Source organism: Pelophylax lessonae, assembly GCF_965119305.1.
Source record: "Pelophylax lessonae genome assembly, chromosome: 8".
Classification (NCBI taxonomy): Eukaryota; Metazoa; Chordata; class Amphibia; order Anura; family Ranidae; genus Pelophylax; species Pelophylax lessonae.
The window spans coordinates 173,597,939-173,670,027 of NC_138775.1; positions in this window are offsets into that span (position 1 = coordinate 173,597,939).

Sequence of the window (72,089 nt, forward strand, 5' to 3'; positions counted from 1 at the left end):
ATATATAACAATTGAACCCTTTAAAGTGTGGCACTTCATGCAAAATATACAAACGTGCAAATAATCAGTAAAGTACAAAATACAGATTTGCAAAATATACATAAAGTGTAAATGTCATGCAACACAAAGTCCATACATGGACCCTTAGAAAAAATGTCCATATATAGACTTCATCAAAGTGTCAATACACAGACCACTTTGGAGTGATGCAATCTCTTAAACAATTTCCCCTTGCCAGTGCATAGGTGAGATAAATGAATTGTCCACATACAAAGTGCTGCGCACCCCACACTGTGATCACAGAGGCTTTCCAGATACTTTTGACCCTCAAGTTAACAGTGGTCATACGCACTTTTATCAGGCGAACTTATCCTTGGACCAAACAGCAATGGAAGACTCCTTTTTTAATATGAGTGGCTGCTGTTATTCAGTTGCAGAAATAGAAAATCCCCATTCAAACAAGCAATGCTTTAAAGGTAAAGATAAAATTAGCCTATCAAAATGAGCTCTATAAAATAAAGTATTGAATGAGAAAAAAAAATGGTTGCCATGGTTATACTGTATCTAAATTCAAGAAGAAAATGTTATATATTGCAACCTACCAGTCATTAGCTCACATAGCTGCACAAGTTTCCTTTTTTTAGAGTCAAAGGGGTTGTAAAGGCATTATATGCATTAAGATTAAAAAAAAAAAACCTTCTGTGTGCAGCAGTCCCCCTCAGCCCCCCTAATAATTACCTGAGGTCTACCTAGATCCAGCAATGTTGCACGAGAGACTCGGCTGTCCGGGACTCCCCTCCTCACTGGCTGAGACAGCAGAGCAGCACCATTGGTTCCTGCTGCTGTCAATCAAAGTCAGTGAGCCAATGAGGAGCGAGAGATGGGGCCAGGCTGTGGCTCCATCTCTGAATAGACACAGGGAGCTGAAGCTCGGCTCGGGTGCCCCCATAGCAAGCTGCATGCTTTGGAGACACGCAACAGCAGGGAGGGAGCAGAGAAGAGGAGAATCAGGGCTGTTCTGTGCAAAAAAGTATGACATGTTTGTTATTTTTAAAAAAAAATTAGACTTTAGTATCACTTTAAGAACATTTTCTTCAAGTACAGAAAGCTTGATGTATTGATCCTCTCAGAAATCTGGAGTCCTTGTAACTTTCTGTATATTGAACTGAAATCTCAAGAAATTTTTTCAGCCTTCCAATTTTTCTTCTGGAAATGGAAACTGTTTGTAGTCCAAACCAGGATAGCAGCATGGGATGACAGTGTTGCTACTCCATAGATGCAGTACAATAAGTGAACATTGTCGCTAGGACAGGAAGTGTGGTACTGGCAGGGTCAGCAGGTGAAAAAGGAAAAAAAGCTTGCGAAAATAAATGCATGCAGCCACCATATGTAAGGACTTGTAAGCTGTATTATGTTATTATTTTGTTCCTGAGAGTAAATATGCTTTAAAGCAGAACTTAATTTCAAGTTCCATTCTTCCTTGTCAAGGTCTTACCGTGCAGTCCTGTTGGCAGCCATCTTGGACATGTGCAGACTGCTGCCTCTTATAAACTCTGATTGCATCATCACTTGCATGCTGCCTGGGTGTCGCACAGTGATGATGCTGCACACCTGACTATATCTATCACCTGATGAGTTGCAGTCCTTGCCCTTCCATTTGTGTTCCAAGGTGCATCTCTGCTAGCAGTCTTCTGTTCTCCGTGTTCCTCCATGTATGACCTGGCTTGGCTGACAACTCTCCTGGCTCTCGGCCCAGCATCAACAGATGACCCCGCATAAGCAGACGACCCTGCATCTGCAGACTACCCGCTTCTGGACCCGACCCCGGCTTGGATGACTACCCGCTTCTGGACTTGACTCCGGCTTGTTCCTGATCTCACTTCCTCACTCTTGCTGTGAGTTTATTGTTGTTTGCTTCAATAAACTGCTTTATTTTACCTGTATTCCCATGTAGTCTGGTTTCCTGGCACCCTGACATTCCTCCTCCTACCTCCCCCCCCCCCTTCTCTTCAACTTTTGGTACATTATTTTTTTGGGGGGAAGCAGGTTGCTCCCAATTCCATTAGAATTTCTTCTGCTTTGGCTTCCCTCCTCCCTGCCCACAACCTTCTGGGACACTTTACAGGTCCCAGGAGGACGTGGGACCATGACTGCTGAGGTGCATATTCCTAGGAATAACTGACTATTAACATAAAAAAAAACTCTTGCCCCCCCCCCCCCCATACAAGAAACCACACTCACAACCATTCAGTTGGAAAAGGGCAAGGCCACAGCTTTATGTAATTTCCAACACAGAACATGTAAACACTTTAACCAGTACCAGTTACAGTTGTACTGTGAGCACGCTTTAACATTAACTAATCAAATTCCAAAGGAGGCCTGTCCTTACCAGAAGTGCTGAACAGACAGACTAATTCAAACTTTCAACCAAGGCATAGCTCGTTACAGCAACTTTATATGCTGGCAAGGTAAAGAAAAAAACACTGGCTGTGATAAACCATCTAAAGGGTGGGGGGGGGGGGGTGTTCAGCTCTTCCAGCCCTGTGCTCTTCAAAAAGCCCAGAATTCCCTGGGGCAGAGCTTTTAATGAGCTCAGGCCCAGCCCCATCACCCTCTGACCTTCATCCAATCCTCTGTGACCACATTACCTACTGCTTTCCACCACACCCAGCTCCTGGCCATGCCCCCATCAGTCAAGGCTCTCTTGACTGTAAATTTAAGAGGCCTTAATTTACAGGGTGCAGCTTGGCTCTTGCATGTACAGTGTGAAGCTAACTGTGAAGCCACAAGAAGACACAGCAGGCTGCCTACAGGTAACATACTGGTGCCAGGAACCTGAAGACCAGCGAAGAACCGGCTCCCTGAACAGGTGAGTGTGTGTTTATTAAACATCAGCAGTTACAGGTTTTGTAGCTGCTGACTTTTCATTTTTTGGAAACCTGACCGAAGAACCACTTAAAGTATTTATTAATGTTTAAATATACAGCTTAGTGAATTGACTCTCATGTAAATTGCAGCAGTCTGAGTCTTAAAGCGGAGTTCCGGGCAAAAAATCGACCTAATCGATTTTGTGGCCATCCGCTTGCTCTTCTTCAGCTGAAACAGAAATGGGTAGTTAGGATTTTTTTTTTTTTTTACTTACCTTGTAATTGAAGAAAGAAAATACTCACCTCTCTTCCACTTCCTCCCTCGGCCGCACGGCCCGCGCCGTCTCTTCCGCTTTGCAATGATTCCTGGGAGCTGAACGTCATCGCTCCCAGGAATCAATGCAACGGCACCGGCCCCACTCGTCACTTCCGGTGCGACACCGCATTCCTTGCTAAACAGCTTCTGGGCATGCCCAGAAGCTGTGGAGGAATGCGGTGCCGCACCGGGAGTGACGAGCGGGGCCGGTGAAGGCGCATTCTGGGAGAAGAAGACGCGGTAGAGGACGCAGAAGAGGATCGCGCTGGCTTCAGCTGCCCACAACAGAGATGGCAACGCTGGAGAAGAAATTTTATAAGTGAGTATTTCTTCTTGCAGGTAAGTGCGAACCGGGACAGATCAGAGGCTAGCCACTGTGGAATGTACTAGCCCTGACTGTCCCGGGGGTATGTTCATTGAAAAAATGTTTTTGTGCCCGGAATTCCGCTTTAAGTGGGGTACACACACTAGTAGAAAATCTGCCGAAAATTCCCATCCGAGGTAAGATTGTACGATTTTCGGCTACTGTGTACACAACTTTCAGCAGCCGATGCTGACATTTTCAATGAAAAAAAAACGGAGGGACAAACATTTTTATTGTCCGTCCCCAGCATGACCAATTTTCGTTTTAATGTGTATGCAGTACGTTTGCGAAAAATCGGATACGAAAGACCACGCATGCTCTGAAGTTGCTGACGACCCGGAAGTCTAGGAACAAATGTCCCAAAAAAAAAAAATCGGACGAGAGATTTCGTGAACATTATGCACTGTCAACTAAAAACGGTATTGACCGGTGAGCATGAGAGAGAAAAATCGGAGGATATTTCGTCCACTTTTCGTCAAGTGTGTATGAGCCTTAAAGTGGAGTTCAATTCAGCATACTATTTGAGATTTGAAACTGATTAACTCATCATTATTTGTAAAATACGAGAACATTCTATATCTAACCAGTTAGAGCAAGATACACAACAATCTGATCTACTATAGAAACAATCATGCCCTACCTTGATTTCAAAGCAATACAGTTTTGTAAATGTTTAGCAAATCAAGCAATTTATTGAACAGTTACAATGTAATTAGCGCTTGTCGTTTACATGCACTTGATTGAATTGATTAGTGTATGCCCAATTAAGGTGATGAATGAATGGTGAAATTAACATCTACTGAGGCAGTAATTGTCAGATGATGAAAACTAGTCACAGTGTTCAGGCTGATACAAACATCATTTGTTCCATTTTAATAAAGCTAAATTTGTAAGTTTATGAAACAGATAGATGTAATTTTACAAGATAGGTTGATATATTTGACATTAAAAGGATTTTAATCTTTATGTTAGCACTAGTAGTATATACATAGAAACCTGTTTGAGAAAATTTGTCTCCAGTACTGTTTTCATGTCATTTCATTGGTGTAGTAGGGGTCAATTATAGCTGTGAAGAAATAATTACCCCAGTTATATTTGAGCTAATGAGGGGAATAATAAGATGCAATTGTGCAATTGCAGAAAGATTATACTTAGGCCAGTCATGCCCAATATAATTGGCAGCTATTTCAAATCAACCTTTTGCAGGTGGCCTTTTAAACAAGGAAACCAGAGCTCAAAGAAAAATGGAGGCTCTGCCATTGCTGAATTTCTCTTTTTAAAAATGCTCAATGTGGGGGGCGTGGCCTGAAGACCTATGTGAGCGGACCTGTTCTAGAGAGGCTCTCCCGGCGGATCTCCGTTTAAGCTATCCTGCGGCTCCGAACTCGAGCGATACCCTTACCCCCAACCGCCGGTGGACACCGCCATCCAGCCCTGGTCATGTCTCCACCGAAACGGCCATCCGAAGCGGCGGCTAAGCTGGAGAAGTTTCGGCGCCAAGAGGTGAGCGGCGTGGCCCAAAATGGCGGACCGTCCCAGCCAGCTCCCACTGCAGCGGCACAGGCTGTGGACCAGGCGATCATCCTGGCTGCCATCACGGACTGCAAGGCGTCCCTTACCACAAAAATAGAGGAGGTAAAGGTGGACATATCCTTGCTCAGGCAGGACCTTCAGAAGTTGAGGGGCAGGATGTCGGAAGCCGAGGGACGGCTCTCCAGAGTGGAGGATGATTTACCCCCCATACAGAACGCTGCTGAACAGGCTGCCAGGGATATACAGTTCTTGCTACATAAACAGGATGACCTGGAGAACAGAGCCCGGCGTAATAACGTTTGTTTTATTGGCTTGCCGGAGGCTGCGGAGGGGTCGTCCCCTGCCACGTTCCTGGAAGATCTCCTGGTTAAAACATACGGCAGGGAGGCATTCTCGCAGGCCTTTGTTGTGGAACGGGCGCACTGAATGCCAGCTAAGAAGCCGCCCCCAGGTGCACCACCCCGGGTCTTTATTGCCCGATTTATGAACTTTCGGGATAGGGATGCGGTGCTCCGGCTATCCAGGGAGCGGGGGAATATCCCACTGGACAACCATAACATCATGGCGTTCCCGGACTTCTCGGCGGAAGTCCAGAAGCAGCGCAGCCAGTTTGGAGAAGTCAAGAGGTGCCTTAGGACCCGCAACCTCAAGTATGCGATGTTATACCCGGCCAGGCTACGAGTGGTTGGTGAGGATAGAGTACATTTTTTCGAGGACCCTGACGCTGCGATAGCCTGGTTGGATCGTCTGCCGTGAGCGGTGAGTCTGTTGCCCCTTCCCCACCCCTGAGTACATTGGAAGACTGTACGTACTTCAGCCTGAACTGCCCTGATGGTTCTCCCATTGCTTCTCACTCCCTTCACCTGCCCTACATGCCTTGGAAGCTCGTGTTGGCACTCCCTTTGTCCCCCTGACACTCTAGTATCCTTGGAATGAACTCCTTCGTGGGATGCCTGTTTACCTTTTACCTGCCCCCCTTTTGACTCCCCTTGGTCGAACGGACCCTTTCCCTCCCCCTCCCCCCTGGAACTTTTTTCTTTTTCTCATCTGGTTTGCCGATACAGACTTTTTCTTTCTATTTCTGCCTTCCGGCCGGGGGGCCTCTATGCCCACCATGGGTACTGTGAATTTTCGATGTCATGTTTTGTGCGTTCCAGAAATGGGACCCCTCTTCGTTGATTGTTCGCCCCCACGGGCTCGTGGTGCTCTGGTTGGTCCTGGGGGGCTTCGCCTTTTGGTGGAACTACCCGGGGCGGCTGGTCACTGCTGCCTGTGGACTGTTTGGTTCTGGGATTGATGCTCACACAAGTTGAGGTGTGTGTTGGGCTGGGTGGGGGGTGGGGGTTTATGTTTATTGAGTTATGCTATGTGATTTGTGTACTGACATGTATTTGCACTACCCTATATTTTCGCACTGTTTGGTTGGACTCCTGGATTTCGGGCCATGGGCGGCGGGTGCAGTTTAAACTTGTCCCGGATTGCTGTCCACGTCCTGTGCCACGACATGTTCTCTCCTCCTTGATGATATGGCAGGGCTGACCTTTCTTACGTGGAACGTGCGGGGCATCCGAGACAAGGTCAAGTGCACCGTTATCCTGTCCTACCTCAAGGAACAGAGGGCGGATGTCATTGCACTAGTTGAAACGCATGCTGAGGGTAACTTACTCGGGGCCATCCGCAGACCGTGGGTCGGCTGGGCTTTTCATGCGTCACACTCCTCTCATTCGAGGGGTGTGTCATTGCTGGTCTCCCGGTCTGTGGCTTTCGCGGTGAGGGAGGTGGTGACGGACCCCTTGGGTAGGTATGTCTTTGTGGCTGGAGCTATGGGGGGGCATGACATACTTCTTTTAGCCTGGTACTTTCCTCCCCCCTTTAGTGCTACCCTTCTGACGGAGGGCATGATGTTTATGGCGAGGTTTCCCCTCGGTTCCTGCAGTCTGGATGGGGGACTTTAATACGGTCTCCAATCCATTTCTGGATAGGGTGGGTGCCCCGGGCTCCCCACCCTGCCCGGATAGAGCCACGCGCTTCCATAGATTGTTGTCCGGCTGTCACCTCTTTGACTCGTGGAGGTGTTTACATCCCACTGCACGGGCCTACTCGTGCTTCTCCACGACCCACTCCACCATGTCTGGGATTGATGGTATATGGATCTCCCAGGCCCTTCTGCCCAGGCTTCTGGGTGCCCGTTTTGGCCCGAGACTGCTCTCGGACCACGCCCCGTACATGGCTACTCTGTCCCCGCTTACCGCCCCTCCCCAGAGACATTGGCGCTTGAATCCCTTTTGGCTCAAGACTATCCCGGACATTGACTCCTTGACGACAGAATGGGACTTTTTTTTTCAGCTCCAACTCTGACACTGCTTCCGCGTTAACGTTGTGGGAGGCCTTCAAGGGCCATGCACGTTTACTTTTGACGTTGCGTATAGCTCGACATCGCAGGGCGTCGCGGACCAACCTACTTACTGCTGAACGTCAATTGGCTGAACTGGAGGCTGAATATGCCGGCTCTCCGACGCCGGACGCACTTTCCCAACTCAAACTACGGTCTAGGGCCCTGGACCATATGTTCCAGGAACGGGCTAATCATAAATTATTTTTCAGTCGGCAACGCGTTTTTGAGCATAGCGAGCGATCGGGCAAATTGCTTGCCTATTTGGCACATATGGACGATAGACCGCCCGTGGTGATTACACTTCACCCTTCGGTGCTGGGGGACTCCTCGGATCCAGCGGCTGTGGCAGAGCTATTTGCTTCGTACTTTAGCGAGGATTATTCCTCTAAGGTGGATTATGACCCGTTGGATCTGACCAGTTTGCTGGATACCCTGGAGTTCCCTGCACTGACCCCTGAACAGGTAGCGGTGCTTGAGGCCCCGATTTCTCGGACCGAAATAGTCTCTGCCATTTCTAGTTTTGCTAGGGCTAAAGCGCCTGGATCTGATGGCCTCCCCATCGAGTTTTATTTGCAGTATGCGGAGTCCTTGACCTCCCGTCTGCTCGCGGTGTTTGAGGCGGCATTTGAGTTGGGCTCTCTACCTGCCTCGATGTGTGAGGCACTGATCAATTTGCTCCCCAAGCCTGGCAAGGATCCCCGGTATCCGGAATCCTACAGGCCCATCTCACTGTTACAGTGCGATGTTAAAATCCTGGCCAAGGTACTTGCCCTTAGACTCAATGTAGTGATCCTCTCCTTGGTACACACCGATCAGACGGGATTCATGCCAGCCAAGAATACGGCCTTCAACACCAGGCGCTTGTTCATGAACATGCAGGCCCCCCATGACTGTGTCGGTACCAGGGTTGTTGTGACTTTGGATGCCGCCAAGGCCTTTGATTCTGTCGAGTGGTCCTACTTGTGGCAGTGTCTCCGTAAATTTGGGTTCGGTCCGAAGTTCATAAAATGGCTTACAGTATTATACAGTCAACCTCGGGCTCGGGTGGTGGCCAATGGCTGGACTTCTAGGTTCTTTCCTCTTTCTCGTGGCACGCGTCAGGGGTGTCCCATCTCCCCACTGCTGTATGCCCTGGCGGTCGAGCCACTTGCGATGGCCCTCCGGGCGGACTCAGGCATTAAGGGTCTCCGCCGCGGGGACCTTGAGGAGCGTATTGGGCTGTACGCAGACGACATGATCCTGTACCTGGCAGACTCCGGACCCTCTTTGAGGCGTGCCCTGGAGGTCATACAGCGGTTCGGGAGATTTTCTGGTCTGACGGTCAATTGGGACAAGTCCCTCGTCTTTCCTATAGACAGTTTCCCCCCAGCAGCTGACCAAGCGTCGCTCCCCCTGTCGCGGGTGTCAGAATTCAAGCATCTTGGGGTCCGGTTGACTAGATCCCTTCCTGACTATATCCCGTTAAATATTGAACCCCTCTTTGCCTTGGTTAAGGACAAAACGCAGGTTTGGGCTAGGTTGCCTTTGGGCGTCATGGGCAGAGTGGGCCTGGTGAAGATGATCCTGCTCCCCAAAATCCTATACCTGCTGTGGCATTCTCCGGTTTATATTCCGTATAGATACTTTATGACTCTAGAGAGCTTGCTGCGATCATTTATTTGGGGTTCCTCCAGACACAAGCTGTCCTGGAGGCACACCCAGAAACCCACCAAGTTAGGGGGCATGGCGGTTCCTGACTTGGCAAGGTATTACCTAGCTGCCCAATTATCACATTTCTTTCATCTGGATAAACAGGACTCGGTCAGGTATATGGCGCTGGTCTGCAGAGGTGCGGAGTCGTGGCTCCCTCACCCGTTCTGTGATGTTCTTAGAGGTGTTGCCGGGTCTACGCCTGTGGCTCCTCGGGGAAGTCTCTTGTTCCATCATAGGCGGGTCTGGGACCTGGCGTTGTCCAGAACCGGGGATGCGACTTTGCATTCCATGACTCCCTTGTGGTTTAACCGTCAGCTGCCGGAGCTTCTCCATATCCCTGACCCTGGGGTGTGGATCCGTAGGAATGTATATTTGCTATCCCATGTTGTTTCTGCTGGGTCTGTTAAGTCTTTTAGCCTACTCCAGGAGGAATTCCAACTCCCGGCATCCATGCACTTTTATTATTTGCAGTTGTCCCACGCTTTGAGAGGGCAATTTGCCCATGCCATCCCGGACTTACCGTCAGTTGACATACTTGAGGTGATCAGGGGCCAGGAACACCGCAAGCTCATTTCGTTGCTCTATGAAATGTTAGGCACCAAACGGGTGACTGCTCTGGCATATGGGGTGCGGGGGTCCTGGGTGAGCGATGCTGGAGAGCTGGGGGACGAGGAGTGGGATGAGGCCTTGGAAGCTTGCACCTTGGTTTCTCCTAAATTGTCGGACCGGCTAACTCAAATCTATATTGTCCACAGATCGTATCTTACTCCTGTGCGACTGGCTCGCTTTGACTCCTCCCCCTCCTCTGCATGCCCCAGGTGTTCTCACTCCCCGGGCACCTTCAGGCACATGATTTGGTCCTGCTCGGGCGTGCAGGGATTTTGGACGCAGGTTGTCCGGTTCCTGCATGACCGCATGGGATGCCCGACTACCCTGGACCCCAAGCTATGCCTACTTGGGATACTTCCCGAGTCAGATGCAGACAAACATATGGTTCAATTTCTCCGGGAGACCCTGTTTACTGCTAGGAAAGTAATAGCCTTGAAATGGATGCAGCCTGTGTCCCCTACCCTTGCGGCTTGGAAGGCAGCGGTGAGCGCTACTCTCCCTTTCAAGAAAGTCATGTATGCTAATAGGGGTTGCCCCAAAAGGTACAACAAAATATGGGATAGGTGGCTGGAGGCCCCTGACACATGTGAGACTTAGGGGACAGTGGATACTGTACGTTTATGCTTTGACACAGCGACTGGTTTCTGGGCCTGCGCCCATGGCCTCTACTGTGAGTTGGACTGAGATGGGTAGTTCGGCTCTGCTTACAACCCGTCCTGTGTATTGTTATCTTACTGTTTGACTCTTATGCCTTTTCCTTTTTGCCCAGTGTGAGGCTTGCATTTTTTGATTATGTACTCCTGTACTTGTGCAAATGTCTGACGGTATTTTTTCTTTTGTATGTTTCTATGTCATGCTTAACTCAATAAACGTTTGTTTGGTTCAAAAAAAAAAAAAAAATGCTCAATGTGATGTTTGTCAACACACTGCTCTGTGCAGAAGGAACAATCTTTCTGTTTCTTATTCCAGCAAATACCATTTCATCCCATTGTAAGGAAATGCTCAGTCTGTAAGTTGGGATGATTAGGAAGAGGGACATGAAACTAAGATGTACAAAGCCTAGAGCACTGGTGTCTTCTGCTTTCACAGTATCATCACCAGGAGCAGATGTCAGAAGATGGTGCTGGATTTCAGCAGCTCTGATGGGTTTCAGCGGCAGGGTCAGTGCTTTGACAACTAGCTACCAGTGACAGTTGCTTTCAAGAATTAAGACCAGAAGCTGAATTTATCAGCTTTTGGGTATACGGTCCTACTGCAGAGTGCTCAAAGAGAGGAGTGCAAGACAATGTTTTAGTTTTAACCCCCAGAAGTAATGCTATGACCTCCTCCGTGACATTATTGACACTACTTGTTACTCTAGCATGTATGTTTTGCCAATGCAGAGCTGTGATCCTGTTATTCTTTACTTACCAATAACAGTAAACTATAGATCACTATTATATTCTTAAAATTAACCCCAGCAAGGGATGAGCGAAGTGATTTGGGCAAAAATATAAGTGACATTTTGCCATAAAGTTAACCGCTTCCCCGCTTGGTGGAATTTTACTTGTAAACACATCTACCTTTAAGAAAACCATCCCATGCAGGCTATAAATTGGCAATTGTGACAAAGCTCAGGAAAAAAAACTAGCAATTGTGACAATACAAGGCACAAGCAGAAAATGGGCAAATGTTACCATATTTTCATAGCAAATATACAATTGTGACAATACACAGGTAATAAAAAGGCAATTGTGACACTACTTGGGCAGCAAACAGGCAATCATTACAATACTTGACCAATGATGGATAAATCTGACAATATGTTGACAACAAATGTGCAATCGTTACTGTTGAGAACAGCTACACAATTGTTAAAATACATAGGAAACAAACAGGCAGTTGTAATATGCAGTCAAGAAACCAGCAATAAATGGTCAACTGTTTCAATACATGAGCAACAAATTAGAAATCCTAACAATATGACAAATGGGCAACAAACAGGCAATCATGACAAAACATATGCAACAAATCAGCCACCTTTACAATAAGCAGACAATGAATGGGCAGACATAACAATGCACAGGCAAGAAAAGGGCAATTATGACAAAATGCAGGTAACAAACTGATATTTGTGACTATTTGTGAGCCACAATGAAACAATTGATACAATACTCAAAAATTATTGAACAATCTTTACAATAAGCAAATATAAAACATTGCAATTGTTACAAGACAGAGGAAACAAACTGGCAGCTGTGACAATATGGCGGCACCTAACTTGCATCTTTTACGGTATGGGGGCGGCAAATGAACATTTGTCAGAAGAAAGCATGAGCTCCACAACATCTAATGTTATGTTCCCAGCTAATGAGGGGTATTCTGACTACATTTGTTGTAATAGCGACTATCCCTTCCTGTGCCTCTATGCCTGGCCTGAATATAGCAGAAACAATCTTTGTCAGATAGCTGAGCTCACCAGACACTTGAAGTCCATGAATGTTTTCATTGTATGCAGAATGCTAAGGAAATTACAATGAGATGCAGTAGACTTGATATGAACGTGTTTCAAAGCTTTTTTGGCTATACTTCTCCTGTGGATCACAGGAGTGCAGTTCGTTCTGCACTCCTGTGACCCATTTTCAGCTGCCAGCAGGCTAAAGCCCGCAGTGGGCTGACATCATAAAGCTGGTCCAAGCTCTGAAAAGATCCCGACCTAATGGTCCACCTAGAAAATGGGCCACCTAGAAGTCTGGACTAGCAGCTGGCTCAACCTCTCAGTGAGCCGCTGGGAGACTGAGCCAGCCACTCCCACCCCCTTTACAGCCCAGTCTAGTTAGTACTGGAGAGGCAGAGAGCCGGGGCCTGACAGTCTCCATCTCTCTGCAGGCTAAGGACAGAGAGCTGAGCGATCATCAGTGTTTGATCGCTCAGTTCTCGGTCTAAGATGCAGCGGGGTCAGCTGCAATTGGGATTAGTGCTGAAGCCATTTAGGTAAGTATGCTTTTTTTGTTTTTCTGATTCCCACTTCTTACATAGTTAGTGAGGTTGAAAAAAGACATCAGTCCATCCAGTTCAACCTATGATGTGTGTGTGTGTTTACTTTTAACCGTACATTGTATACCCCTGTATGTTGTGGTCTTTAAGGTGTCCATCTAATAGTTTTTTGAAACTATCAATGCTCCCTGCTGACACGACTGCTTGTGGAAGAGAATTCCACATCCTTACCGCTCTTACAGTGAAGAACCCCTTACGCACTTTAAGGTTAAACCGCCTTTCCTCAAGTTTTAGTGAGTGGCCACGTGTCTTATTGTATCTCCTTTCTCTGAATAGTTTGTTCCTTATGCTCGGGTCGCCAGTACAGTATTTGTACATTGATATCATATCCCCCCTCAATCGTCTCTTCTCCAGAGAGAATAGATTCAGTGCTTGCAGTCTTTCCCCATAGCTGATGTCCTCCATTCCCCTAATTATTTTTCTTGCCCTTCTCTGGACTCTCTCCAGTTCCAGCACATCCTTCCTGAGGACCGGTGCCCAGAACTGGACAGCATACTCCAGATGTGGCCAGACCAGAGTCTTGTAGAGCGGGAGAATAATCTCTTTATTTCTGGAGTGAATCCCCTTTTTTATACAACCCAGTATTCTGTTGGCTTTGCTTGCGGCGGCTTGGCATTGCATGCCACTGCCAAGCCTGTTGTCTACCAGTACCCCCAAGTCCTTTTCCATCCTAGACTCACCCAGAGGTTCCCCCCCTAGTGAGTAGCTTGCTTTCTGGTTTCTGGCCTCCAAGTGCATTACTTTACATTTTTCAACATTAAATCTCATCTGCCATGTAGTTGCCCACCCCGTTATTTTGTTCAGGTCCGCTTGCAAGGTTTCCACATCCTGCATAGCAGATATTGGCATGCCTAATTTAGTATCATCTGCAAATACTGAGATTGTACTCGATATCCCCTCCTCCAGATCATTTATGAATAAATTAAACAGGATTGGTCCCAGGACAGAACCCTGGGGGACCCCACTTTCCACACCCGCCCAATCCGAGTACTCCCCATTAATCACCACCCTCTGTACTCTCCCCTGGAGCCAGTTCTCTATCCAGGTACTCACCTTATGGTCCATACCTACCTTCCTTAGTTTGTACAGTAAGCGTTTGTGGGGAACGGTGTCAAAGGCCTTTGCAAAGTCCAGATACACCACATCCACAGGCTTTCCTTTATCTAGGTGGCAGCTCACTTCATCGTAGAAGGTTAATAGATTGGTTTGGCACGAACGATTTTTCATGAATCCATGCTGATTACTACTTATAATATCGTTTTCATTACTAAAGTCTTGTATGTGGTCCCTTAACATCCCCTCCAAAATTTTGCAGACTACTGATGTTAGGCTGACCGGCCTATAGTTACCCGGGATATATCTCGGCCCCTTTTTAAATATTGGTACCACGTTGGCTTTTTTCCAATCAGCTGGCACCATACCCGTCTGTAAACTATCCTTAAAGATCAAGAATAATGGTCTGGCAATCACCTGGCTGAGCTCATTAAGAACCCTCGGGTGCAAGCCATCCGGTCCCGGGGATTTATTTATGTTAAGTTTCTCTAGTTTAGCTCTAAGTCTATCCTCTGTTAGCCATGGCGGCACTTCCTGAGGTGTATTATTTAGTTCGGCCTTACAAGCAAGGTTCGTGTAGCCCCCCGATTCCTTTGTGAAGACTGAAGAAAAGAAATGATTTAACACTTCCGCCTTTTCTCTGTCCTCAGTGGCCATTTTTCCTTTATCATCTTTTATGGGGCCAATGTGCTCTGGCCTCGCTTTCCTACTGTTTATATACTTAAAGAACTTCTTGGGGTTCTTTTTACTCTCCTCCGCTATATGTCTCTCGTGTTCTATTTTAGCCGCCCTGATTTCGTCTTTACATTTCTTCTGCCTCTTCCTCTTTAATGAGTGCCCCTATGAGAAGTTTATAGATACAGACAGCACTGTTCAGCATTGCCCCAGCTCCCTCAACACAGGATTTAACTAAAAGCAGTGGGGACCAAGAGCTCCTGCAACTCTCAGTCTGTGATTTGAGAGTGGGGAGAGAAAACAGAGGTGTCGCAGATGGTAACAGTGCTTGATCAAGTGAGGACTTAGGTAAGGATAAGGGAGGTGAGCTGGCGATGCCTAAACATATTTTACCTTAATGCAAGGAATGCATTAAAGGGGAATTTCCCCCTTATTGTGAACTTCCCTCCCCTCCACTCCTCCTCACTAGGGTTGAGCGAACACCTAGATGTCCGTGTTCGACGGGTTCGGCCGAACTTTAAAAAAAAGTCCGGGTCCGTGTCCCGGACTTTTACCGAACTTTTCCCGGACACCGAACCCCATTGAAGTCAATGGGGACCCGAACTTTAAGGCACTAAAATGGCTCTAAAACACCAAAGGAAAGGGCTAGAGTGCTGCAAATGGCAGCAAAACGTAATTAAGAGCATGGCAAGTGCTCTGCAAACAAATGTGGATAGGGAAATAACTTAAAACAACAAAAAAAAAACAGAAAAATAAAACAATGTTCTTCTTCATCTCTGAAGGACGAGGCCCATATGGAGTAGGAGGGAGGTTGAGGTGGTGGTGGATGTGGCGGTGACATAGGCGTGCGCACAGGGTGTGCTGGGTGTGCCTGGGCACACCCTAATCACCTAGGGCACATAGCATTGCCAGTGAGGAGATGGGAAAGATCTCCCTGGGACCTGCTCTGCTCTATTTCTCCTTGCCTACAGGTACATGGCCCCGATACATTACTCTCCCTGCTGGCAAACACATGCATGTGTATTTCAACTTTGGGGTGCACACCTTAATGCAATAGGCTGCGCACACCTATGGGCGGTGTAGGTGGAAGCGGCGGTGGAGGAGGACCAGGGCCGGATTAACAGCATCATGGGCTTGGTGCTGAGGATTTTGAAGGGCCTTAAGGGCCGTGCCTTGCCATGCACCCAGAGGAGGAAGGGTGCAGCCATGCATGCCTAATTCAACATGGGATGCTGTCTCTGAAGCCCATAAACACATCCATGCATCGCCAACTGTCCCTCCTTGTCCGGCCTTCACGCTGTGTGGGGAGGTTCTGAGGGTGCTGCCTGGGGAAGCGAGCATAGAAGCCAGACTTCTGTGTTTACAAGTGACAGAAGAGCGGTAACAGTGAATATGGCCAACCCGGGGCCTATATAAAAGGTAGGGGCCTGGAGCTGCAGCTCCAATAGCCCCTACATTAATCTGGCCCTGAGGAGGAGGACGAGGTAGCCAACACTGCTTCTTTTCAAAAATTTTAAATGAGGGTACACCCCAAAAGAGTGAGAAAGAGCAAAAATGGAACAATGGGTGGGTAAGGTCGGTATCCATTGCTATTCTGCATAAGGTACGGAAAAGTCCCGTGGGATCCATGCCTGGTTCATTTTAATGAACGTGAGCTTGTCCACATTGTCTCTGGACAGGCGGCTGCGCTTGTCTGTTATAACGCCCCCAGCCGTGCTAAATACCCGTTCAGATAATACACTGGCTGCAGGGCACGCCAGCACCTCCAAGGCGTAAAGGGCAAGCTCAAGCCATGTGCCCAATTTGGAGACCCAGAAGTTGAAGGGGGCAGACCCGTCATTCACTACATGTAGGCGTGTGCACACATACTGCTCCACCATGTTGGTAAAATGCTGCCTCCTGCTAAGACGTTCCATCTGAGCTGCTGGTGCTGCTGTTTGTTGTGGCGTGCTGACAAAGCTTTTCCACATTTCGGCCATGCTAACCCTGCCTTCTGAGGTGCTGGCGGTGCCCTGGTTGCGTTGGCGACCTCCTCCTCCTCCTCCTCTGCCTTGTGCTTCCACTGTGGCCCCGCTGTCAGATGGGAATGCCAGCAGCATGGCGTCTACCAGCGTGCGCTTGTACTCGCGCATCTTGCGATCGCGCTCCAGTGAGTGAATTAAGGACGGTACGTTGTCCTTGTAACGGGGATCCAGCAGCGTGGCCACCCAGTAATCAGCACAAGTTAGAATGTGGGCAACTCGGCGGTCGTTGTGGAGACACTGCAGCATGTAATCGCTCATGTGTGCCAGGCTGCCCAGAGGCAACGAAAGGCTGTCCTCTGTGGGAGGTGTATCGTCCGTGTCCTCTGTATCCCCCCAGCCACGCACCAGTGATGGCCATGAGCTGGCCTGGGTGCCACCCTGCTGTGAACATGGTTCCATCTCCTCCTCCAGCTCCTCCTCCTCCTCATCCTCCTCATCCTCCAGAACTGTGCCCCTGCTGGACAATTGCGTCCCTGGCGTTTGCGTGTGCAGGAACCCACCCTCGGAGCCCCTTGCGAATGACTGCCCTGAAAGCCTTGGAAATGTTACCTCTTCATCCTCCTCCTCCTCCTCATCCTGTGCCACATCCTCTTCCATCATCGCCCGAATTGTTTTTTCAAGGAGGCATAGAAGTGGGATAGTTAAGCTGAGAACGGCGTCATTGCCACTGGCCATGTTGGTGGAGTACTCAAAACAGCGCAACAAGGCACACAGGTCTCGCATGGAGGCCCAGTTAAATTAAATAGCGGAATAGAAAATATGATCCAAAAAAAGTGTATGTATATCACACGTACACAACCACACTGGGCCCCAATTACTATTGTTTGTACCCCTAAAAGGCTAGATGAGGAGTAGGGGGAGTATGGAACAGGCAGCACCCTCAAACCTTCAGAAGTATGAGATGAACCCCAACAACTTGGAAAGGTGGATCTCTCTCACACGTACCGACACAGACTATCCCGCAATTCAATTGATCCTCAAAGGTTTTTATTGAATAGCGGAATAGGAAATATGATCAAAAAAAGTGTATGTATCTCGCACGTACACAACCACACTAGGCCCCAATTACTATTGTTTGTACCCCTAAAAGGCTAGATGAGGAGTAGGGGGGGTATGGAACAGGCAGCACCCTCAAACCTTCAGAAGTATGAGATGAACCCCAACAACTTGGAAAGGTGGATCTCTCTCACACGTACCGACACAGACTATCCCCCAATTTAACTGATCCCCAAAGGTTTTTGATTAAATAGCGGAATAGAAAATATGATCCAAAAAAAGTGTATGTATATCACACGTACACAACCACACTAGGCCCCAATTACTATTGTTTGTACCCCTAAAAGGCTAGATGAGGAGTAGGGGGGGTATGGAACAGGCAGCACCCTCAAACCTTCAGAAGTATGAGATGAACCCCAACAACTTGGAAAGGTGGATCTCTCTCACACGTACCGACACAGACTATCCCCCAATTTAACTGATCCCCAAAGGTTTTTGATTAAATAGCGGAATAGAAAATATGATCCAAAAAAAGTGTATGTATATCACACGTACACAACCACACTAGGCCCCAATTACTATTGTTTGTACCCCTAAAAGGCTAGATGAGGAGTAGGGGGGGTATGGAACAGGCAGCACCCTCAAACCTTCAGAAGTATGAGATGAACCCCAACAACTTGGAAAGGTGGATCTCTCTCACACGTACCGACACAGACTATCCCGCAATTCAATTGATCCTCAAAGGTTTTTATTGAATAGCGGAATAGGAAATATGATCAAAAAAAGTGTATGTATCTCGCACGTACACAACCACACTAGGCCCCAATTACTATTGTTTGTACCCCTAAAAGGCTAGATGAGGAGTAGGGGGGGTATGGAACAGGCAGCACCCTCAAACCTTCAGAAGTATGAGATGAACCCCAACAACTTGGAAAGGTGGATCTCTCTCACACGTACCGACACAGACTATCCCCCAATTTAACTGATCCCCAAAGGTTTTTGATTAAATAGCGGAATAGAAAATATGATCCAAAAAAAGTGTATGTATATCACACGTACACAACCACACTAGGCCCCAATTACTATTGTTTGTACCCCTAAAAGGCTAGATGAGGAGTAGGGGGGGTATGGAACAGGCAGCACCCTCAAACCTTCAGAAGTATGAGATGAACCCCAACAACTTGGAAAGGTGGATCTCTCTCACACGTACCGACACAGACTATCCCCCAATTTAACTGATCCCCAAAGGTTTTTGATTAAATAGCGGAATAGAAAATATGATCCCAAAAAAGTGTATGTATATCACACGTACACAACCACACTGGGCCCCAATTACTATTGTTTGTACCCCTAAAAGGCTAGGAGTAGGGGGAGTATGGAACAGGCAGCACCCTCAAACCTTCAGAAGTATGAGATGAACCCCAACAACTTGGAAAGGTGGATCTCTCTCACACGTACCAACACAGACTATCCCCCAATTTAACTGATCCCCAAAGGTTTTTGATTAAATAGCGGAATAGAAAATATGATCCAAAAAAAGTGTATGTATATCACACGTACACAACCACACTAGGCCCCAATTACTATTGTTTGTACCCCTAAAAGGCTAGATGAGGAGTAGGGGGGGTATGGAACAGGCAGCACCCTCAAACCTTCAGAAGTATGAGATGAACCCCAACAACTTGGAAAGGTGGATCTCTCTCACACGTACCGACACAGACTATCCCCCAATTTAACTGATCCCCAAAGGTTTTTGATTAAATAGCGGAATAGAAAATATGATCCAAAAAAAGTGTATGTATATCACACGTACACAACCACACTAGGCCCCAATTACTATTGTTTGTACCCCTAAAAGGCTAGATGAGGAGTAGGGGGGGTATGGAACAGGCAGCACCCTCAAACCTTCAGAAGTATGAGATGAACCCCAACAACTTGGAAAGGTGGATCTCTCTCACACGTACCGACACAGACTATCCCGCAATTCAATTGATCCTCAAAGGTTTTTATTGAATAGCGGAATAGGAAATATGATCAAAAAAAGTGTATGTATCTCGCACGTACACAACCACACTAGGCCCCAATTACTATTGTTTGTACCCCTAAAAGGCTAGATGAGGAGTAGGGGGGGTATGGAACAGGCAGCACCCTCAAACCTTCAGAAGTATGAGATGAACCCCAACAACTTGGAAAGGTGGATCTCTCTCACACGTACCGACACAGACTATCCCCCAATTTAACTGATCCCCAAAGGTTTTTGATTAAATAGCGGAATAGAAAATATGATCCAAAAAAAGTGTATGTATATCACACGTACACAACCACACTAGGCCCCAATTACTATTGTTTGTACCCCTAAAAGGCTAGATGAGGAGTAGGGGGGGTATGGAACAGGCAGCACCCTCAAACCTTCAGAAGTATGAGATGAACCCCAACAACTTGGAAAGGTGGATCTCTCTCACACGTACCGACACAGACTATCCCCCAATTTAACTGATCCCCAAAGGTTTTTGATTAAATAGCGGAATAGAAAATATGATCCCAAAAAAGTGTATGTATATCACACGTACACAACCACACTGGGCCCCAATTACTATTGTTTGTACCCCTAAAAGGCTAGATGAGGAGTAGGGGGAGTATGGAACAGGCAGCACCCTCAAACCTTCAGAAGTATGAGATGAACCCCAACAACTTGGAAAGGTGGATCTCTCTCACACGTACCAACACAGACTATCCCCCAATTTAACTGATCCCCAAAGGTTTTTGATTAAATAGCGGAATAGAAAATATGATCCCAAAAAAGTGTATGTATATCACACGTACACAACCACACTAGGCCCCAATTACTATTGTTTGTACCCCTAAAAGGCTAGGAGTAGGGGGAGTATGGAACAGGCAGCACCCTCAAACCTTCAGAAGTATGAGATGAACCCCAACAACTTGGAAAGGTGGATCTCTCTCACACGTACCAACACAGACTATCCCCCAATTTAACTGATCCCCAAAGGTTTTTGATTAAATAGCGGAATAGAAAATATGATCCCAAAAAAGTGTATGTATATCACACGTACACAACCACACTAGGCCCCAATTACTATTGTTTGTACCCCTAAAAGGCTAGGAGTAGGGGGAGTATGGAACAGGCAGCACCCTCAAACCTTCAGAAGTATGAGATGAACCCCAACAACTTGGAAAGGTGGATCTCTCTCACACGTACCAACACAGACTATCCCCCAATTTAACTGATCCCCAAAGGTTTTTGATTAAATAGCGGAATAGAAAATATGATCCCAAAAAAGTGTATGTATATCACACGTACACAACCACACTAGGCCCCAATTACTATTGTTTGTACCCCTAAAAGGCTAGGAGTAGGGGGAGTATGGAACAGGCAGCACCCTCAAACCTTCAGAAGTATGAGATGAACCCCAACAACTTGGAAAGGTGGATCTCTCTCACACGTACCAACACAGACTATCCCCCAATTTAACTGATCCCCAAAGGTTTTTGATTAAATAGCGGAATAGAAAATATGATCCCAAAAAAGTGTATGTATATCACACGTACACAACCACACTAGGCCCCAATTACTATTGTTTGTACCCCTAAAAGGCTAGGAGTAGGGGGAGTATGGAACAGGCAGCACCCTCAAACCTTCAGAAGTATGAGATGAACCCCAACAACTTGGAAAGGTGGATCTCTCTCACACGTACCAACACAGACTATCCCCCAATTTAACTGATCCCCAAAGGTTTTTGATTAAATAGCGGAATAGAAAATATGATCCCAAAAAAGTGTATGTATATCACACGTACACAACCACACTAGGCCCCAATTACTATTGTTTGTACCCCTAAAAGGCTAGGAGTAGGGGGAGTATGGAACAGGCAGCACCCTCAAACCTTCAGAAGTATGAGATGAACCCCAACAACTTGGAAAGGTGGATCTCTCTCACACGTACCAACACAGACTATCCCCCAATTTAACTGATCCCCAAAGGTTTTTGATTAAATAGCGGAATAGAAAATATGATCCCAAAAAAGTGTATGTATATCACACGTACACAACCACACTAGGCCCCAATTACTATTGTTTGTACCCCTAAAAGGCTAGGAGTAGGGGGAGTATGGAACAGGCAGCACCCTCAAACCTTCAGAAGTATGAGATGAACCCCAACAACTTGGAAAGGTGGATCTCTCTCACACGTACCAACACAGACTATCCCCCAATTTAACTGATCCCCAAAGGTTTTTGATTAAATAGCGGAATAGAAAATATGATCCCAAAAAAGTGTATGTATATCACACGTACACAACCACACTAGGCCCCAATTACTATTGTTTGTACCCCTAAAAGGCTAGGAGTAGGGGGAGTATGGAACAGGCAGCACCCTCAAACCTTCAGAAGTATGAGATGAACCCCAACAACTTGGAAAGGTGGATCTCTCTCACACGTACCAACACAGACTATCCCCCAATTTAACTGATCCCCAAAGGTTTTTGATTAAATAGCGGAATAGAAAATATGATCCCAAAAAAGTGTATGTATATCACACGTACACAACCACACTAGGCCCCAATTACTATTGTTTGTACCCCTAAAAGGCTAGGAGTAGGGGGAGTATGGAACAGGCAGCACCCTCAAACCTTCAGAAGTATGAGATGAACCCCAACAACTTGGAAAGGTGGATCTCTCTCACACGTACCAACACAGACTATCCCCCAATTTAACTGATCCCCAAAGGTTTTTGATTAAATAGCGGAATAGAAAATATGATCCCAAAAAAGTGTATGTATATCACACGTACACAACCACACTAGGCCCCAATTACTATTGTTTGTACCCCTAAAAGGCTAGATGAGGAGTAGGGGGAGTATGGAACAGGCAGCACCCTCAAACCTTCAGAAGTATGAGATGAACCCCAACAACTTGGAAAGGTGGATCTCTCTCACACGTACCAACACAGACTATCCCCCAATTTAACTGATCCCCAAAGGTTTTTGATTAAATAGCGGAATAGAAAATATGATCCCAAAAAAGTGTATGTATATCACACGTACACAACCACACTAGGCCCCAATTACTATTGTTTGTACCCCTAAAAGGCTAGATGAGGAGTAGGGGGAGTATGGAACAGGCAGCACCCTCAAACCTTCAGAAGTATGAGATTGTGTTCACTGTACCCCACAAAGATTGAGTTCACTGCACCCCACAATGATTGTGTTCACTGCACCCCACAAAGATTGTGTTCACTGCACCTCACAAAGATTGTGTTCACTGTACCCCCCAAAGATTGTGTTCACTGCACCCCACAAAGATTCTGTTCACTGTACCCCACAAAGATTGTGTTCACTGCACCCCAAAAAGGATGTTGTTCACTGCACCCCAAAAAGGATGTTGTTCACTGCACCCCAAAAAGGATGTTGTTCACTCCACCCCAAAAAGATTGTGTTCACTGCACCCCACAAAGATTGTGTTCACTGCACCCCAAAAAGATTGTGTTCACTGCACCCCAAAAATGATTTTGTTCACTGCACCCCAAAAAGGATTTTGTTCACTGCACCCCAAAAAGGATGTTGTTCACTCCACCCCAAAAAGATTGTGTTCACTGCACCCCAAAAAGATTGTGTTCACTGCACCCCACAAAGGATTTTGTTCACTGCACCCCAAAAAGATTGTGTTCACTGCACCCCAAAAAGGATGTTGTTCACTGCACCCCAAAAAGGATTTTGTTCACTGCACCCCAAAAAGATTGTGTTCACTGCACCCCACAAAGGATTTTGTTCACTGCACCCCACAAAGATTGTGTTCACTGCACACCAAAAAGGATTGTGTTCACTGCACCCCAAAAAGATTTTGTTCACTGCACCCCAAAAAGATTGTGTTCACTGCAGCCCAAAAAGATTGTGTTCACTGCAGCCCAAAAAGATTGTGTTCACTGCAGCCCAAAAAGATTGTGTTCACTGCAGCTCACACACAGAAAAATGGATGTGGATCACTGACACCTGCCTATCTCCAATCCCACACCACACAGCAATATCGATTGTAGTTTGTAGAACACAGTTTCCCTAAAATTCAGCAGACTCTGTCCCTAACAGGATTGAGAAGAGATCGTAGATCAGGATTGAGTGCAGACCCCACCCCCCACACAGCAATATCGATTGTAGTTTGTAGAAGACACTGACCCTATAATTCAGCAGACTCTATCCCTAAAATGCCTACAACTCGCCCTGCCTAAACACTCCGACCTGTCCCTCAATTCTATCCGGACACAAATGGTTTTTTCCTGCCTATCTTTCCCTAATCAGCAGCCAGCACGTTGATGTGTGCTCTGTCCCTGAATCTAAGCAGCATAATGACGCCGCTGCGGCTGCCTCGAACTTATAAAGACTTGGTCACATGCTTCAGACGGCCAATCACAGCTACTGAGACATTTGCAGGCATGGCTGGGATGGCTTAAGGCACACCAGTTAAACGATTGTTGATTGGCTGTTGAAAGCCCGCCATGAAAAGAGCGCCAAAGCATGCAAAACCCGGAAATAAAACGACCGAACACGGATTTTTACCCGAACATACAGTAAAGTGTCCGTGTCCGTGTTCGGGTACAAAAAATCCAATTATTCGGTACGAACACGAATAATACAGTCCGTGTTCGCTCAACACTACTCCTCACCTCCTTCCCATGTACAGAGCACTTTTATTTTTGTTTGCTGTTTTTTATTTATTAAAAAAGGTTTTGTCCTGTCTCCCAATGCCTGTCGTTCACCTTTGTGAACTATGGGCAGTATGCCTGTTATGGCTCCTTGGATATGCATATCACATATACCAGGAGGCATATTGTAGTGCTTCATAGAGAAAAGAGGAGGAGGTGGGCTTAGCGGTGCACCATCTCAAGGTCTTTGGACTAAACGCAGAAGAGCCGGCTGGTATTGGGATGACGTCACACAGCAAGATGGTGGTGAAGGACTGAGCGGAGAAGAATTCTGACAGGATTCTGCAAGACACCGCTGGATTGCTAGTCAGGTGAGTATCTGAAACATTCAATACCCACCTCAGGGTATGCAGGGGTATAAAAAAATGGGAGTTGGAGAATTGCTTTAAGGTAAAAAAAACGTAGGATTTAGAACCTCTTTAAATCCAATTTCACCCTTAAAAACTGACCATGCAGCTCATTGAATTTTGCGTTTCTTTGTCACCATGTCCAAACAAATATGTTGGGTAGACTGGATTACATTTGTTTTTACTTATGTGAGTGCAATGTCTTTTGAAATTTTAATGATTGCAAACCTATGAAAATGTCCCTGTGATGCTAGTCTCTGCCCATGCAAAGCTGACTTGACCCTATTTTAGGCTAGAATTACATCTATGTACAGTAAGTGCATCAAAGCACAAGTCAAGTCAAATGTGCCTAAACATGTGTTTTTATTACAATACACTACTGGATGTCAATTTACGTCATTTCACACATCGACAGGACATTACACATCATGATGCCTTTATGTGTATTATAATGTATCGAGGTGCGTCATGACATGCGGTTATACGCATCTTAATGCATGCTCCGGTATGCATTTTGATGCATTTCTATTGATTTTAATGTTGAACATATCATGCAAAAATAAAAAGATGTGTATCCAGCCTTAATGTCCCACCAATAATATTTAATAGTCATTTCTTTTGCATGGTTGCGCTATTCTTTTTTAATATACATGTTGCTTGGTCCATAGCTGCACCGGCTTTAGATATACATGTTCAGGGTTTGCTCCCCCAATTTTTTGCTTGTTTATTATGTATTCAGTCTGACCAGACTTCTGTGGTTCAGCATCCCACCCCCCACACACACCTGTACTCTATCAGAGTCCACCATCAAGTAGATACAGGAGGAGTCCTTTGTAGTGCATTAGCACATCCATCCCAGCAAGGAGTGTTGTCTCCAAGGGTTGGAGAGGCTGGATTCACCCCTTTTCTATGGATAGTGTAGGACCCACTGATAATGGGGTACTTTGACGCAGTGGTGGGCTTGAGCACGATATGGCCATATGGTGGGACTAAACCCCCATTTTTATTTATGGATTGTCTCCATATTTAATAGTCATTTCTTTTGCATGGTTGCGCTATTCTTTTTTAATATACATGTTGCTTGGTCCATAGCTGCACCGGCTTTAGATATACATGTTCAGGGTTTGCTCCCCCAATTTTTTGCTTGTTTATTATGTATTCAGTCTGACCAGACTTCTGTGGTTGAGCAACCCACCCCCCACACACACCTGTACTCTATCAGAGTCCACCATCAAGTAGATACAGGAGGAGTCCTTTGTAGTGCATTAGCACATCCATCCCAGCAAGGAGTGTTGTCTCCAAGGGTTGGAGAGGCTGGATTCACCCCTTTTCTATGGATAGTGTAGGACCCACTGATAATGGGATACTTTGACGCAGTGGTGGGCTTGAGCACGATATGGCCATATGGTGGGACTAAACCCCCATTTTTATTTATGGATTGTCTCCATATTTAATAGTCATTTCTTTTGCATGGTTGCGCTATTCTTTTTTAATAATTTATGTTAGCAATTTATTTTTTCCATGTGCGTCATAATGTAGACTCGAATTTGGAATAAAGTTCAGTTTTGTCAGTTTGTCACATAGTCGATTAGGTAAGGAGTTGGGAGAAAGAATTCCTCAAAAAAGAGACATTCTAGAAAGGCACAAATGTAACTAGAATATTTTATTTTAATATCATATTAATATCATTATAAGAACTAATAGCAGAAAATTAGTGTTCATAGATTAGCAATAAGAAAGACATAAGAGAAAAAATATTAGAGAATGACTAAGCATATGCTGTATGTCCTCTTGAATCTGGATGTCTCTTAACGTATATCTACACCCAAGAATAAAAATGTAACATATTACAGCTTACAAGTTTTTAGACATGGTGTCTGTATAAGGGTCCTTTCACACGGCCGCTCCGTGTGTCCGCAAATCATCCCATCCGTTTGCGGATGATTTGCGGACATAATGTAAGTGAATGGTACTGCGGATGTCAGCGGAATACCATCCGCTGACATCCGATTTTCCTCCTTTCAGTTCTGTTCCGTTTTTTCGAATGGAACAGAACCCCATTTTTTCTTCCGTGTAAAAAACGGAAAGGAAGGTAAATCGGATGTCAGCGGTGTCATCCGCTGACATCCGCAGTGCCATATACTTACATTATGTCCGCATATCATCCGCAAACGGATGGGATGATATGCAGGCACACGGAGCGGATGACAGAAATGTCATCCGCTCCGTGGAAAAAAAAAAAAAAGTCCCGCAGCGGACCTTTCACACGGAGCGGCCGTGTGAAAGGACCCTAAGTTTTCCATTTTCAGGTTGAGAACAAAGCAAGTACACAAAATAACCATTGATCTTGCCAGAAATGAAGTGTCCTTATGACCCCCAGAAGACTTTTCTACCACCTAATCAATTAATAATCTTGTGCCTACAGTAAAGCATGGTGGTAGCAATTTTATCATCTCCAGTGTTTTGCTGCAACAGGCTCGGTAGGATTGGCATTACTAAAGGAACTGATTTTCTTTATCAATCAGAAAGCACCAAAGAAGAATATTTGGCTGTATATGCTTGAATTGAAACACAGACACAACTAGGTCGTGCCAACAGGCAAACAATGCAAGCAGGTAAATCTAGAATGGCTAAGGGAAGCAAGCTTTCAGTTGTGCATAGACCTAATGAAAGACTTGCATTTTGACCTTGAAAGGCCAGTTTGTGTTTAAAAATGTATAGATATTTCCAAAGGTCAACTGAAGCAACTCCCCATGAAGAAGCTGGGCAGACTTCATCTACAGTGGTATTTGTTCCAACAACTACCATAGCCTATGGTAAAGCATTTGCCTAGAGTAAAACATTTAGCCTACAGTAAACATTTATATGGGTCAGGAACACTCCCAAAATCCGTTTTAACAGACACATGAAGGTGCTAATAATTTTTAATGCCACCTTCATGCATCAGAAACTGCAGCATGTTATCACGTGCGCAAAACCTCATGGTGTTGTGGCAGGTACTGTGCAGGTGCATTTTTAAAAAAGGTATGGGGACTTTTTTCCCTGGGTTTCTCAAAGGTACAGCTGCCCATTCAAATGGATGTGCAAAATTGTGCAAACCCACATGCAATACTGTGAACTTATTCTAAGGGCCTATTCACACTTGTGCGTTGTGGCAACACATCATGTATTTTTGCAAAGCATGGTAATTCACCTGCTTTATGTGCACTGCATTGCAGTACCACTCCTTGTGAACGGCACCCCAGCACGTTGCACAGTATAGCACAATGCACTACAGTGCACCACAACACACATACTGCACATTGTGTACTGCCTTGCCACAAAAGGATCATGTACAATTTATCATCCATTGTGGTGAATATATCCACAGAAATGGAATGCTCTGAATGGACCCTAAATGTTTCCCAGCTATTACATCTCAAGCTGGGATAGCCAGCTAATGACTTTGAAGAAGCAATTACATGTTTACATCCTATGATTACAAATTGTTACATTGTAATTATCCATGCCAAAATTGAATGCAAACCATGCTAGTGTAATTTTTTTCTCTTTCAAGCACCATTCATATTCTATTGACAAAGATGCTTTGAGTTTGAAATATTAAAAGTGTTAGCTGACAGTTGATCTGCTGTCAGTAACCAGTCACTCTGGTTAACATTGCACAGACTCTGTAGCCACAACATGCATGCACAGCATATTGTGCAACACCTACCTGTCATCAGTTAGCAACGCCTTGTGTTATTGCACAGCAAGACATCTGCAGCAAGCAAGTATGGCATGGAAGCCAGATGTATGTCTGCATGCTGCTAGCTTGAGAAATGTTAGTTGTCTGCTCGGACCACTATAACACTTTTTATTTTATTTTAACACATTTATATTTTTAAATAACACCATTAACATGGGCCATAAACAGTCAGGCTAGTGCAAAATAATTTTAAGAGTAACAGTAAAAAAAATAAAATAAAACAAAGTAGGGCCAACCACATACTTTAACGTGCTCTTTATTTTCTATGTACCCTTGCGTTGAGCCTACATTAATCTATGCAGATCAGTGCAGCTCAACGGACATAGTGAGAATGGGACCCTAATGTATTTATCCATAACCAATTTTGAAGATATAAGATCTATAGCATTAGTTACAGAAATCTCTCAACATGATGAAAAGTTTCTGCTGTGCAAGAGTAACATCAACGCAGTGTCAAATATCTTTATGTCTATGCACATACTGAAGTATAACTAAGCTGATTGCTTTCAGCTACACCAACTGAATTGAGCGTGGGCATTACATGAACCAAATCCTTACATAACGTCTCTTTGTCTGCAATAGAGTGTGCTAAGTTTTCAAAGCCCCTTTCAGAGCAAAGGGCTTAGGAAACCTCTGCGCTTTGTTTTTACTGTGTTGCAGAGAGTGATAGAATATTACAGTTTGAGCATTTTAGGCTTTCCGTATGTAATAAATTCCCCACAGTGTGAAGTCATGCAGCCAAAGACCCATGAGTGAAATGATCACTTCTAACCCTTCCAGTGAATCATGCTCATTTTCCTGCCCAGCGAAATGGGAAATCCTAGCTAGCGAGAAGAGGATTTCTATAGTCTGACATTTCCCACCTCTCCTTTATGAAATATCTGAGCCAACTGCCCTCTATCTCTGAAAAAAATCTCCTCTTCTTTCTCTTTTTCTTAATTGGAGGATTTTACTCAACAAGGGACATATGCTGAAAGGCAGTCGCTTTTCTCATACTATTCAATCGTTGCATGAAAAACTGTTTCAATAAATGCAATATTTACCATGCATTCAAAGCCAAATTGCTTAAATGGAACTTGTAGTTTTGGAGCAAATGAAGTGCTAAAAATAGGAAAGACATGGATAATAGGCACATCATTATTATTATCATTAGTAGTTATATTAGTTTTATTCTCATTCTCGTGATTTAATAAGGCTTTTTTGTGTTTTAGTAGCTCAGCTTAACTCTCTATTCTGTATTAAACATTATATTTTACTACCAAAAATTGCAGTATTTTGTTGTTAATTATTACTTACAGTATATTGCACCTTTCTGACAGGCTGCTAGAGCTTAGGTAAATTTAGCTTCTGGCTTCCCTATTGCCAGAGGAGTAGCGATCATTTGTTTTTGTCTGTTCTGGATTCAGCTGGTACAAGCTTGGCTTCTTTCCCCTGCATCCCACAGAATTCTGGGATATAGTGGGTGGGAGAGTTTGACACTGGCCTGCATGTTCATGCCCTTTCAGCTAATCCCTGGTCAGGAGAGTGAGTGACCAGCAGGGGGCTGAGAGTGGTATCAACAAGTGTATATAAGCTAGGACCTGGAACAGATGCCTCTTGTTACACCCAGCCTGAGGGCTAAGGCACCCCTGGGTGTCTAACTACAGCATTGAAGAAATCCCTTTGGGGTCCCAGCTCTAGCTAGAGCTTGGGGACCTCTGACCTGAGTATCCTGAAACAGTGCAGGAAGCTCTACAGTGGATCTTGCACCAAGTACAGAGACCGGCTGGTACTACAGAAGGCCCTACAGTACCTAGTACTTACCTTAAGGACCCTAGAGTCTTTTCCTTGTCACCTTTGGGGGAGCTCATCACAGTTCATCAAGAACTATACTCCTGTTGAGGAGTCACTGTTGTGAAGTTCATTTAACATTCAATAGGGTGGTTACACCCTGAAGGAGCAGAAGGAGCAGATAAGCATTTGTGTCCTCAGTTGCAGTTTTGCTAGTTGCTTCTGGAGTATCCCAAGGAGTATCCCAAGGCTCAGCCTCACCCCATCCAAGGTAATCCAGCAAATAAACTACAAAAAAAGACATACACGGCCTGTTTTCTGATTTAAGTGACTGTGAACTACCGTGTGCCTGCCTGCCTGCCTGCCGTGTGCCTATCAGGGAATAGAACCTTGAACCAAACTGTGCTGCACTTATAAACTTTGTAAGGTATGCAATAGTTTTCTAGAATCATGATATAAGGTATGCCATTGCACACTTTATAAACCTGTTCATGACCAGAGGTCATTGAAGCTGAGTTCCCAAGACCAAATTTAGCAGCATCAGTATGCATCAGTTACCTCGACTATAAAGCTATGATTCAATCTGTCTACAATCAAATTCATCAGTCAACAGCATGGTCTGGGAACAAGGAATTAATAGAGGTGTGCATTCCTAGTTCTCTGCGGTGATGCTAATTAAAGAGCCCAAAGCACAGGATTGTTTTTATTCTTTTTGTGAGCATTAAAAATAGTTTTTTTTTGCAGTCAAAAAGTAGTTAACCACTTAAGCCCCGGAAGATTTTACCCCCTTCCTGACCAGGGGGTATTTTGCGATTCGGCACTGTGTGAATTTAATGGACAATTGCGCGGTCGTGCGACGCTGTATCTAAACGAATTTGGTGTCCTTTTTTTTCCCACAAACAGAGCTTTCTTTTGGTGGTATTTGATCACCTGTGCGATTTTTTGATCACGCACTATAAACAAAAAAAGAGCGTAAATTTTGCAAAAATAGCAATATTTTTCAAATTTTTTTATATGAAATCCCCCCCAAAAAAATGTAAAAATCAAAATTTTTTAACATTTTCGGCCAATTTGTTTTATGCTACCTATGTTTGGTAAAAAAAAATCGCAAAAAAGCGTATTTTGATTGGTTTGCGCAAAAGTTATCGCGTTTACTAACAAAGGGAAAGATTTTTGTAATTTTTGTTGTTTTTTTTTTTAACACGTAATGGCGGCGATCTGCGTTTTTTTCTGCGGTACTGTGACATTGCGGCGGACAGATCGGACCCTTGACTGACATTTTTGCCACTTTTGGGGTTACCAGTGAGATTTCTACAGTAATCAGTGCTATACATATGCACTGTTACTGTAAAAATACACTGGCAGTGAAGGGGTTAACCTTTTTTGAAAGGGAGGGGCTATGTGTGTCCCTAGGGGGCGTGCTTTCTACTGTGATTGGCTGTGGCTTCAGATGTATGAAGAGTGATCAACGGTTCTACATAGTAGAACCGTATGATCATCCTTCATACACAGGGGAGAATGACAGGCAGCTTGTTTACACAAGCCGCCTGACTTTCTCCCTCTCCCCCGCCGATGGCAGAGTGACCGGCGGACATCGGGTCCGCCGGTGACACGCGCGGGGGGGTCCGTGACCATGCGGGAGCGCGCCTCCGGCGGCGCGCGCTCGCTCCCTAGACCCTCACAAGCTAGTGACGTAGCCCTACGTCACTTTGCCTGTGAGGGGCTGACCGCCGACGTAGATAGTCGTGCGGCGGTCGGCAAGTGGTTAAACATTGATTTTTTTTTTCTTTATTTTTAGACACCTATGTGACTGTGTTAGGTATCGCTTCTCTAAAATCAGAACCATAGGAATACAAATATTGCAAGGCATTTGGTAGATTTTCATAACAGTGATTTAGCATCATTTAAAGTACAGTACAAGTAATAGAAAAAGTATACCATACCATCAGAGGAGGAGATTGTTTTTCTCTCTTGAACAAAAGGAAACGTTCTTCGATTTTTAAGATTGATAATGGGACCCCAGAGGGTTGAAATTAGAGTGAAATGTGACACACTTTAATGAATTATATTCTTTTCATTCTTGGGGGTCAAGGTTGCCCCCTATACTCTGGTCTTCAGTCTGTTTTAATTCACTTTTTTGTTTCCTTATTTTGTATGTTCTTTTTTATGCTCCTTTTTTTTTTTTTCTCAACCCCCCCCCCCCCCCCCCCCATCCAAGCCCACATTCACTTTCTCATTCTTCCAATTTCTCCCTACTTCCTTCCCTGTCGTACCCTATAACTTTCCTCCCTTTTCATGCTTGTCGCAGAATCTTTACCAATAAATTATTTTCTGTCTATATATTATTCCGTTTTAATGCATGACGAATGTTTTCAAGTGTCTGCTTCTAAAGTCTTTGTCCATAGTCTTTGGCGATAAGAGCTATGGATTTATTATACTTGAAGATTTTTATATATACTTTGAATTGAATTATATAGAGAATTCAATAAACCTTTGATTTACTTTATTCACTGCTAGTCATTGATATATGTATAAAGACTTGGATATACAGGTATGCATACAAGCATGCTTTGAAATGCTGGTATGTATAGAGTAGCTTTGTTGCTTGATAATAAGTTAAATCTGTTTTCTAACAGTTGTATTAAGATGTCTGATATTTTCACATATGCATGCTGACATGCATTGTGTAAACTTCTTCAAGAGATATCCTGACATTTTTAAGTCTGATAGCCCACTGTTTGTATATAAGGATTCTTCTGATCTCTATAACTAAACCCTAATGAGGGAAATGTGCCGGAGTAGGTGATCTCTAGGTGGGGACCTGTCATTGTGCTTTTTTGAAATAAAGCTTAGCATTATGTTAGCATATTTGGATGTCTCATCTTCTGTTTGTTGTATCTCTAAGGTCTTGGCAGTCTTATGTGTGAGCTGCCAATATACACATATATACAAGCCAAAGCCTTTTTGAACAATATTTTTATACTGACATACAATAAAATGTATACTGTTTTATATCCTTTCCTACAGTAGCCTTTTGTCTGAAGAGCCTATAAAGTCCCCAAATTGCTGAAGAGTATACTTCTTTTGGCTTAGTCTGGGATGATGGCACTCTCACAGTTCCGCATCAAAAAATGTTTGTTAGCATATTGTCTTGTCATCGGTGTGGCTATTTGTCGCTTATGTGGCAGCTTTTGTGGCACTTAATACTATTAATAAGAAAGAGAACAAAGGCCAAATATTTGATATTTATTTATTTTTTTTTATTTTTTTTTAATCTTTATTAATGAATATATAGAAAATAAAATAATGCTTTCTGAGAAACAACAGACTCCAATATAATTCAGATGACAAATGCTAAGGGCTCATGAATGCTACAGCTTTTATATTTGAGTTTAGGAGCAGTTGGCTTTTTTTTTGCCAAAGCTCCTAAACTCATCTCCCTAAAAGCCTGGGTGTCCACGTACACATAGAGATGTATAGAACTGTTCGCCGGCGAACTTCGCATGTTCGCGTTCGCCGCTGCGGGCGAACATATGCGATGTTCGGTCCGCCCCCCATAATACATCATTGAGGCAAACTTTGACCCTGAACTTTACAGTCAGCAGGCACATTTCCAGCCAATCTGCATACCTCCCTCCCACACCCTCCCACCTCCTATAAATAAGCAAGGGCAGCATCCATCTTAGATCATTCTGAAGCAGTGTGTGTAGTGAGAGTAGGGAGAGCTGCTGCTGCTGCTGCTGCTGTTAAGCTAGGGACAGTTAGTCAGTGTTCCTGGTCTTGCAGTGTTCTTGGTCCACTACTGCTGTAAGGACAGCACCCCAAAAAGCCCTTCTAAGGGCTGGTATTTGTGTAATTTTTTATATATATATATATATATATATATATATATATATATATATATATCTAGCATCCCCAAAAGCCCTTTTAAGGGCTGGTAATTGAGTTGTTTCTTCTTATAGTGTCCCCAAAAGCCCTTTTAAGGGCTGGTAAGGTAATAGAGTTTTTTCTATATATATATATATATATATATATATATATATTGTACACTGTGACTGCAGTTGCCTGCCCGCTGTGTGAGAGGCCACAGACCTACCACAGACTGTACTGTGTGCACACCACACTCATTTCGGGTGGCACAGGCACAGTACCTGGCATTTTAAAAAATATTTTTTTTTTCCTCTGTCATAATTGCAGTGAGTGCTGTGTCAGGTCCACAGAGTGCACTGTACCCACTGCAGTGCACTGCCCACCACTGATATATATACGGTGGCACAGCATCTTGTTGCAATAAATTGAAAAAAAAAATATTTTTTATTATTGCAGTTGCCTGGGCTGCCAGTGACTGTCAGGTCCACAGAGTGTACTGTGCCCACTGCAGTGCCACTGTGTGCCCACCCACCACTGATATATAAGGTGGCACAGCAGCTTGCAAAGTAAAAAAAAATATATATATTTTTTAATTGCAGTTGCCTGGGTGCCAGTGACTGCTGTCAGGTCCACAGAGAGTGTACTGTGCCACTGCCCACCCACCAGTGATATATAAGGTGGCACAGCAGCTTGCAAAGTAAAAAAAATATATATATTTTTTAATTGCAGTTGCCTGGGTGCCAGTGACTGCTGTCAGGTCCACAGAGAGTGTACTGTGCCACTGCCCACCCACCACTGATATATAAGGTGGCACAGCAGCTTGCAAAGTAAAAAAAAATATATATATTTTTTAATTGCAGTTGCCTGGTTGCCAGTGACTGTCAGGTCCACAGAGTGTACTGTACCCACTGCCCAACACTCCTATAGGGGTGGCACAGCACCTTGCACTCATAGTACAACAGTAACAACACATTAAAAAAAAAATGACAGGCAGAGGCAGGCCACCCCGCAAGGGCCGTCGTGGTCGTGGTGCTGTGATTTCCTTAGGCCCTAGAATAATGCCCAGTGTTCAGAGGCCACCACAGACCCTGAACTCAAAAAATTCTGAGGCCATAGTTGACTGGCTTACACAGGACACCCAATCGTCTACAGCTTCCGCTCGGAACCTTAATGCACCATCCTCCTCCAGCTCAGCTTCGGCACCTCTCAATTTACCACTCGCCAGCCCGCCGGCACCACCACCAACACTAGCACCACAGCCGCTTCACTTGATCCGTCAGAGGAGTTATTTTCACATCAGTTGGAAGAAATAAGTGATGCGCAACTATTAGTGCCAGAGGATGTAGATAACGGGGATATGTCTCAGTCAGGCAGCATTATACACATGGACGTACATTGTGATGATGATGATGATGATGTTGTACCTGCTGCTGCTGCCTTTGCTGAGTTGTCAAGTGAAGCGGCTGATGATGACGATGTGTCTGTGGATGTCACCTGGGTGCCTGCTCGAAGAGCAGAAGAAGAGGGGGAAAGTTCAGATGGGGAGACAGAGAGGAGGAGGAGGAGACGAGTTGGAAGCAGGGGGAGGAGGTCATCGCAAGGAGCTAGTGGCGCAGTCAGACAGCATGTAGATTCGGCACCCGGGGTCAGCCAGACAGCACGCCAATCAACGCAAGCTGTTGCCACCACCAGAATGCCGTCCTTGCAAAGCTCAGCAGTGTGGCATTTTTTTTGTGTGTCTGCCTCTGATATCAGCGATGCCATTTGTAACCTGTGCCAAAAGAAACTGAGTCGTGGGAAGTCCAACACCCACCTAGGTACAACTGCTTTGCGAAGGCACATGATCTCACATCACAAACGCCTATGGGATCAACACATGAGTAAAAGCAGCACACAAACTGAAAGCCACCATCCTCCTCCTGGTCCAGCATCTTCAGCCACGTCAACCACTGCTGTCCTCCATGCCCCCTATCAACAACCCGCCCCTCCGCCTCTCACCTTCAGCAGTTCCTGCTCACCTGCCCACAGTCAGGTGTCTGTCAAGGAAATGTTTGAGCGTAAGAAGCCAATCTCACAGAGTCACCCCCTTGCCCGGCGTCTGACAGCTGGCTTGTCGGAACTCTTAGCCCGTCAGCTTTTACCATACAAGCTGGTGGAGTCTGAGGCCTTCAAAAAATTTGTCGCTATTGGGACACCGCAGTGGAAGGTACCCGGCCGAAATTATTTTTCACAAAAGGCAATCCCCAACCTGTACTCTATTGTGGAAAAGGAAATCATGTCACGTCTGGCACACAGTGTTGGGGCAAGGGTCCATCTGACCACTGATAGCTGGTCTGCAAAGCACGGTCAGGGCAGGTATATAACTTACACAGCGCATTGGGTAAACCTGCTGGCGGCTGCCAAGCATGGAATGCGTGGCTCTGCTGCAGAGGAGTTGGTGACACCGCCACGACTTGCAGGCAGGCCTGCTGCCACCTCCTCTACTCCTCCTACTCCATCCTCTTTGCTAACCTCCTCGGCTGAGTCCTCTTCTGCTGTTGCGTCTTGCTCCACACCAACTGCACCCCCCCAGCTCCCCAGGGGCTATTCCACATGCCGGATACGACAGTGTCACGCTGTCTTGGGGTTGACTTGCCTGAAAGCAGAGAGTCACACCGGACCAGCACTACTGTCCGCCCTGAACGCACAGGTGGATCAGTGGCTGACCTCGCACCAACTGGAGATCGGCAAAGTGGTGTGTGACAACGGCAGCAATTTGTTGGCGGCATTGAATTTGGGCAAGTTAACACATGTGCCGTGCATGGCACATGTGTTGAATCTGATTGTGCAACGTTTTGTGCAGAAGTACCCAGGCTTACAGGACGTCCTCAAACAGGCCAGGAAGGTGTGTGGCCATTTCAGGCGTTCCTACACGGCCATGGCGCACTTTGCAGATATTCAGCGGCGAAACAACATGCCAGTGAGGCGCTTGATTTGCGACAGCCCGACACGTTGGAATTCAACACTGCTAATGTTCGACCGCCTGCTCCAACAAGAAAAAGCGGTCAACGAGTATTTGTATGACCGGGGTGCTAGGACAGCCTCTGCGGAGCTGGGTATTTTTTTGCCACGTTACTGTACGCTCATGCGCAATGCCTGTAGGCTCATGCGTCCTTTTGAGGAGGTGACAAACCTAGTGAGTCGCACAGAAGGCACCATCAGCGACATCATCCCATGTTTTTTTCCTGGAGCATGCCCTGCGAAGAGTGCTGGATCAGGCCGTAGATGAGCGTGAAGAGGAAGAGGAAGAGTTGTGGTCACCATCACCACCACCAGAAACAGCCTTACCATCGCTTGCTGGACCTGCGGCAACACTGGAAGAGGAGTGTGAGGAAGAGGAGTCAGAGGAGGAATGTGGCTTTGAGGAGGAGGAACACCAACCACAGCAGGCATCCCAGGGTGCTCGTTGTCACCTATCTGGTACCCGTGGTGTTGTACGTGGCTGGGGGGAAGAACACACCTTCAATGACATCAGTGAGGATGAGGAATTGGACATGAGTAGCTCGGCATCCAACCTTGTGCAAATGGGGTCTTTCATGCTGTCATGCCCGTTGAGGGACCCTCGTATAAAAAAGCTGAAGGAGAACGACCTGTACTGGGTGGCCACGCTACTAGACCCCCGGTATAAGCAGAAAGTCTCTGATATGTTACCCAATTACCGGCAGTCGCAAAGGATGCAGCAGCTACAAAATAAATTGAAAAGTATGCTTTACACAGCATATAAGGGTGATGTCACAGCACAACGGGAATCCAACAGGGGAAGAGGTGAAAGTAATCCTCCTCCTACCACCACAACCACGCCGGCAAGGACAGGACGCTTTACAGACGTCTTGTTGATGGAGGACATGCGGAGCTTTTTTAGTCCTACGCATCGCCACAGCCCTTCGGGGTCCACCCTCAGAGAACGACTCGACAGACAGGTAGCAGACTACCTTGCCTTAACTGCAGATATCGACACTCTGAGGAGCGATGAACCCCTTGACTACTGGGTGTGCAGGCTTGACCTGTGGCCTGAGCTATCCCAATTTGCCATTGAACTTCTGGCCTGCCCCGCTTCAAGTGTGCTGTCAGAAAGGACCTTCAGCGCAGCAGGAGGTATTGTCACTAAGAAGAGAAGTCGCCTAGGTCAAAAAAGTCTTGATTACCTCACGTTTATTAAGATGAATGAGGCATGGATCCCGAAGGGACTGACAGTGGGGGATGCATTTGACTAAAAAAGGCCTGGTGATGACTGAGATGCCTTGGCCTAAAAATGGTCCACACGCTGCTGTCTTTAATCATTCTCTGCATGCCGGATGACTTACGTGACGTCTCTGCCACCAACTACGGTTCAAGCCGCAATGTTTTAGTGCACTTTCTGCCTTGAAAACCTCAATTTCTCAGGCCGCTGCTACAGTAGTGGCTGCAACAATGCCTACTTTTTCATGCATGTGTACATGCCTAATTTTTCTGGCCTCTGGTGCTACACTGTGGCTGCAAAAAAAACAAAAAACAAAAAAAAAGGCACATACATGTGTCAATTCCCCTTCGTGATCGTTACCTTGTCGTGGTGAAGGGGCTTGCGTATCACAATGAAGCGATCACCTCTAGGAGTGTGTTGGCACACCCCAGATGATAAGGTCGTTGCTTCATTGTGAACAGACCAAAAGCGATCCGCAGGATAATTTTTCATAGAAAAAACATTCATTTTCTTTCATTCTTTCTGCGGAGCTGGGTATTTTTTGGCCGCGTTACTGAATGCTCATGAACAATGGCTGTAGGCTCATGCGTCCTTTTGCGGAGGTGACAACCCTGGTGGTCAGTCGAACCCAAGGCAACATCATCGACCTCATCCCATATGGGTTTTTTCTGGAGCGTGCCCTGCGAAGAGTACTGGATCAGGCTGTAGATGAGCATGAAGAAGAAGAGTTGTGGTCCCCATCAACACCAGAAGCAGCCTTGTCGTTGTCAATTGCTGGACCTGTGGCAACGCAGAGAGAGGAGTCTGAAGAAGAGAAGTCAGAGGAGGAAGGTGGCTTTGAGGAGGTGGAATTCCAGCCACAGCAGGCGTCCCAGGGGGCTTGTTGTCACCTTTCGGGGACCCTTGGTGTTGTACGTGGCTGGGTGGAGGAAGAGACCTTCAATGATGTCAGTGAGGACAAGGAACGGGACATGGCTAGCTTGGTATCCAACCTTGTGCAAATGGGGAGTTTGCGGTTGTGCAAATGGACTGACTGACTGTTGTTAAACGGGGAGTTTGGTCTGTCAGAGTTTGGTCTGTCACTGTGAAGCGGGCGTAACCCTTACACTACTTGACCGATAAAACATTATACCTGATTGTATTCACACACTGGATGTTTTAAAGCACGTTATTCCAAACAATTTAGGAATGTTAGGTGATTTATGCCCTTTATGGATCAAAACCCGACTCTGCGTCAACTACGTAATTTTCCATGGGCGTTTTGCCATGGATCCCCCTCCGGCATGCCACAGTCCAGGTGTCCTTGCTCTACTGAAAAATTATCTTTTTTTTCTGGTTCTGGACATGCTACAGAGCTGAAACTTCACACAAAAAAAGTTCTTAAAAATTGTCATTTTTGATAGAGAGCCAAAAAAAAAACTTAAAAAAAAAAAAAAATTTCTTTGGATTTATTGTCTGGGGGGTCTAAAAAGTGTACCTGTGAAGTTTCAGCTCTGTAGCATGTCCAGAACCAGAAAAAAAATAGAATTAGGGTTAGGGCTAGGGTTAGGGTCAGGGCTAAGGTTAGGGCTAGGGTTAGGGTCAGGGCTAAGGTTAGGGTTATTTTTAGTGCTTAGGGTTAGAGTTAGAGGGGTAGGGGTAGGGCTACTAACTCTAACCCTAAGTATCTCACCGTAACCCTAACCCTAGCCCCTAACACTAAACCTAACCCTAACCCTCTAACCATAACCCTAACCCTCTAACCTTAACCCTAACCCTCTAAGCCTAGCCATAAAAATAACCCTAACCCTCTAAGCCTAGCCATAAAAATAACCCTAAACCTAACCCTAACCCTAACCCTAGCCCTAAGCCTAACCCTAATTCATATTTTTTTCTGGTTCCGGACATGCTACAGAGCTGAAACTTCACAGGTACACTTTTAGACCCCCCAGATGCTAAATCCAAAGAAATTTTTTATTTTTATTTTTTTAAAATTTTTCCAATAATTGGCTCTCTATCAAAAAATTACAATTTTTAAGAACTTTTTTTTGTGTGATCCCTCTCCGGCATGCCACAGTCCAGGTGTTTGTCCCCTTGAAACAACTTTTCCATTACTATTGTGGCCAGAAAGAGTCCCTGTGGGTTTTAAAATTCGCCTGCCTATTAAAGTCTATGGCGGTTCGCAATGTTCGCCGGTTCGCGAACATTCGCCGATGTTCGCGTTCGCCGTTCGCGAACAGCGAATTTTATGTTCGCGACATCACTACGTACACATAGGATTTTACAAGAGCTTAGAAGCTGCTGCGGTTAGGTGAGGTTCAACTGCCCCTAAACCTCCTCTCCTGAACACAGAAGAATTGAGTTCAGGAGAGGAACGTTTTGATCGCTGGCCGCAAAACACAGCAATGATCACGGTAAAATCGCAGCACGATTTTGCCACATTTTGCGTCATCCAGTGGCCGGCAGTCAACCTAGTCTGTGTGTAAATGAAGCCTTAAAGCCATCTCCAATGAGAAAAAAAACAGGAAACAGCGGATAGCTTAAAAAACCCACAAAATTATGCATAATAACATCACTAGTAACTAAGTAATAAAAAGGACTTATCAATGAAGGAAAAATAATACACGGTAATGAAGACCCGAATAAGGGTCCAATGCCTGGGCCTCCTGCCTGAGCAGGGAGAAAAGCTAAAGAAAAAGGATGAGAGAGACAAGAAACAATAGAGGAAATGAGCAGGAAACATATCAAATCCTTTACTACCTTGGGTGGTAGGAAAAATAACACATAACGTATAGAGCATTGAAAACTTTGCAATTAGTCCCATGTGAAGTATCATGAAGTCTCTGATAAGGAAAATATAAAATGTATATCATAATTGTGTGCATATTATAATTCATGTCCAAAAGAAAACTTACATCAGCTGTTTATATATGTCAGAGGTAGTGAACTCAATCCACAATATTCAAGTCTCATAATACTGGGAATATTTATCATTGCATTGATACCGTCACTCCTCTGCTGGTTGGATTTCCTGTACTCTAAGGAGCCACTCACTCACTGTGGGGACTCCCAAGGATTTCCAAAGGAGTGGTATCAGACTTTTACCAGCCTAAGGGAGGTAGGGTATTATTTTTTTTTTTAGTTCACTAACATGGCAATTAGCGGAGAGGGGTTGAGTAGTGCCCAGAGAGGAGCTTTATTCTATACCTGTTAAGAAAATAGATTTGGGTACCATAGCCCACTATAATTTTTGTTGGCCTAAAACATAACCATTTCTATTACATTGCAATAGTCTGAATGAAGTATTTTTTAATAAACTTAAATCCGGTTACCATATCCTATGTACTGACTACTTAAATAGAAATAGAAATGTTTATTCTTTTGCCTGGGTTCTAGTCGGTGGAAGCTATCCCATCAAGTGGTGGCTAGTGCTCAATATGTTTTTTTTTTTTGGGGGGGGGGGGGGCGGCAAACCAACGCCACTACCCCAACCCCCCTCCCCCCGCAGGAGACAGACAGGGGGATGATCAGAGGCCACCTTATCTTAGAAGGCAGATAGTAGGGCTGCTGCTCCTCGCCCTCGCCCTGGGGTCATTACTTCTCCTCCCGGTCGAACAGAAAGTGGGTCCTGTGACCTGATTGGCTGGGAGTCCAAAGACTCCCTGGTCAATCAGGTCTCAGAACTCACTTCCTGATTGGCCGGTAGGAGAATCAGGAAGATAATAGCGACTCAAGGCACAGTGCTCTGCACCCACTCTTTTTTAAACCAATTAGAGCCTCAGGCTCTAATCAAGTTTTAAAAAAACATTGAAATTCATGCATCCGGCACCCCTGCATGCAGATTAGGGGCCGGGCACATGGATTAGGGGGTAACGCCCGTGCGACCTGTATGGACAGGCTGCCACTGATCCCATTACTTTATATTCTGACAGAAAGTGAGGGAAAAAAAAACTCTCCATGGAGTCTTAGATAGAAATAAGGACCCAATGTAAATCATAATCCTGTCCCAATCTATCCAAAACGAAAAAAAAAAATCTTGGCTGAAGTTAGACTTTAAGCTGAATTCCAGGAAGATATAAAAGGCCCAAATAAACACGGTTTTGTAATCACTAATACAACATTAAATGCATTTTTTAAACAAAGCAGTGTGAGTACCTAAATTTGACTTGTTTTTTTTTATCTTTCTGTCTCTATAATGCAGCCTGTAAAGCTGAGATCAGAAAGGGGAATGGATAAACAGCACAATAATCTAAATAGGTGTGCTGCAGTACAAGCATCATTCTCCAGGGAGGGGAGAGCAGAGGGACAGAGAGATGAGCTCATCAGTGTGCAACTTCTCCTTCCTTTCACTGTACCAGCCCTCCTGTCCATGCAGTCCCTAACCGCAGCATGTCTGCAGGTAAAGATTAAAAATATCCAGTCCTATATCTGATAAATGAATATCATTGTAATGATACATGCCTTGAATACCTCCTTCAAGCTCGTGATTGGCAAAAAGAAATACCCAAATCTGGATCCAAAAATGTTTCCAATGCTCTATTAGCCCTCTTACAGACTTTCTCAAGCGCCTTAAATGTATTCGATTGTAACCATCTTAACCTTGACACAATCTCGGAGAAGACCAGAACTGTATGAGGAGAAGCTAATTTAAGAAACCAAAATGTCTCCTTCATACTACAAATGAAATCAAATGTCTTCATTTTCCTAATATTGTTACCACCTATGTGAACTATAAGTATATCAAGTGCCGGAAAAATAGCATAAAGTCTGCCTAATTCAAAAACTACTGTAGATCACTCCATATCATACCCCTACGTCCATACCAATGAATGCAGAAAAAAAGATTGATCCAGGCCCAAATTCTCCAAGTAAATTCTAGCTGCTCTTGAGCCCAAAAAATATATGAGTGGCCCACAATCCAAACCATAAGCCAATTACCTGTTACAAAATTACTGAATTATTAAGGACGAATATACAGTTTATAAGAGTTTGAATTCTATCTTCCTATTTTTTATTTTGCTTCTAAACCAATCCGAGCCGCTTCTGTAGCTGCTCTGATTAAAAAAGAATGAGTTGTAATCCTTAAATGGCTCAACTTCAAATAGGACAAACATGTTTTCAAAACAACCAAAAATTGATAACCTGTTAATGGCGAACCATCACTATGAATAAATTTTGAAAAAACTGGCCTTACTTAAAGCCCTGACTGGACATATATTGTCATCTTGACATTTCTTCAAACAGATCCAGGACCCATTACCCAAAGGATCAGTTTTACTGAATTGTAGAAAAATTAGAAAACTGTCCTCAAGCAAAATAACATTAGATGATAAAATACCTAACTTTCTTGACTTGGATGGCGGTAAAATCTCTGAGATTCTGAATGCCGCAAAAAATGTAAAAACTGAATTAAAGAGAAGAGCTTCATACCTGGATGAGCATACCATATAGGTAGAACTACATAACCTTGCTAATATGGCTGGGGTAATTGGACGGAGACCTATCGTCGTCCCTACTTACACCAGCCTGCCTAACTGAGAAGAAACTTTCGCATGACGGTAAATTATATAATCGCAAGAAAAGGGAAATACCAGATACAATTTTGTTAATGTGTTCCCATGAATACTTCTTTACCATTATTGGGTGAAGGAATATCAACACTAAATGCTCTGAATATGCAGAAATGTTAGTCTGTAATGAAGACAAAAAAGTTGACCATAACAGCCATGCAGAGGAGTGGCTTCTCCACGTGGAAGAAGCCACGGAGTGTTGAATGTTCTTGAAAATTAAATCAGATCCCATGAATGAGGGGGGCAATATGCCCTGACTAGATCCACCTCGGCATCAGTGAGAAAAAAACGGTCCATCTGCAGGAGAGAAAGAGCGTCAGTTATTAGATTAAAATGTACCTGGGATACACTTAGCCTTTATTCATACGTTCCACTTCAGACATAGAAAAACCAAATAACACAGGCAAGAAACTACCTGAGTAGACTTATGCCTCGTACACACGTACCGATCGTCGGCCGAACGATCGGCCGTCTTTTGTCCAGGGCTGTCGTGTCTGTTGAAAACTGCAAAAGACTGCACATGAATTTTGTCGCCCAACAACAGCCGACTGCAGAAGTGATGTCATGTGATGGTTAACTTTCCTTGTCTTTTTTCTTTTCTGAGCATGCCCAGTCTTGCAAATCTGCTGTCTGTCGGCCGAAATCTGTACTGACTGGCGAACAATCGGCCGTTCTGGTGTTGGCCAACAAAAATTTTAATGCTTGCACGACAGATTCTGTTCGGCCAAAAATGCGCTGTCGGCTGTCGGAAGCATCATACTAACAAGCCTACAATCGGCCGATTGGTCGTCGGCCGAATATTTATGGCCGACAATCGGTACGTGTGTACGGGGCATTAGATGAAAGACAATTGACAGCAAAAGCCACTCCTTGGTTATCCGTACTCACTAATATTCTCCTATTTGCAAAATAAGAATCCCATATTTCAACTGAAATACCTCCAATAGAACTATGTTTTTGCAAAAACCACTGGTGAACCATCTAGATGGCTATTTGGATGCACACCAAAGGCTTCTCCAAATTGCCCCAAACCCAACTGATCCTGATGCATCAGTCACTAGGCAAAATTCTTTATCCATAATAAAGAATCCTGTTGCCACAAAGCTTTCCCATTAAAATGCTCCAAAAATTTAAACCACACCAACAAATCTTCTTTATTATCTGATGTCAGCCTAATATGTGATGATAGGTTTTTTAGCCCTGAAATAGAAACATATATTCTTCTGGAGAAGATTCTTCCCATTGGAAGAACTCTTGATGCAAACGCTAATTGAACCAAAATAGATTGCAACTCTTTCAGTGTTACTATCTTCTGTCTAGTAAAATTTAATAATACCTGAACAAGCTTATATACCTTATCACTAGGGCAATCTAAATTCCATTGCAACAGTATCTAACGTTATGTCTAAGAATTCAATATTTGTTGTTGGAAAAATTGTCTTCTCTTCCGCCAAAGGAATCCCAAAATAATTGCATACTAAAAAGAATGAACGTAGTAAATAAAGACAATCATCTGATCCAGGTGAACCCATAAACAAAAAATCATCTAGGTAGTGTATAGAAAATTGGGAATCGGCTACTTTATTTACTACCCATTCAAAAAAAAAAAAAAAAATGAAAATGCCTCAAAACAGAAGACTGAGCACCCCATTTGCAAACATTTGTCAAAATAAAATGTATTCTCAAAACATATACCTAACCAAATAAAACAACTTGGATTTAACGGAGGAAGCCAGGCTGCACCTCCCGCTGTTTCTGCTAGCTCCAACAGCTACCTCACTAAAGTCTTCATGCCACCAGTACCTTCTTCAGAGCCGGCAATATTATAGCTCTTTTGCCCTGGAGCTCCTTTTAACGTCTTCTTTCTGGCAACTGGACAAAAGCCCTGTCAGCAGGTTCTTTAAATAAACCCTTAATAACTTCTAGAAATATCTGAAAGGTCACATGACCTTAGGTGGTCAATCCTCACCCAACCCTATGACCTTCCAGAACCCTCACATGTCACCTGATCAAATCTGGCCAATAGGGTCATCCCTATTATAAAAAAAAGCCTATAAACTTGTTTAAATGCTGACACCACAGCCCCATGATGTAAAGGGGGAAACCTGTAAGTGAAAGTGAAACTGCAGGGAAGAAAGATACGGTCCTCTCACCTTGTGTACAGAGCTGTGCTGTGAGAAAGAACTTTGGACATTTTAGAAATAGATGTACAGAAATGTAAACCTTTTGGCAGGTAAAACCATTTTTATAAATGCATCTCATCTGTACGTTTAGCTGTTTCCTGGGGTTTAGCTTTAATAAACAGTGGAGAAAGAAAAGGACCGAAGGTGTTGTTGATTCTAGAGATCCATAAGGGTTCATATTTTTTCATCTGGGAAAATTAAACAAGAAATCTAATTGTAGACTAGGAGCAACAACTCTGCATTTGTTCTTGTTATCTGTTTACTGTAATCATAGTTCAGCAGATGGCATTGGTCCATAATAGCTGCTCTTCTCCATTGTAATGAGGTTATTTTCTTGTCTTTACACAGCTGTTTGCTTCCCCTGTATTGCAATCAATTCTGTTTAATAAATGCTCTGGAAGCAACCTTACTCTACTGCTATACAGCAATTTCCTGCTGTTATTTTTTTGTTTCTAGAAAAGAAACTCCATATTCAGGTATTTGTAGCACAAAGCAAACTTAAAGTGGTATTAAACCAATTGCAGCTTACCAATTCTTAGATGTGGTGGCTCATTAGTTTCCTTTTTTTAGGCTTCCTTTCCTTTATTTTCACTTGGTGATCTGACCAGTAAGTCTGTTGTTTTTCAAAAGAGCAAGCTGTCCTGCAGATGTAGCAGTTAAAGGATTGATACAAATAACTTACCACTGACAGGGGTGCTTACCTTGATCAGCATTTATTCAGTGGCGGAACTACCAGGGTCGCAAAGGTTACACTTGAGACTTCGCCCTGACATTCTGCCACTGTCGGGGGCCCAGCAAGGTTGCAGGGCTCTGAGCTGAGAGCATCTCTCTCATACAGTCCAGAGCCTGCACTGACAATTCCCTCTCCCTCCTCTCCTGCACAGATGCAAGAGCTGATCTGCTACTTCTCCTCCTGCCCCTCTCCTCCTGTGTGCACCACAGGAAGTGTAAAGCTAAGCAGCTGTGATCATTCAGCTACTGGGCTTCACACTTCCTGCCTTGCACACAGGAGGAGAGGAGTGGGAGGAGAAGGAGAGAATCGGCTCTCCCCTCCCTCTCCCACCTGTGCGAGGGAGGAGGGAGGGGAAACTGTCAGTGCAGGCTCTGGGCTGTATGAGAGAGATGCTCTCAGCTCAGAGTCCTACTGAGGAGGCACTGCTGAGGAGGCACTGATAGGCAGCACTGATAGGCTGCACTGATGGGCACTGATAGGTGGCATTGATCAGCACTGATGATAGTAGGCCCTGATAGGCAGCATTGATAGGTGGTACTGAAGGGCACTGATAGGCTGCATTGATGAGCACTGATAGGTGGCACTGATAGGAGGCACTGATAGGCAGCATTGATGAGCCCTGATAGGCCGAAATGATAGTCTGCACTGATAGGCTACAATAATGAGCACTAATAGGTGGCATTGATAGGTGGCACTGATAGGCAGAATTGATAAACACTGATAGGTGGCACTGATAAACAGCACTAAGAGGCGGTACTGATAGGCAGCACTGATGGGCACTGATAGGCAGTACTGATAGGCAACACTGATAGGCTGCACCGATAGGGTTGCACTGATAATCAGGGCACTGTTGATCAATGCCCTGACTATCAGTGTTAACAATGTACTGACAGTTTTCCTGGTTACTGACTCTCCTTTCTTCACACAGACACAGCGCGGAAGGAAAGGACTGCTGATCACCGGCAAGTCTGTTTACATTTGATTAGCTGATTACATGGTAAAGGGCTGCTGTGATTGGCTCTTTAACGTGATCTGTAATCAGCAGTTTCCGAAGGGCACAGCAGTCACAGAACATGCTGGATGGATGCCCCAGGGGGCATGCAGTCAGGGTCAGTTGGGTCCTTCATGGTTTCTTGCACCGGGGCCTTGAAGGTTCTAGTTACACCTCTGCATTTATTTAGGTATAAAAATCCTTTATACCAAAAGGAAAAAAGCTGTTTGCTGAAACTGCTTATAAAGTATTACCTGGAATTTGGCTTTAATTTGTTAGTGTATCTAAATCTACTAGTAAATAAAACACTCCCCTCCCCCAGACTTACAATGCTGTTAACCAGAGGTGCCCCCTGTGCTTCTTCATCTTGAGTGGGGCACTCTAATACAGGAGGTGTGTTACAGGCCAGATCACCAGGTAAAATCAGAGAGGAAAAAGGCAAAAAAAAAAAAAGAAACGTATACAGCCACCACATCTAGAGATTGGTATGTTGTAGTATATTAATGTTTTGTTTTTGGGTTTAATACCACTTTAATTAATAAAGATGTCAGACTCAGCTATAGTGGAAGAGAGGTTTTACTTTTTGCTGACTGATTTTCTTTTTAATTAATTTTTTCTGATGACAATCAAGTACTCGACACTTCAATATAAGTTGTAGCTTCTAATAAGCAATTTCAGTTATGCATTTTAAATGATAAATTAACATACATAACCTCTAAATGCATTGTTTCTTTCTGGGCAGCTGTCACAAAATTTCTAATGTGGGCAAAACTAATGGTGATGTCAACCACAGAGTTTTGATTTTTTTTAACCACTTGCCGACCGCCCGCTGCAGATATACTGTGGCAGGCTGGCTCTGCTGTGCGAACCGCCATACCTGCACAGCGGTTCACGTGATCACTTTTGGGGGCGTGGCCGCTGCCAAGGGCACCTGCTTTCCCCACATTAGGCAGCGGGGAAGCCGATCCACGGGGCCAGCGACCCACGATTGCCGCTGGCCACCGGCGATCGCTCCCCATTGGGAGAGAGACTGACGGTCTGCTTTTGTAAACACAGCAGACCGTTGTTCTCTCTGAAATGAGCACAGAGCGCCTGTGATCCTCCTATTTAGGATCACAGGTCTCTGTGTTGACTCCACAAGTCCCTCCCCCATGCAGTTAGAAAACACTCCCTGGGCTCACACTTAACCCCATTGATTGCCCCTGGGTTAACCCCTTCCCTACCAGTGTCATTATTACAGTAACAGTGCATATTTTTAGCACTGATTACTGTAGTAATGTCACTAGTCCCCCCAAAAGTGTCAAAAATGTCAGTTAGGGGTCCCATCTGTCTGCTGCAGTGTCACAGTCCCGCTCAAAATCACAGATCGCTGCCATTACTAATAAAAAATAAATAAAAATTACATAAATCTGTCCCCTAGTTTGTAGACGCAATAACTTTTAAGGAAACCAATAAAAAATATGCTTATTGGGATTTATTTATCAAAAATATGTAGCAGAATACAAATTGGCCTAAAAGGATGAAAAAAATTAGATTTTTATTATTTTTTTATTTATTTTATTTTTTTTTGGGGGGGGGGGTGTTATATAGCAGAATGTGAAAAATATATATTTTTTTTTCTTTCAGAATTGTCGCTTTTTTTTCTTCTGTATAGCGCAATAAATACACAGGTGATCAAATACCACCAAAAGAAAGCTCTATTTGTGGGAAAAAAAGACACTTTTTTTTTTTGGTACAGTGTCGCACCGCTGCGAAATTGTCTGTTAAAATAACGTAGTGCCGAATCGCAAAAAAATGGCCTAGTCATTTAGGGGGCAAATCCTTCCTTTCCAGAAGTGGTTAAAGGAAAAGAGCCTGTTCACTTTGTAAAATGTATGTTCACTTTGCAGTGTGCATCATCACCCAGCTTAGTGAATGAGGTAAAGCTGTTTTCACTTCAATCATCAAATCAAGTACATGCAAAAATTCATACATTTCAATTGCTTGTTTGAGTAATAAAAGTGAACACAGCATCATCTCATTCAATAAGTTTTCTGAGCATTATATTTGCTAAGTGAACAGCCTCTAATCCTTTAGTAAATCCACACTAAAGAGGGGGGCATAGAGAAAAAGGCAAAGTGAATGGGAGAAGGGCCATGCATGGTGTTGGGGTGGGGGAAGCCTGGAAAGTGGGGTTGTGAAGACAACAATACAAAGCAATAATGTCACATTACCTTATGGGGGTGGTCACAATAGGATGGTTCCTAGGAACCTTAGCCACAGGTAAGGGCAGGAATGGGTCTTTTTAGGCCTGCCCAGGATCCAGAGAACTTTGAACCCTCCCACCTTGTAGTCTTGATGATGTGGCCTGTTAAATATGTGTCTAATAATGTGTTTGAGGGGTCTTTTGAAGGTGTTTGTGTCTAAAGTAGGTGGAGGACCCATCTAAGGTATGGCATTACATGGTGACATGTGGTTCTGGTGTTAGTAGCCTAAGGTATGATTATCCAGAGGGTTCTCTGTGGTAGAGCTGATGGCATAGTAGGTAACACCGTGGGCCACAGATACAATGTGGTTGGTGATATGATTGTTTGTTTATTGCACCTTTAAGGACAATCAATCTACCTTAAATTATGTGTTTGTAAATCATGAGTTTACATGTATTGTAAGTATATTTTGTTAATAAGAGGAACTGTCATGGCCAATTAACCACTTTACCACTAGAGCATTTTGCGGTCTTACGTCTGGGCCACTTTTTGCGATTCGGCGCTGTGCGACTTTAACTGACAATTGCGCGGTCATGCAATGCCGTACCCAAACGGAATTTATGTCCTTTTTTTCCCACAAACAGAGCTTTCTTTTGGTGGTATTTGATCACCTGTGCGATTTTTACTTTTTGCGCTATAAACAAAAAAAGAGCGTTTATTTTGAAAAAATAACAATATTTTTAACATTTTTTTATATGAAATTCCCCCCAAAAAAGATGTAAAAAACAATTTTTTTTTACATTTTTGGACAATTTGTTTTCTGCTACCCATGTTTGGTAAAAAAAATTGCAATAAGCGTATTTTGATTGGTTTGCGCAAAAGTTATTGCGTTTACTAACTATGGGAAAGATTTCTGTCATTTTTGGTGTTTTTTTTTAACGCGTAATGGCGGTGATCTGCGATTTCTTTGGCGGGACTGCGACATTGGGGCGGACAGATCGGACCCTTGACTGACATTTTTGACACTTTTGGGGGTACCAGTGACATTACTGCAGTAATAAGTGCTATAAATATGCACTGTTACTGTAAAAATGACACTGGCAGGGAAGGGGTTAATTTTATTGGAGAAGGAGGGGTTAATGTATGCCTGGTGCTTACTAACGTGTGGGCGGGGAGGTGACTGAGTGAGCCAGGGACAGATCGGATGTTCAGCTATGCTGAACACTCCGATCTGTCACTCCCTGTCACTTAGGAGATCCGCCCGCTCTGTTTACACAGGCGGGCGGATCTCCAAACTGGATTCCCCGACGATCTGAGCAGAGCAGCGGCGATCGCCGCTGCTCCTCCCCTGGCCCGACTCTCGCTGTGAATGAAAACAGCGGGAGCGCGCCTCCGGCGGCGCGCGAGCGCCGCCTACAGGGGGAGGAGTCTGGCGACGTAGGTCTACGTCTTCAGACGATAACGAGCCACTTTGCCGCAGTAGTACTACGGTACTCAGCGGTAAAGTGGTTAAAAGCCAATGTGGTGTCCGATATAATTTTCATAGAATAGAAACACTGAGCGCCTCTAAGTGCAGTTTTTAATAAAATGATGCGAACACAATAGTATAAACTCACATGGTAATGGACATAGGTAGGCAATGACAGCTCCGTCGGTGCATAAGGGAGAAGATGTAAGTCCAAGAAAGTCCCGGAGAGATGACAGTCTGTAGCTGGTATGATGTTCACCGTAGACGGAAAGAAGCTGGCCGGAGAATCTTCCGTCTTCTGGGTTCGGCTAGTATCCAGAGACGAGGTTGGAACGCAGCGTACGCTACGTGACGTCACCGGAGCTGATGGTGACACGGTGTTCCGTGAAAATTACCTACCCGTGAGAAAAACCTACCCTCGTCACTTCCGGTGCACCCTCAGTGTCTGTAAAGCGGCGGTTACATTAAAACAGCTGTACTACAATATGAATCATCTCCGCTCCTTCCCGTGACACTTCACTGATGTCGGCTACTAAATATAAAAGCACAGGCGGGTGCATGAAAAGATAAATAACGGAGCCGCCAGCCGCTTTTATATTTACTAGCCAAGATCAGGGTAGTCACAGGGGAAGGAGCGGTGATGACTCATATTGTAGTACACCTGTTTTAATGTCACCGCCGCGTGGGTAGGTTTTTTCACGGACACCCTAATACTTTCATACTACTGCGCATGCCCAGTAGTCAGCTCCTTATCTTTTTCATTAGGTCTCCGGGCCTCTGAGCTGCGCTGCTCAGCTGTTCCTGCCCGGAAGTGACGAGGGTAGGTTTTTCTCACGGGGTAGGTAATTCTCACGTTACAACGGCGCATTTCAGAGCTCGCGCAAGGCTCACAGTGGGCGTGCGCGCTCTTTTTTCAAGTGTAAGATGAGATGTCGATCTAAGAAGAAGCCTTATATATGGGAAGGGAACAAACAAGGGGGAGGTGACTGTATTGCTTCCTAGATGTAAACAAGAACACCGAGGGAGATAATGGACTATACTCTCAGTACTGGATACATATAAAAAATCTAAAATTACACATGTATATATATGACTTACATCTTCTCCCTTATGCACCGCCGGAGCTGTCATTGCCTACCTATGTCCATTACCATGTGAGTTTATACTATTGTGTTTGCATCATTTTATTAAAAACTGCACTTAGAGGCGCTCTGTGTTTCTCTTCTATTGTATCTACCCACAGAATTGACCAGGGGCAGACTGGCAACTTTCAGCTCAGGGGTCAAGTACAAACCAGAGGCCCATGGTGCAGTTACTTGGCCCCTCTCCCACTTTCCCTCACCCCCCCCCCCACTCTCCCAATCCTTCTCCTGACCCCCATTCCTAGCTAAAGCCCGTCTCCAGACACTCTCTACTTACTGGCTGAATCTGGGTTCCCGACCTGGCTAGCAGGGGACGGTTGGGGGGAGCTGGGACAGCTCAGTTGGGGCTGTCCGGGGCAGAAGAGTCTCCAGTGGGGCATGGAACCGGCCACTGCTCAGATACAGTTTACATCATCCATGCTGGGGGGGGGGGGGAGGCCTGCGCTTTGTCCTTGTCTTCAACCCGCACTCGGTAGGTCAGCAGCAGGGGCTTTTTACTCTTCACCAGGAATCCTTTTTGCATGTATGTGGCAGAGGCGCTGCAGCCTTTTTACGGGGCATCAGAGCGGCCCAGGAGGAAATTGCCCCCCTGCCCCCTGGCCCAGTCCTCCCCTGGAATTGACTTCCCTGTGTCTCTGAGCCAGCCCTTGCAGCAGTATTGAACTTATATTTCTCCTCTACACAGTGTATTCTCTTTTGGACATTTTTTTACTTTGGACTTGAATACCCCTTACCCACTTACGGCCATGTAAGTTTCACATTACATGAACTATTATAGAGTCCTTTGATTTTTACTCTTATTAGTTTTTATCCCACCCCTGTAAGCCTACTCCCCAGAGTGCTTGTTTTTTCTCCTTGTCCGATATAATTTTCATGGGGTTGCAAGTGATGAGGGTAGGGATACACGGGGTAAGAGGAGAAGGCTTTCTCTTCAATCCCCTTGCCATGCCTTGTGTGATATTTAGTGTAATAGTAGAAAAAAGAGGGCATTTTATGTTAAAATTACAAACTAAATTAGGTCTTGGTAGGCTGATTTTGTATTAAATTCCATTACTGTTTTGGCCATCAAACAAGATTTATAAATAGACTGAACTGCAAAGTAGAAGTAACTGAGAAAAAAAGAGTCTAAATGACAGCTTTAAATCTTATGTGAACCACTAAATCTTTTTTTACACTCGGATATACAACCTAAAAAGTCGTTTCCCTACAAGCATAATGAAAAATGAACAGACATGTAAAAAAAAAAAAAAGAATGCAGAATATTGTAAGTATAGCAACACCGCTAAGAGCCTGTTCACAATGGTGCATAAGGGCAATGCACAGTAACACACACACCTAGATGCCATGCTGGCACCCCAACACACTGTTACAGTAGTAGACATCATACCCACGCTGCAGTGCACCACATAACGCATTTTGTGCATTGCAGTGTGCTGTCTTAAAAAAAAAAAATTGGGGTATGTTTTTTGCACAATAAAGTTGCAACAGTTACAACACCAGCCATTGGATGGTTTGACAGTTTGGTTGAACGCATAACAAATGTGACAAATACATTCCCGGCATGTGCCAGAAATGTAATTGTTTTTTGAAACTCCTAAATTCATGGGCTTACTTTCGCTTTAACCACTTACCGACCGCTCGCTGCATATATACTGCTGCAGGCTGGCTGGGCTGCTTGAATCGACATAGAGGATGTCGGTTCGCAGGAGTGGTGCTGGGGGGGGGCGAGCGCACGCCGCTCCTGCCCCCGCTAGGCAGCGGGATTGCCAATTCATGAGACCGGCGGCCGCGAATGCCGCCGGGCACCCATGATAGCTCCCCGCTGAGAGAGAAGAACGGTCAGCTGTTGTAAACACAGCTGACCATTGTTCTCTCTGAAATTATCACAGAGCGCCCCTCCCCTCACAGTTATAAAACACTCCCCTAGGCTCACAATTAACCCTTTAATCAGCCCTAAGTTAGCCCCTTCCCTGCCAGTGTCATTATTACAGTAACAGTGCATATTTTTAGCACTGATTACTGTAGTAATGTCACTGGTCCCCTCAAAAGTGTAAAAAATGTCAGTTAGGGGTCTGATCTGTCTATCGCAATGTTGCAATCCCGCTAAAAATCGCAGATCGCCGCCATTACAAGTAAAAAAATTTAAAATTACATAAATCTTTCCCCTAGTTTATAGACGCACTAACTTTTGCCAAAAATTATGTAGCAGAATACAATTTGGCCTAAACGGATACAAAAATTTGATTTTCATTTATTTTTTTGGGAATGTTATATAGCAGAATGTGAAAAATATATATATTTTTTCAGAATTGTCGCTTATTTTTGTTTATAGCGAAAAAATAAAAATCACACAGGTGATCAAATACCACCAAAAGAAAGCTCTATATGTGGCCAAAAAAGGACATAAATTTTATTTCAATATAGTGTCGCACGACCGCACAATTTTCCATTAAATAATGCAGTGCCGAATCGCAAAAAATGGCCTGGTCATTAAGGGGGCAAATCCTTCTGGTCCAAAAACGGGTTAATGTGTGCTGGCCAGCCTGTTCAAAATGAATGGACTGCATTAATGTAGTACAGCTTAATGCATGTGCTTGATAACGCATTACATTACTGCATGTGCATTAACACAGCACATATTCTGAATGGGCACTAAAAGAGTTTTCATATTTGCTACATAGAGCAATATGAATCAATAATCAGCTTGTACCTATTAAGAACTCAAAAAGACAGCAATACATTTTTTAAAGGGAATGTATTATTGGTTTTGTACATAATTTATTGACTATGGTCAGATTTTTAAAAAATGACAGTTTTATTTTTTTTAGTCAGGAAAAAAGGAATATTGAACATTAACCACTTTTTGGACCTGAAGATTTTGCCCCTTAATGACAAGGCCATTTTTTGTGATTCGGCACTACGTTAGTTTAAAGCGGAGTTCCGGCCACAAAATCGACATAGTCGATTTAGGGCTATCCGCTTGCTATAGCTCACCTGAAAAAGAAACGGGTAGTTACGATTGTTTTTTTTTTTTTACTTACCTTGTAATTGCAGAAAAACATACTCACCTTTCTTCCACTTCCTCCCTCGGCGGCTGCGGCCTGCGCCGTCACTTCCGCTTTGCAATGATTCCTGGGAGCTGAACGTCATCGCTCCCAGGAATCAATGCACCTGCACCGACCCCGACGTCATTTCCGGTGCAGGCGCGTCATACCTTGCTAAACAGCTTCTGGGCATGCCCAGAAGCTGTGCAGGGATGACGCTGCAGACCCGGAAGTGACGGCGGGGCCAGTGCAGTGCATCGTGGGACCGAAGAGGACGGAAGAGGACGCACAAGAGGACGGGCTGGCTTCAAGCTGCCCACACCTGAGATGGCAGTGCTGGAGAAGAAATTTTAAAAGTAAGTATTTCTTCTAAAAGGTAAGTGCAAACCGGGACAGATCAGAGGCTAGCCATTGTGGAATGTACTAGCCCTGACTGTCCCAGGGGTATGTATGTTGAATTTTTTTTTTTGTGGCTGGAACTCCGCTTTAACTGACAATTGTGTGGCCGTGCAATGCTGTACCAAAATAAAATTGATGTCCTTTTTTCCCCACAAATCGAGCTTTCTTTTGGTGGTATTTGATCACCTCTGCATTATTTTTTGCGCTATAAGCAAAAAAATAGCAAAAATTCTGAAAAAAAGAAATATGTTTTACTTTCTGCTATATAACATTCCCAATTAAAAAAAAAAATGTAAAACATGTAAAAATCTAATTTTTTCATAATTTTAGGCCAATATGTATTCTGCTACGTATTTTTAGTAAAAAAAAATCCAAAGAAGAGTATATTGATTGGTTTGCGCAAAAGTTATTGTGTCTACAAACTAGGGGAAAGTTTTAGATAATTTTATATTTATTTATTTTATTTTTTTTACTAGTAATGGCGGCGATCAGCGATTTTTAGCGGGACTGCGACATTGCGGTGGACAGATCAGACACCTAACTGACAATTTTGACACTTTTGGAGGGACCAGTGACATTACTACAGTAATAAGTGCTAAAAATATGCACTGTTACTGTACAAATGGCAATGGCAGGAAAGGGATTAACATCAGGGGCGATCAAAGGGTTAAGTGTGAGCCTAGAAGGTTCTTTCTAACTGTGTTGGGGATGTACTTATGAATAAACACAGGGACCTGTGTTCCTAAATAGGATGAACACAGGATCCCTGTGTTCATTGCTGACAGAACAGCGGTCTGTCATGTTTACAACAGCAGACTGCCGTTCTGTCTCCACGGGGAGTGATTGCAGGTGCCCAGCGGCAATTGCTGCCGCTGGACCCGCAGATCAGCTTCCACTGTGGCGAATGAGCGTGCGCATGCCCCCACTCGTGGCCCTCAATGTGCGCCCTTACTCGCAGTCCCGCAAAGCGACATACAGTTACGTAGTTTCACGGGACAGAGCCAACCTGCCACAGTATATGTACTGCTGGCGATCGGCAAGTGGTTAAAAGAGAACCATGGAAGTAAAAAAAAAAAAAAAAATACATGTTTACCTCCCTTCCGCAGCATCTATGTGACACTGCAGCTGTCCCATGCCGGCTCTAAGACAGGGAACTGAGCAACTACCTTTGTCAGTCACTGCTCTCCGCTCTGCTCCTCCGGCATGCACTGGAGCACCAGGCTGTGGGAAAAAAGTGACATAAATTTTATTGTCAGTTAAAGTAATGCAGTGCCGTATCGCAAAAAATGGCCTGGTAATGAAGGGGGGTAAATCTTCCAGAAGTCAACTGGGGTAATGGCAATCACCCAAGAAATCAAGGATATACCTATGGATGCCCTCATTGCCCCCTGCTCCCTCTCCATGCTGGGCCTTTCTTGGATGGCACCTCCCACACTTCCGGAGATGTCAACCCTGCAGACAGGGTAAAAATCTGATTAAGGGGTGTTGGTAATCTGATTAAGAGATGTGGTTTGTTCTAAATAAATATTTATCATGCTCATGCCATCCCAGAATATTTTTCTAATGGCAATCACCTTACAAATCAAGGGTGTCTGACCGCTTCCAAAAGAGTTAATTCATTTCACTATGAAAAACCTTTCTGCCAGTGCAAGACATAAATCATAAGGGAACTCATCAATACGTCTTATCACCTACACTGGGACCCAGTACATTCATTTCACATATATTTCTTCTGAAGCTGCTTCCCGCTCTTCTGTCTGACCTGCAGAGGGAGAAGTGGAAAGTGGAAAGGGGCATTGCCAGTAACAGGGAATTGGATAATTGAGCTGTAGAAATTACAATCCTAAATCACACTCACTGCACAGAGTAGGTAACACTGTGGGCCATCGATACAAATGTGGTTGGTGATATGATTGTTTGTTTTTTTGCACCTTAAGCCCATGTTCACATTGGTCCGATTTGACATGTCGAATCGCATGTCAAATCAGACCAAATGGCCGGCAATGGGCCCGTCCGAAAAGGTGGGACACCTACTTTACAGTGCCGCACCGATTCCCAAAAGTAATTTCTGTACTACTTTTGGTGATTGGGAGGGGGGGGGGGGTGATTTCCAGAACCAGCACAGATGTCTGTGAAATCGCCCCCAAAGTCGGACTGATTTGCAGGCTTGAAATCGTTCGAGTTTAGCTGAACTCCCACGATTTCAAAACGGCCTCAGTGTGAACCTGGGCTTAAGGACAATCAATCTACCTTTGGTTAATTGTGTGTTTGTAAACTAATAGTTTACATGTAATGTATGGCCAGCCTTAATCAGATTAATTACACCCCTTAATCAGATTTTCACCCTGTCTGCAGGGCTGATATTTTTGGAAGTTTGCTACCACTTCCCAGGCAAAGGGCAATAACAGTGACTGTAAGTTTGTACAATGACTAAGGTAAAACAAACTTTACATAGTTACATACATACATAGTTACATAGTAGGTAAGGTTGAATAAAGGCAATAGTCCATCTAGTTCAACCTGTGTAGGTGTATGTGGCCGTAATCATCTCTCATACCCCTGAATGTTCTGATTCTTGAGATGTACGTAAGAGTCTTTTGAAAGCCACCATATTTCCCATAGAAGAAATGGGCAATTTGGGACTTTATATGAGAACTGGCGAGCACTGCACAGTGCTCGCCAGCTTGAGATGTATGTAAGAGTCTTTTGAAAGCCACCATATTTCCCATAGAAGAAATGGACAATTTGGGACTTTATATGAGAACTGGCGAGCACTGCACAGTGTCTCCATCCCTGTCAATTGAAAAACAAGATGGGATAAATGAGGGTGTGTGAAAAACAGCCGATCCCTAGTTTGAAATACTTACCCACCAGTCTGCTAACAAACCAAAGTAAACCTGTCTAACAAGTAAGTTAAAAGCAGGAGTTTAGTTAACACATATTTGCAAATGCATGCGGAAGCTGCAAGGCCAGCGACAAGGCATCCTGCGTTTTTGCAGAATCTAACACTAAATAACACTGCTCAACCTGAGTGTATAAGTGTCTTCACAAAGGGAAGTACATGCTTGCTAATAGGTGGATTGGAAACAGATGGGATTGGAGAACGCCCAATCCTCCCCCACCTGCTCCAATCCACGACTGGCAACGAAAAACGCATGGCTGCACAAAAAAGCCATGGGGTGCAAACTAAATGTGATCAGCTGGGAGACACACACCCCCATCCCTTTAGTAAAGATGCCATAGGCAAATGGGGACTTTGAGTGAGACACCCGCCTGTAAAGCAAGCGTCTCCATCCCTAGAAAGATACAAGAAATGGGCAATTTGGGACTTTATATGAGAACTGGCGAGCACTGCACAGTGTCTCCATCCCTGTCAATTGAAAAACAAGATGGGATAAATGAGGGTGTGTGAAAACAAACTTTACATAGTTACATACATACATAGTTACATAGTAGGTAAGGTTGAATAAAGGCAATAGTCCATCTAGTTCAACCTGTGTAGGTGTATGTGGCCGTAATCATCTCTCATACCCCTGAATGTTCTGATTCTTGAGATGTACGTAAGAGTCTTTTGAAAGCCACCATATTTCCCATAGAAACCACCTCTTGTGGTAGAGAATTCCACAATCCTGTAGCCCTAACAGTAAAGAACACCCCCACGTTGCCTGAGGTTAAAATGCTTCTCCTCTAATCACATTGTATGCCCTCTAGTCCTCATGCAATCCTTCCGACTTAATAGCTTTTTTTCTATGCTGAGATCACCATTGAAATATTTATAAATTGCTATCATGTCCCCTCTCAGGCGTCTCTTCTCCAGGGAGAATAAATCAAGCGATTGCAGACGCTCTTCACCTTAATGTATGAATCCAGTTTTGCAAATATTTAGTGAATCTAGGTGAATTATTCCTTGTTTCTTAGACCAAATTTGAATAAATGTTAATGGATAAGGCCTGATATTTTAATAATAAATAAAAACTGTTTAAAATTTGTAAAAAAGAAAAAAAAAAGTATAAACTTTAGCTTTATATTTCTTGCCATTATCATGAACTACTACCAAAAATCAAGCTAGTACCCCTACTCTTTCACAAAAAAAGTTGTAAATAACACATACAAGTTTTTGACAAGTCCTTTATTCAAAAAAACAATCTAGTGTGTATATTGTAAACACGCAGGATGTTTGGGTCCTTCTAAAAATGTGTGCATTTTTTGTAGCAATTGTTGGCGGTTTTGGTGTTTTTAACTGTGGATAGTGTTTGCTCCAAATGCTTCCATATTTTTATTGTATTAAAATATAGAGATTTGTCGATCAGCAACTAGGAGGGAGATCTTTATTTTTACTGCAGCTTAAAAGGCTCCTGTATGACAGCCTAAACAAGTATCAAATGCAGTTACTATGATATACAAGCTTCATAAAGTAAACTAAAAAGGTTATTTCCTGTAGTGTAACCAGGTATGGTAGTGGACTATTGGGGATGAGGAGTGGGGGAGGAGAAGACAATGTGTAGAAATAATACTACCAAACCTGGATATGGGGATTTAAATGCGCCTATATATCAATAATAAAATAGATTAAACTTTAAATGGATAATTCATATTTATTAGACATTACAAACAATGAATAATAAAAAAGAGATACAGTATTGATATGGTGTAACAATGCATGTATAAAACGCGTCACATGACCTATATGTGGACCATATGATCTGCTTGTGGATCTACACGTTTCACTCACATTCACGGAGCTTCTTTATAATGTCACAGTATCCTTTATTTATTTTGATAAATCTCATGCAAAATTTGATGACATGTGATGATGACATCATGGAACCTGTGTAAAAGTAGGCGACCAAATCTCAACTAGTAAGAAAGGGAAGTAGTCATATACTCAAAAACAAACCAGAATTGTAGTATATAGAAAATATAAGAGAAAGGGAAACAGCCGGGTAGCTCCCCTAATCCAATAATATTGGAGCAGACCTGTATGGCAATAAAGAGGTCTACCTATATTTCCAAACAGCAGGACAAGGAGACCACAAAACTATCCTTCACAGCTTCTATGAATATCTCTATAGGACGAATGCCATCCAGCTGGTTATAATCACCTTCACAATGCTTCTGTAACGTTCTTCCTTTGTTGCTGCAGCTGCAAAATATCTGGTGCTTCTAGGCATTAGGGAGCTCCACTCATGATGGCCTAGTGGCCAAACTTTAGGTCCAAACATTGTCACATGATTCAGGGGGGTGACATCATTGTTCCCTGCAAGCACAGAAAATTGTTCACAACTAATAATTTGCAGCAGATGCAACTAAGGAAGGAGCATTGGGGGGTTGTTGTAAAGCTGTGTATATAACTGGGTCAGAGGTGATAAAGAAGAGACCCTGTTACTTTTGCCTGAACGGATAAGGTGAAGGGGTCTCTTTAACGGGTACAAAGTTTTAAATGGGCCAGAATACATATAGATATTTATTGTGTAACATAAGAAATCCACTGTGTAGTAATAGAGCCAGATCATGTAAGAAACAAACATTCACAGAATGTATGCACTTTTTTGCACTTTGTTGGATTCCTTTTGGGACTTTCATGAATATTAAGGACATTGTTTATGAATTTTTGGATTTTTTAACACTTATCTATTTCACTGGACTTTTTCACTGATATAAATTAGTTGATTTTTATATATAATTATTTTTTCACTTTTTATCATCATTTTTTCACTGATCATTAGAGATTTTTGATAATTATTATCATTGATTAAGATTATTGCACTTGCACTTTTTTGGTTGGAGATAATAGGATATTATAATATTGAAGGGCAGATTTGTGCTGATTTTATAGTCTGTTGTTCCATTTCATGCTGCACACTCCTGTAGTTAATTAGCAGCAACTACATATTATTTATAGTATTCCCTAATAACATCTCATAGCCATTGATTGATTTTGGCGCTAGATCCTCTTTTGGCATAAATAAACAAACATTACTACCCTACAATATTTAAAAAAATTACAACCTAACTTGATTTTAAAAACACATATGCATAACATATATGCATAAATCAGATTTTTTACATCAAGCATATACAAGTATTTTACTAAATATAAAAAAAAAAAAAATAGACTCCCTTTAACCGCTTCCATACAGAGCAGTTAGACACCCTTCCTGCCCAGACCAATTTTCAGCTTTCAGCACTCTCACACTTTGAATGACAATTGCTCAGTCATGCTACACTGTAACCAAACAAAATTTTTATCATTTTTTTCACACAAATAGAGCTTTCTTTTGGTGGTATTTGATCACAACTGGGGTTTTTTTTTTTCGTGATATATGCAAAAAAAGAGCAAAAATTTTGAAAAAAAAACACTTTTTTTTAGTTTCAATTATAAAATTTTGCAAAAAATTAATTTTTCTTCATACATTTGGGCCAAAATGTATACTGCTACATGTCTCTGGTAAAATTAACCCAAATTAGTGTATATTATTTAGTCTGTGTGAAAGTTATTGAGTCTAGAAGCTATGGTACCAATTACTGAAAATTGATCACACCAGATGTACTGACTGCCTAGCTCCTTTCTTGAGGCCCTGAAATGTCAGGACAGTACAAATACCGACCAAATGACCCCTTTTTGTAAAGTAGACAGTCCAAGGTATTTAGTAAGAGGCATGGTGAGTTTTTTGAAGTTGTAATTTTTTCCCACAATTCTTGGGAAAATGAAGAAAAATTTTTTTTTTTCTTTTTTTTCCCACAAAGTTGTCAATTTATAAGCTATTTCTAACACATAGCATGTACACAGCAAAAATTACACCCAAAAATACATTCTGCTACTCCTTCCGAGTATGGCGATACCACATGTGTGAGACTTTTACACAGCCTGGCCACAAAAAGAGACTCCACGTCCAAGAAGCACATTCAGGCGTTCTAGGAGCATAAATACACATAAAACTTTCTTACTACCTATCACACTTTTCAAGGCCCTAGAGCACCAATACAATGGAAAAGTCCACAAAATGACCCCATTTTGGAAAGCAAACACTCCAACGTATATTCTATGAGGCATTATGGGTCGTTTGAACATATCATTTTTTTCCACAGGTTTTTGGAAAATGTGGGAAAAAAATGAAAACTTTTTTTTTTTACACAAAGTTGTCAATTTATAGGATATTCCTAACACATAGCATGTACACAGAAAAAATGATACCCCAAAATACATTCTGCCACTCCTCCTGAGTATGGCAATACCACATGTGTGAGACTTTTTCACAGCCTAGCCATATAGAGGGGCACAACATCCAAGGAGCATCATCATGCATCCTAGCCACTTGCCTAGGCCTATTTTTGACATTTGGTGTTTACAAGCTAAAATCAGTTGTTTTGCTAGAAAACTGCTTAGAACCCCCAAACATTATATATTTTTTTTTAGCAGAGACCCTAGAGAATAAAATGGAGATTATTGCAATATTTTTTATCACACCGTATTTGCGCAGCGGTCTTCCAAACGCAATTTTTTTGGAAAAAATTCACTTTTTTTAATTAAAAAATAAGAAACCAGTAAAGTTAGCCCAATTTTTTTCCAATATGTGAAAGATAATGTTACGCCGAGTAAATAGATACCCAACATGTCATGTTTCAAAATTGCGCACGCTCACGGAATGGCGACAAACTTTGGTACTTAAAAATCCCCATAGGCGACAATTTAAAAATTTCTACAGGTTGCCATCTTTGAGTTACAGAGGAGGTCTAGGGCTCAAATTATTCCCCTTGCTCTAACGATCGCGGCGATACCTCACATGTGTGGTTTGAACACCGTTTACATATGTGGGCGGGGTTTCTGTATGCGTTCGCTTCTGCGCGCGAGCTAACGGGGACAGAGCGCTTTAATTTTTTTTTTTTTTTACTATTTATTTTATTTATTATTTTTTATTTTTACACCGTTTAAAAAAAAAAAAAAAATTGATCATTTTTATTTCTATTAAAAGAAATGTAAATATTCCTCGTAATAGAAATAGGCACGACAGGACCTCTTTTTTGTGAGATCTGGGGTCAAAAAGTCCTCAGATCTCACAAGTACACTAAAAGATAGAAAAAAAAAAAATTATTATATAAAATGGAAAAAAAAAAAAGGACCTTTAAACCGGTTGCTAGGCAACAACATTTTCCGTAGCTCCGGTCCTCCAAGACCATAGAGTCAAGTGAGGGCAAGCTTGGGCAAGGAAGCGCTACACATATTTTACTACTAAATAATAACATATGCAATGCTTTACCTCAAGAACAAAAAACTCTGTTACTGTATATCCATCACTGCTCTTGCTCTCTGCAAGTTTTTCTTCAACCTTTCATTATTCCTTTTTACTCTTGGTACTCTTTACAACCACAATAGAATGCACAATAAAGGGTAACAGCAGAGCGCCAAATTTCTGCTTGGAAAGGGACTTGTAGTATAAAACATAAAATGCCTTTTAACACATACCCTTTTGCAAGTAAAATGTGTGTTTATTATTTGAGATGACTTTGCCCAGGGGAAAACTTCACATACATTATTTTTTTTGCAAATTCTTTCTGGTTCTTTGATAAATACCTAATTATGTTGTGATTAATTCCATGCATTGTGTGAGTCCAAAATTGCCTCTGCCATAGTCATCAGGCAGGATAGTAATAGAAAACTCCCCTAGGAATATGCAAATACATCCTTCCCAGGAAGGATCAGCAATATGAAACCGCAGTAATGACATAACTACAAAATAGAGCTGTATTATTTAAATCTATAAGTAGACAGTGAATGGCATCAAGAAAATATCATGTCTTATAGAGATGCTAATTCAGGGTAGCAAAAGCATTAAACCTTGGTTTATGTGAAGTGGATAAAACCTCACCTTGATTTGGAAGATTCAAAGATAAAGCAATTCTGCTGGACTCAGATGAGGATCCTGCTTTTGGCCTTTTATTTTTTATTTATTTATTTATTTTTTTTCAAATATTATTTTATTCAGAAAGCATCGGGAGTTTATACATCTCAGATTTAACAGGTGAGTAGTACATCAACTTTACAAAATCAAACAGTGAGGTAAGGGTCAAGTCATCTATCACTGTATATTTTCCTTCCTTTTCTTTTCCTCTTTCTTCCTTCTTTCTATCTCTCCCTAATTGATCTTCCCCCTTCTCACCATAGTAACTATCCCTGCATCTCAGATTATATTTACACTCCTATTTTATTTATATATAAAAATAAAAAAAAATTCAAAACCAAACAAAACCACAAAAACCCAACTCCCCCTATAAAAAAAAGACCCCCCCCCATTAGTGACCAGCGATGGATAGGATACTTCTTTCCTCTTTTTCATCCCTTAGGCCATGGGTGTCCAACCTTTTGGCTTCTCTGGGCCACATTGAGTGTAGAGAAATGTTCTCGGGCCGCATATAAAATATATACTATAGTTAAGGTATATAAGTAATAAAACGCCACCGCGCCCTTCCCGTGCTGCCGCCCCCCCCCCCCCTGCCAGCACTAATAGCACTAATTTATCACAACTAGAGGATGATCCTTTCCGAGGCAGCCTCTGCCTACAGTAAGTTGGAAGCCACTGTGGCCATGACCCAACCTGAATTCCTTCTTCCCCATCAAAAAAAAAAAAATTGTCAGGGGGCAGTGGGCCGCATTGCCTGGGGCTCTGGGCTGCATGCGGCCCCTGGGCCTCAGGTTGGACATGCCTGCCTTAGGCCCTTCCTCCTCGTTTTAACCTGTTATAAATTGTTTCCCTTCTTCAGAGATAATAAAATGGTTCCATAAGCTCCATATTCTTTTATATTTTTCATGTTTATTTTGTGAGGGAGCAATTAATTCTTCCATCCTTCTATTATCCTCTATCTTTTGTATCCAATCGGATACCGAGGGGGCCTGTGTTTTTTTTCCAGTAACCAGAAATACAAGCCTTTGCAGCATTTAGTAAATGAGGAATAATAGACCTCTCATAATTACCAGCTGGAATGTTAGACACATGAAGCAGGAAAAGGGTCGGATCTTCCTCTATTTTTTTTTTTTTTTTTTCAAATAATTTTTATTGATTTTAAACAACATGTACAAGAAATGCAGTCAGCGTTACAAAGTATAACATGAGGGAAGTTATAAAGACAACAAGTGATATATGAGAAAACAAATCAAAAGAGAGAGGGGAATGTCAACTTGAAACATACAATTATTTATCATTCCATTTGGTCCATAGTTCCCAGTGTTTGTTAAGTAATGGTAAGGACTGGGATCTCATCGCCAGTGACTTTTCAAATTCAAAGGTGGTCCGCACTGAAGCCACGATTTCCGATAGATTCGGAGCTTCTGTGTTTTTCCATCTCCTGGTGATGGTGGCCCTAGCGGCCAGTAGTATATGTGACACCACCCATCTAGCCTTATTGGGGATGAGATCAATGTCCAGTGTAAGGAGTGCCATAGCTGGGTTTGGCGAGATGTGTGTTTGCGCTACAGAGGAGATAAGGCCGAAGGTTTGGTTCCAGAAGCTGGATAGGTTTTTGCATGTCCACAGAATATGGTATAGATTGCCTACTTGACCACAATCCCGCCAGCAGAGCGGGGAATGGGTTTTGTAGAATTGGTACAGCCTATACGGAGTAAAGTACCAGCGGGACAGGATTTTCTGTGACAGCTCCCAGTGGTTGGTGCATTTCGACACTCCATAGGAGTGCCGGAAGGCTCGCATCCACTGTTGAGAGGAGAAGGTCCTTTGGAGATCAGTTTCCCACTTGATCATGGGGTTGGTTTTAAGGAAGGAAGTTTTGGCGTTAAACATATTATAGAAAAAGGTTATGCCTTTGGTGGACCCGTTGGGATCGGTGAAGAACCGGTATACTTTATATGGAATGGTAATGGCAGGTGGTGGATTCCTGGTCAGGAACAAGGATATGCGATTGTAGTTATAGAGCTCCGTTTTTGGCAGGTGGTATTGTTGGGTGAGGGAAGGGAATGTTTTCAGATGGTTGTCTATATAGAGATCATCAATCCAGTGTATGTCCCTGTCTCTCCACTTAGAGGTGGACATACAGGGGATCAAGATATCTAGTAATCGTATGGGTAGTTTTGGTTTATAGTGGGCTTCCTTGACATCCGTGTGTTTAGATAGTTCTTTCCATGCAGCAAGGGATGTTTTAGTTGAGATTAGTAAGTCTGGCCCATTTTGAGGTTTCCAGCTGTCTGCTAGTAATAGGAGGTAAAGGCGGTCCACTTTGCTAAATGAGGCTTCTATGTGGGACCAATGTATGTCGGGGTTTTCGGGGAAGATCTTCCTCTATTTTATAATCTGTAAATTTCTAGATTATAGTTTTCACCCCTTGCCAAAAGGACTTTATACCAGGGCAGGTCCAGAAAATATGGTACAGTGTACCTACCTCCTCCCTACATCTCCAACATTGATCTGTCTCCCGTGGGTACCAACTATGCATTCTCTTGGGTGTATTATACCATCTTGTTATGATCTTATAGTTCATCTCCTGTATTCTAGTACAACCCGAGGGCTTAAAGGCAAACCTCAATATCCTCTGGACCTCCTCACCTGTTAGATTACAGTTCAAATCTGTTCCCCACTTTCTCACCCAGGGCAGTTCCAGCTTATCAATTGAATTAATCAACAATCCATATGAAGTCGATAAAGCGCGCAATAAATTCCCCGGCCTCCCACAGTATTGCTCAAATCTTGTTAGCGTTCTCCCGAAACACTCCGGGTTCGGTATTGAAGCCAGGAAGTGATGTAATTGGATTGCCTGCCAAAAAGGTAGATTATATGGCCCATCTCTATCGACCAAATTGGTAACTGAGGGCCACTTCCTCTGTATCAAAAATGCTGAGGCTTGTTCCTGATCATTTTCTCTCAGTGTGATAAATTGTCGTGCGTCAAGGCCCGGGGTAAACTGAGGATTTCACAATACTGGGAACAGAGGTGAGTCATACGTTGTTAGCTTAGAATAAATGTTCGATTAAGCGCAAATGCGTAATGTGTTTCCTATTATTGGGTGGGCTTTCAAAATTTTTGGTAGGGATTGATAGCACCATATAGCTCTTTTTAATTTCACTTCCGTTTGTGCTTGTTCAATTTGTATCCATAATTTGGACTTAGAGTGATGCCACCAATGGCTTGATAATATGTCCGTATGTCCGGAAACGCCAGGCCCCCCTTTTGTTTTGATGATACTAGAATTCTACGTGCTATACGGGGTCTTTTATGGGACCAAATATATTTCACGAATAAGGAATGTACCGCTTTAAAGAAATTACTAGGTATCCTAACAGGTAACGCACACATAAAATATAAACATTTTGGTAATACAGTCATCTTCAGCAGATTACATTTGCCGAACCATGACTGCATCCCTCAATGCCAATGTTCAAGTAATCCCCTAGTCATTGCTATTAGTGGAGGGAAATTAAGCTCATACCCCCCTGTTAAGTTCGCCGGTATATATGTCCCCAGGTATCTCACTGCCGAATCATTCCACTTTAATTGTTATTTTTAAGGCTCCATTCACACCTGAGCGTATAGTTTTCAGGCGTTTGTTTTGGCTTTTTTTAGGCATTTTTTTGGGCTTTTTCAGGCGTTTTTGCTGGTGTTTAGAGGCAGACATTGAAATCTAACAAAAACTAATGTAATCTGCCAAAAAAATAAGCTCATGTAGTTTTTTGAGCTTCAGGCCTTTTGCTTAAGGAGACAAAATGCTCATATGTGAACAGGGGTCATTGAAATGAATGGGACTTTGCTTGTTGGGTATTTTGAGACTGCAGAGATGAGCTGAAATACGTTCAGGTGTGAACAGGGCCTAAATGAATTTGTGCACACTGGATGTTTTTACAGCTGCTGTTTTTTGGTGTAAGACATTTTTTTTCTACAGCCAGTAAACTCCCCAGCATGTTACCCCATGCACACATAAGCTGTTATCAGCAGTTTTTGGCAGGGCCGTTTTCTGGCTGGAAAAGAACCCAGAACTAGTGGGTTTTAACCATTTGACGACCAGTTACTGTACATTTATGTCAGTAAAGTGGCTCTCCCAGGCAGAATCACCTTAAAAAACGTGATCTGCCTGGGAGGAGCTAGGGGGCAAGCGCGCGCCGCCCCCGATTGTCAGCGGGGAAGCCAGTGCAGGTGGCAGACAGCTCAGATTGTCACCTGACAGCGGCGATCTCTCCCCGTTGACAGAGAAGCACAGACGGCTGATGTAAACACAGCAGTCCGTACTTCTCCCTCGGATGATTACAGAGGCTATGTGATCATTAGTGATGTCGCGAGCATAAAATTCGCCGTTCGCGAGCGGCGAACGTGAACATCGGCGAATGTTCGCGAACCGGCGAACATTGCGAACCGCCATAGACTTTAATAGGCAGGCGAATTTTAAAACCCACAGGGACTCTTTCTGGCCACAATAGTAAAGGAAAAGTTGTTTCAAGGGGACAAACACCTGGACTGTGGCATGCCGGAGGGGGATCCATGGCAAAACTCCCATGGAAAATTACGTAGTTGACGCAGAGTCGGGTTTTACGGGAATAACGTGCTTTAAAACATCCAGTGTGTGTATACGATCAGGTATGATGTTGTTGTATCGATCAGGTAGTGTAAGGCTTATGCCCGCTTCACAGTGACAGACCAAACTCCCCGTTTAACGCACCGCAAACAACCGCAAACAGACCAGAACCGACCAAAATGGGACAGGAACTGGGCTTTAAGGGTTAGGGTTAGGTTTAGTGTTAGGGGCTAGGGCTAGGGTTAGGGTTACGGTGAGATACTTAGGGTTAGAGTTAGTAACCCTACCCCTACGCCTCTAACCCTAACCATCTAACCCTAAGCACTAAAAATAACCCTAACCCTAGCCCTAACCCTAACCCTAGCCCTAACCCTAATTCTAATTTTTTTTCTGGTTCTGGACATGCTACAGAGCTGAAACTTCACAGGTACACTTTTTAGACCCCCAGACACTGAATCACACAAAAAAAAGTTCTTAAAAATTGTAATTTTTTTGTTAGAGAGCCAATTATTGGAAAAATTAAAAAAAAAATAAAAATAAAAAATTTCTTTGGATTTAGCATCTGGGGGGTCTAAAAAGTGTACCTGTGAAGTTTCAGCTCTGTAGCATATCCAGAACAAGAAAAAAATACGAATTAGGGTTAGGGCTAGGGTTAGGCTTAGGGCTAGGGTTAGGGCTAGAGTTAGGGTTAGGGCTAGGGTTAGGTTTAGGGTTAGGGTTATTTTTATGGCTAGGGTTAGGGTTAAGGTTAGAGGGTTAGGGTTATGGTTAGAGGGTTAGGGTTAGGTTTAGTGTTAGGGGCTAGGGTTAGGGTTACGGTGAGATACTTAGGGTTAGAGTTAGTAGCCCTACCCCTACCCCTCTAACTCTAACCCTCTAACCCTAAGCACTAAAAATAACCCTAACCTTAGCCCTGAGCCTAACCCTAGCCCTAACCCTAACCCTAACCCTAGCCCTAACCCTAATTCTATTTTTTTTCTGGTTCTGGACATGCTACAGAGCTGAAACTTCACAGGTACACTTTTTAGACCCCCCCCCCCCAGACACTAAATCACACAAAAAAAAGTTATTAAAAATTGTCCTTTTTGATAGAGAGCCAATGATTGGAAAAATTTTAAAAAAATAAAAATAAAAAATGTCATTGGATTTAGCATCTGGGGGGTCTAAAAGTGTACCTGTGAAGTTTCAGCTCTGTAGCATGTCCGGAACCAGAAAAAATTACAAATTAGGGCTAGGGTTAGGCTTAGGGCTAGGGCTAGGGTTAGGGTTAGGGTTAGGGCTAGGGTTAGGGTTAGGGCTAGGGTTAGGGTTATTTTTATGGCTAGGCTTAGAGGGTTAGGGTTAAGGTTAGAGGGTTAGGGTTATGGTTAGAGGGTTAGGGTTAGGTTTAGTGTTAGGGGCTAGGGTTAGGGTTACGGTGAGAAACTTAGGGTTAGAGTTAGTAGCCCTACCCCTACCCCTCTAACTCTAACCCTAAGCACTAAAAATAACCCTAACCTTAGCCCTGACCCTAACCCTAGCCCTAACCCTAACCCTAATTCTATTTTTTTTCTGGTTCTGGACATGCGACAGAGCTGAAACTTCACAGGTACACTTTTTAGACCCCCCACACAATAAATCCAAAGAATTTTTTTTTTTTTAAGTTTTTTTTTTTTTTTAAGTTTTCCAATAATTGGCTCTCTATCAAAAATGACAATTTTTAAGAACTTTTTTGTGTGATTTAGTGTCCAGGGGGTCTAAAAAGTGTACCTGTGAAGATTCAGCTCTGTAGCATGTCCAGAACCAGAAAAAAAGATCATTTTTCAGTAGAGCAGGGATGGTGGGAACCCCTTTTACACCTATATGATCTTTTTTTTCTGGTTCTGGACATGCTACAGAGCTGAAACTTCACAGGTACGCTTTTTAGACCCCCCCAGACAATAAATACAAAGAACTTTTTTTTTTAAGTTTTTTTTTTTTTTTTTTTTTAATTTTTCCAATAATTGGCTCTCTATTAAAAATGACAAAAATTACAATTTTTAAGAACTTTTTTGTGTGATTTAGTGTCTAGGGGGTCTAAAAAGTGTACCTGTGAAGAGTGTACCTGTGAAGTTTCAGCTCTGTAGCATGTCCAGAACCAGAAAAAAAGATAATTTTTCAGTAGAGCAGGGATGGTGGGAACCCCTTTTACACCTATATGATCTTTTTTTTCTGGTTCTGGACATGCTACAGAGCTGAAACTTCACAGGTACGCTTTTTAGACCCCCCCAGACACTAATCCAAAAAAAGTCATGCCTGCCACCGCATATATCAGTGGTGGGTGGGCAGTGGCACTGCAGTGGGCACAGTACACTCTGTGGACCTGACAGTCACTGGCACCCAGGCAACTGCATTTATAAAAAAAATATATATTTTTACTTTGCAAGCTGCTGTGCCACCGTATATATGTATCAGTGGTGGGTGGGCACGCAGTGGCACTACAGTGGGCACAGTACACTCTGTGGACCTGACAGTCACTGGCAGCCCAGGCAACTGCAATAATAAAAAATATTTTTTTTTTTTCAATTTGCAACAAGATGCTGTGCCACCGTATATATATCAGTGGTGGGCAGTGCACTGCAGTGGGTACAGTACACTCTGTGGACCTGACACAGCACTGCAATTATGACAGAGGAAAAAAAAA